Source organism: Gossypium raimondii, chromosome 2, assembly GCF_025698545.1.
Source record: "Gossypium raimondii isolate GPD5lz chromosome 2, ASM2569854v1, whole genome shotgun sequence".
Classification (NCBI taxonomy): Eukaryota; Viridiplantae; Streptophyta; class Magnoliopsida; order Malvales; family Malvaceae; genus Gossypium; species Gossypium raimondii.
This window is the reverse complement of record NC_068566.1, coordinates 25,049,050-25,121,138: the sequence shown is the minus strand read 5'-3', so window position 1 is coordinate 25,121,138 and position 72,089 is coordinate 25,049,050. Positions and strand designations below refer to the sequence as shown.

Here is a 72,089-nt window from a genome sequence, read left to right as displayed (position 1 = left end):
TTCTGCAACAAAAAGATAATCTGATTATTTTTTGATAACCTCTCCCACATTATCTCCTAAAATCACTCCCTATTAACCCACTAAAACACAACTATTCAGAATTTTCTCCCAACACAACTCTTAGCCGAAATTGGAGCAAAAACATTGTCTCCAAGCCATCACAGAGAATTGAACACAGGACCTCCTTCAGACCAACACTCCACTCATCCACCAGACAAGCAGGCCCGTTTTGTTAACTATTTGCCAACTTTTACTTAAAAGCCTACTAACCAAAGATAGGGTAAAAATACCAAAATTTGCCCAAGTCCTGGCTTGAACTTGGGACCTCTCACACACCCAGAACACTAAACCACTAAACCAAATACACAGTTGTGTCACACGTTTGCAAGAACAAAAATAAAAATTCTAGGGCGTTACAAGATATCTACATCAAAATTAAGCTCGAAAAAGAAATAATGAGGTGAGCTCGTAAATCAATTGGGGGTGAGTAGGGAACAATGTCTTGTGCTTAACCGTTCCTAGTGCTTAAACTCATTTTGAGTGCCTATTGTTTCAATTTCAAACCGTCCTAAGCCTCAGAACACTACAAGCCTAGAAGACCATTAGGACCCAAATAAGTCACCAACACAATAATTCATAAATAGCTTGCATTTTTTTGAACGAATATGACCAATTCTTTTTAAATATCTATGAGTGATCCGCATAATTTATTTTGATGGATAACACTTGTACATATGTTCATTTATATTACCTCTACACCTATTGACATTTTAACTTTGTTAACTAACTATGTTTGCATTAGGAACAAACAAGTTAGCTAGATATCACTCTTAAGTTGCATGTGAGGTAGTTCTCGTACGAGATCGATGTCTTACCGCTATGTGACTTAATTGCTTGATTTAGTCCAAAAGTCAATTTTTTCTTTTGCATGTTTAGTATGTTTGCTTGAGGGAAAGTAAATATTTCAGTGTGGGTGAGTTTGATCTATCGTAATTTGATATGGAAAATTAGGCTTTCCCAGTATACTTAAGGAGCTTATTCTCAAGCAAAGTAGTGTCTTTTTCGTAGTTTTTTATGATTTTTAGATTTTAAGTTAATAAGTGTAAATGCCTTACTTTTACTCATTTTGAGACCCAAATTGGCCAATAGTGTCATTAGGGGCCCTAATTTATGGTTAAGTGATGTAAAGACGTGTTGGAGGCTAAAAACGAGTGAGAATGGCACCAAAGGAGAGGGTATTGCAATATCTGAACCTTGGAATCGTGATACCTCTAATAGACTCGAGATTAGAGACCAGCCTTCAGTTGTATCGCCATATCCACCCTCCAAGAAGACCTTCGAGTTTGAAACTATCTGAGGTATCACGTTACCAATATCATAAGGGGACAAAAAGGGTAGTCTTTTTCCACCCGAAGCACCAATCATTGAAAGCCCATTCAAGGGTATTTTGGGCACACAAATTGGGTTAGAAGAGCCACTATATCAACCAAAATTTGGATGAGAGAGAGAAGATGCCACACTACCTTAGTTTAGGCTTAGTTTTCCTTAGGTTTTCTCCTAACTTTTTTTCGTCTTTTTTCTAGGTTTTCTTATTTTCATTTCCTTAGCTGTAGATTATACATTTCCCAGCAACTTTTTTTCTTGTTTTAGTGGTTCTTAGTGTTACTTAAGTTAGTTATAATTGTAGCTTAGATTTATTTGCACATTTAGTCCATGTACCTTAGTTGTAAGATATTTTCAAATTTAGTTTAATCTATTTCAGTTTCTTTTACTTTGCATTTTTTAAATTTTGTTCCTTTTATGTTTATTCCTTTAGATTTTCTCGTATAAAAATCTCAACTTTTAAGTTTTTCTCAAGCTTTTCTTTAATAGCTTCTTTTCTTTTCATTTTCATGGTTGTTAGTTTTATTTCCAGCATGTGTAGCTAAACCTTTAGGCAAGTGAGATCGAGAGGAGATCTTATTGGACACCAATTTATTAGTCCTAGGTTAACCGATAAGATCAAGAGATAATCTGGATTAATTTGTCTAAATTGGTAAAATGGAAATTGGGAGGTCAAATGGAGCAATTTTGGGAGTTTAAGTTATTTGGATCCCTAATTCATGGATTAGTGACTGACCGCGTTCGCATGTGCGCATAAAACAAACGATTTTTATAAAAAAAATTTAAAGTGTGGTTTTACTGCAAGCATACAGGTCAATTATAACATTTTTCGTGTTACAATGGAACACCAGAGTATTCCAAGGACCGAACCCAAAGGAGATGGCGACTAAGTGATAGATAGCGTACACTATAGAGTCTAAGCGGCTACTGATATGATTTTATAGTATGGCAAATCATAATAAGAAAATTTTGCAAGAAAAATAAATGTTAATCTAGAGACTAAATTGCAAAGAGTACAAAACTAAGAAATAAACCAATAAATGACTAACGATGATTGGTTTATTTCGATATGGTTTGTTAGTCCTCGAATGAAGTACTTAAATCGCTTAAATTACTAAGTGACTTCATTTTATCTTTCGATCTCAAATTTATTGAATTAGACAAATTAATCTTATTTATCTCTTGATCTCACCGGTTAATCTGTGGCTAATGAATGGATGCGTAATAAGATTACCTCTCAGTCTCAGTTGCCTAGATATTCCCTTAGGGGCATCACTTCTGAAGTTTTTAAGTCTATTCAATTTAGTCCTTTGCCTAAAAATTAGCTTACCCACATCTCCATTAACCAACCCCCTTTTTAGGTTTAGCTACTCATGCCTTAAATAAAAAGAATGAACATAAAAATGAAAAGCAAAGAAGCCATTGAAGTAAAGCTTAAGAAAAATATAAAAGTTTACATTTTAATGCAAGAAAACTTAAAAAAACATGAAACTAAAGGCATTAAACAAGAAAATCTAAAGCAATAAACATACAAGGAACAAACTCCAGCTTATTTAAAGGAAAAGAAATTGAAATACATTAAACTAAAGCTAGAAATGTCTTACAACCAGGTTATAGGGACTAGAATTGTAAATAAACCTAAGCTATAGTGATAACTAACTTAACTAACACTAAGAACATAAAGAACAAAAAGTAAATGCAGAGAAATAAACTTTAAAGCTAAGAAGAAGAAAAACAAATGAAACCCCTAGAAAAGTTGTAGAAAAACTAAGAGAAAACTAAGGCTAAAACTAAACTAATCTGTGTGTGTCTCCTCCTCAGCCAAAATTTATTGTTTTAGTTTAATGCTGATGGTATTTTGTTGCCAAAATTGCCCCTACACAGACCATGGATGATTTGTGGATCAGGTGAACAAATACTACCCTTTTGGGCCAATGTTGTCCCCCACACGATGTCGATGTCATCATATACAAAAGAGGATATCACAACACCTCAGGCAATTTCTAGCCTTAGGGTCTTCTTTGAAGGGTGGATATCGCGATACACAAAGTGGATATTGAGATACCACTGAAATGTGGTCTCCAATCTTCCATATTGTTGGAGGTATCGTGATTCCAAAGCATGGATATCGAGATACCCTTTCCTTTGGTGTCATTTTTGCTTGTTTTCAACCTCCAACACATCCCTACACCACTCAATTACACTGTAGGCCTCTAATGGCACCATTGGTCAAATTGAGTCACAAAATTAGTAAAATTGATACATTTACTCTATTAACTTAAAATTTAAAAATTACGAAAATATAAGAAAAAAAGGTTACTTTGCTTGAGAATAAGCTCCTTAAATATACCAGGAAAGCCTAATTTTCCATATCAAATTATGGCAAATCAAACTCCCCCACACCTAACTCTTTGCTTGTCCTCGAGCAAACACACCAAACATGCAAAAGAAAAGATGTCTCTTGGACTAAGCCAAGCAATTAAATCATATAACGATAAAACATCAAACTCTTACGAGAACTACCTCACATGCAACTTAAGAGTGGTATCTAGTTAACGTGATTATTCCTAATGCAAACATAATTAGTTCACTAAGTTAAAATGTCAATAAATGTAGAGGCAATGGAAATGAACATATTTACAGGTATTATTCATCAAAATAAATTATGCAGACCGCTCATAGATGTTTAAGAAGAATTGGTCATGTTCATTTAAACAAATGCAAGTTATTCATAAATTATTGGGTTGGTGACTTATTCAGGTCTCAAAGGTTTTCTAGGCTTGTAAAGTTCTGAAGCTTAGGACAGTTTGGGATTCAAACAATATATACTTCAAACAGGTTTAAGCACTAGAAATGGTTAAGCACATGACATTGTTCTCTACTCGTCCCCAATTTCTTTACAAGCTCACCTCCTTATTTCCCCTTCTCTCGCCTGCCTTATTTCTCCAAGATGTTCAAAGGTATTACGCGATATTAGCACCTACAAAATTTGTAAATGTGAATCGAAAGATTTTCATTTTTTAGCTTAATTTTTATCTAGCTCTCTTTTTCTTTATTTTTCACTCTTTTGTTCACTTTTTTGTTTTTTTAAAACGTACTAATTCATGTAATCCCTTGATTTTCTTTTTTCACACACAAATCCACCATAATGTTTCTATCTAGCCCCCAATGTCTATGGCCCTACATCTATTACATAGTGCATTTAAAGAACGGGATAGAGAAGGATTAAGTACTAGAATCGTTTAGGCTTTACAAGAAAAGGGTACTCGAGGCTCAAAGATATAGGAACTAAGGGTATATAGCAATATGTAAGGTTTTAGCTCTAGGCTATTTCAAACAATGCCTAAGGTCTTTCCCGAATCAATCACCTAGCACCCATTCTCTCAAGTGTACATCTACTTAAATGGTCAATTAACAATTCAAATTATTTGTCTACAAGGATTTGTATACTTTATTCAACCTATTGTAAACTTTATACATTTTTATTTAAGTTATTGCCTCTAATCTATTTTACACATTAACTAATTGAACTAATTAGCTTACAATTAAGAATAAGAAATTATCTAATGTCATTCAAAATTTTTAAGTTTGGCAATCCTATGTACTTATTTAATATGTAAAACTAGCAACTTATTCCCTAATTATAGTCCAAGCACCATGCAATTACACAAAATAGAAACTAAAAATATTTTTGGAGTTTTTAAAAAAATTGAAAAAAAATAGAAAACTTAAAAATAAACACACAAAATTGTTGGGACCACCAATACGCCCCATAGCACAGCAAAAAAATTATTTTGGCGATCCACAGCCAATGATCCTTGTACGAGGAACGAATCAGGTTGAAATAGGGTTGAAAATATACCTTCTTTACTGAAAACGTTGAAAGGATGCTGCTAATTGTATGTCGACTCCAAGCCATAATGAAAACGTCCCGGCCTCTACATAGTCCACCCTATAAAAAATAAACAGTGACTTTCTCTTGAACTTTTCAGAGAGAATTAAAAATGGCTGCTAAACCTTTTAAATTATTAAATTGGTAACATTAACACACTAAAAGTGTAACAGCCCGTTTTTTTGTTGTGTCGAAAATAGTGGTTTCAGGGCCACCAAATCCGACGAGTAACTAAATATTATATTTAATATTTATGGGTTTATTGTGACTTTGAAAAGGGTTTTTCTAAAAGGATTTTTGTTTTATAAGCGATTTATTAAGTTCAAGTGGTAAAACCCTGAAGTCAAGTGGTTTTAGAAAATGAGGTATCGAGACTTCGTTTCTATAAACCAGGCTATAAATATTATTATAAATATTTATGGAGTTTCATTAAGGTGGTACTAGGGTTTCATTGAAAATTTTTAACGTTTCAATAGTTAATTAAGCGAAAAGGACTAAATTGTAAAAGTTGAAAAAGTCAATCGCTATTAGTTTAAAGGTGTTAATTGATTAAAGAATTATAATTGGATGACCTTATTGAGTAATTTATCCATCCTAAAGATAATGGGACGGTTGGATGCTTAAATTTCTTTTTATTATAATGTTTTATATGTTATTATTATATGATAAAGATAAAATAATGAATAAAAAAAAGTTAATAAAATTAAAACATAAGTCATCATCTTCTTAAAACATAAGTCATCATCTTCTTTAACACTGAATGGCCATGGAAAGAAATAAATGGATAAGCTTCAAGCTTCGGCCTAGATTTGGACGATGCATATCAAGATTGGGTGGAAAATTAAGGAAAATGAAAAATTTCCAAAATGCCCCTAAACTTTGGTATTTCTACAATTTAGCCAGGTAAGTTCGCATGAACTGTATTCTGTATATTTTTTATTAAATTGAATGTTCATATGTGATTATATTGTGATTAAATAAATATATATATTAGTATGCAATTTACTGTGCTATGAAACGACGTAAATCAAATGACGTACGAAGATTACCGAGCCCCGTTTGAACCTTAGGAATTCATAGGATACAAATGACATGTCATTAGGGTTTACATGATTCGGGTGCTGGTCCTAAATGTCCTACCGATGGCTAAGGTCCAGCATGTGTTGCGGATACTCCACAGCTCGTGTGAGCAGCATTTTGTAACTATGTTCTGACCCACAACTCGTGTGAGCAAGCCCAATTTCATAGCTCGTGAGAGCATACCAATTTACAGCTCATGTGAGCATACCGATTCACAGCTCGTGTGAGCATACATGTACATGATTTGATGGATTACAGTTATATGAGTTAGCACACTATGTGTGAGTTATCCCGGGTATTCAACAGTATTCTAAATGGTACAACGGGAAATATTCTTATACGAAATGGTAAGAGTTCAATACGGACTATTACAGGGACACAAATGAATTACATGGCATATGGAAAATTGAATTGGATAATACATGTATATGAAAATCAATCAATTGTTGTGCTCATCCATGATTATTGGTTTATATATGTATTTACATGGTTAACATGTGTTGTTGTTTAACGCTTAGGCATGTGCCAAGCTATTGTTTGAATGGTATTATGTTTACTTATAAGTTGCATTGAAATGGTAAGTGCTCAAATGGAAATATACTTGTGTTCATGAAAGAGTGGTAAGGTTTAAATCATGTAATTTCTTGTGAAATGGTTTATCATGTGACTAATTCCAAAATGAGCTATGTTTTAATGCACTAGCTTGTGGCTATGATTGAATGATATGCTTATGTCCTGTGTTTTATGCATATAAAATGGGTGTGGAAAGGTAATGAAATAGTAAGTTCATACCTAAAGTGCAGAATGATAAAAAGGGGATGATGAATTAATTGATGTTGTTATTTGAGCTAATGAGAGTAAATGCAATAGAAAGTAATGAAATGCAAATGAAAATAAGAAAATTTGAAAGGGTTTAAAGTTATTTAAAATCCTACTATGCTAGGAATGATATGTATAAATGATGCTATGGATTTATTCACTTTGTGAGTTGTTGAATATGGCTTTATCAGTCTTGTAGTATCGATATAGGATTATTCTCGATATGCATAAATTTCATATTTGAAATGGATTGATATGACTAAAGTTTGTACGAGCTTACTAAGCATTAATTGCTTACGTAGTTATTTTTCCTTACTTTTTAGATTATCGAAAGCTCGATCGGGTTGGAAGCTATTCAGAGATCGATCACACTATCCATCGGCTCTATCGGTACTTTCGAATGTTTTGATTTTGGTTATAATGGCATGTATAGGCATTTTCAGCTAATGTTTGGCCTATGTGTTTTGGTTGTTGAAATAGCAACATGGTTTGGCTTGTGTTATGGTATCTTGGTTGTGATTATAGTATTTTGAATGTTGACAAAGGTTTGGTTTCTGGCATGTATATAAATGGCCTTAAATTGGTTGATATCATAGCTTATTATGATAAAAATGTTTAAGTTAGAATGATTGATTAAGTATTCATATTATAAATGTCTTGTGGTTGGTATGAATGTGGTAAGTTGTTACATTTGCTATAAATGAAATCTGTGATCTTTGGTGCAAATTGTTGAATTGTATATTTGGCATGTTTCTTTAGGTAAAGTGAACGGTTTGTTGTTTATGCAAGCTTAATCAAAGGTTAGTTGAACATTTTGGCTAATTTGAATATGTAATGGTACATGTTTAGATGATGAGTTTAAGGTGCCATTGGGCATATTGGTTGTATGTTGTTATACCTTACTTGAATGGTTTGATTATGCATGGTTTTGGTGCATTTTTTAAGGCTTGTAATTTTTGCAAAAGTGATAGTAGGTACATGCTAGGTTGGGTGAGAAAAATGGCTTGAAAATGGTCTATTTTTCATCCACACAGGAAGAGACACGAGCGTGAGTCTCAGCCGTGTGTGACACACAGCCAGGCGACACGGTCGTGTGTCCCCTGTAGCTTTCAAAGGGTTGCAAGTCAGGCTGTTACACGGCCTAGCACACGACCTAGCAAACGGGCATGTGAGGCCATTTCGAGGGGTATACAGCCTAGCACACGAGCGTTTTGTTTTGGTCGTGTGACCTAAGTCAGTGAGTTACACGAGCTCGGACACGGCCCTGTGTCCCTACTTCAAATGTCCACACGGCCTAAGACACGAGTGTGTCTCTCGACCGTGTGAGTCACACGGTCTGGCTACACGGTCGTGTGACCCCTGCAATTTGTAAATTTTCATCTTTTTCTGAAAAATGCTATATTTTTTCAATTTAGTCTCGACTTGTTTCTAATGTGTTTTAGGGCCTTGAGGACTCGTATAAGGGACAATACATATGTTATTGATTGGTTTTGCTATGATAGATGATATGAATTAAATGTTTTAAAATTTTTGATAGTTTTGAAACGTAAACTCCGGCAATACTCTTTAACCTTATCCCGACAACAAATATGGGTTAGGAGTGTTACAAAAGGATTATCATCATTTTATCATCTTTGATATCACATATTAAAAAGAAAAACCAGATTATTCCTTATTAATAGAGAAGACAAATGGAAAGTTAGAAAAATTAATTATATTCATTCCAAAAGGATATAGGATTATTCCTTATTAATAGATAAGGTAAATGGAAAGTTAGAAAAGGAATTATATTCTTTCCAAAATAATATTAATTTTCATGTCTTTTATATTTTGACCGAAATTAATTAATATAATTTTTAGGGTTTAGGGTTTAGGGTTTTAATTAATATAATTTTTATATTAATAAATTTGGTAAAATATATACAATAAATATTTTGTATGAATCAAATTCATATATTAATTATATCTATATTCTCTATTTGTGTACAACAAGTTTGTACATATAATGTGTTTAATGTTTAACCATCAAATTAAATTAATTCACATATAATGTGTTTAATTTTTAACTATCAAATTAATGTAATTCAATAATTAATTTAATTCATGTGACACCTAATTACAATATCAAATGTATTTGGATTTCGTTCATTTCAACTATAGGGTGCGACCTTGTAGGCTCTTGTAACGTTGGTAGCAATACTAGAACATTTCTAATATTACAAGCAATGAGTGGCATCTAGCAATGCATCATTGCCACCCATGTTAGAAGAAGTCGTGATTTGACATAACCTTTGTGTGATAATTTTTCATGTATTATATCCTTTTATCCTTAATATCTAGATTGGACACCAGTCATAAAATAGTCACACTTGTATAGTCCAATCCCATATTTCTTGATTTTCTGAGCAGACTACAATAAACAAATAAGTGTGATATCTCCCATCAACTTATTCGAGCATTATCATGCATTTCTAGTCTCACTCCATCAAGAGGCCAAAGATATTGCTCTCATTATGTAGGAGGGATAAATCTTATCTTGATCAACCATACCTAATCGGCTATTAATGTGATAGCAATAATGTGCAAGTGTACACTGTTGATGCAAGTATAGTAGACAAATGTGATTCTGTCGGATATTGATCCCACAGGGATGGTAGTCTTTTGTCTATTAATGTCGGTGCAACAACTAGATGGAAACGAGATAAATTGTGAGAATAGTTGTCGATGCAATAACTTGAATAAAATAAAATAAAATATGATAATGATAAATTGGGATCCCCAACATGAATCTTCAGTGGAATACTAAGTGTTCATAAGGTACAAAAAGATAGGTGATTATCGAAGCAATAAAGTTCAATGTATAACTTACCCAGCGTCACTCCTCTATTTAATCCGGGACTTAAAAATGCATACTAACCTCACCTTTCGATGATGGCAATATGGCACTATTAAGAACAAGTGGACTAAATTTCTCTAATCCTCACTCAACTTCCAATGTAATGCTTGTTGGCTCAAATTGTCACTGCACTTTTTAGTGTCAGTGACTGCAATAACACTTTCGTGTTAAAAAATATTCAAACCCCAAGATTAAACAATAAAATCAAGATTGAATAAGATAACATTTAATCAAGACTTCATGTGTACTTTCATACAAACAAAAAACAGAGAATAACCACTAACATTCAAAAAGAAATAAGAAAGAATCGAATGGAGAATACTATTCGTAGACAACTCTACTTAAGTTTTTACTTATCCTCAAGTAAGGGGAAAACCTATGTTCTTTATAGTGCTATCACACCCCCAAACTTGAGTTTTTACTTATCCTCAAGTAAAACAGAAACTAGCAAGACTACAAAAATTTTACTAAGGCAAATGAGCATTTTAGCAATTTGAACCCTCTAAATTCCAAATGGATAAATCACATTCAGATGAAAGAATATTGCATCGACAAATTTATAAGCATGAATGAATAAGGGTGTAACTTCATCAATGCTAGCATCATCTTCAAACCCTAAGTTCTATCTACCAGTACAGCATTTATTATACAATACTAAGTATTTATATATAAGCAGCTGTAAAACGCAGATTTATTCAAGATTTAAGGAATGATAGTTGTCATTCATTACTAATGCAACCTACTCCATTCATCAAAGAACTGAATCTACAACCTTCTGTCAAATTTATCCAACTCATTTATTGATAAATTACATGATTCAAGAATTAAGCAATGAATGTAACAAAAATTTTCTAACAATTTTCATTAACTATAATTAAACCTTGCATGCTTCGTTTTTGAAAAAAAATTTGAAATGTGGGTGCATTTCTATGCCCCATGTGCATTCCCCAAAACTTAAAGTTTGTGTTGTCCCTAATGCACAAATATGAAAATGTAATGACAATAAAAAAATGCAATGACAATGTATACTTATCAAAATAAAACTTACAGCTACATGCAATGCATGAATACTACAACTAAAGCTTAAAATAAACTAACTTAGTTATCCGCAGCTGTCAATGTGGTTGCATGATGTTTCTTTCTCCTCTTTTTTGTCTCCTTCTTTCATTTTTTATCCTTGGAGTGCTTCCTTTTCTTTTCTTTGGGCTTTGCACGGTCTTTGAATTGGTCCTTATTTCTCGGCTCTACCTCAGCATCACCGGCTACTTCCTGTGCAGGAGAGGCCACCTGGAGTGGTCCAGTGTAGACCACTATTGCCAATGAATTGAATTGCTCCTCACTGGTTACCTCAACAACTTTCACCGGTCTCGCTCCAACTTGCTCCAAATTATCAACATTTGCACCCACAATCTCGGGTGTAGGGAAAATATTCAAATTATAATCTTCTTATTCTCTTTCTTTCTCATTTTTGGCAACTTCTTCCTCTTCAGCAACAACTTCCTCTTTTGCAGCAGTAACTTCTTTCTCAACAATAGTATCCTCTTTATTAGCAAAAATATCATCATCGAACAAGCTATCAATCTTTCGCAAGCATTCTTCAATGTCCCTGGATTTCTTTTTTTCTCATTATCAAAGACCTGCACAATGAGTAGGGATGCCACTGATCTGTCTTGGTCTTCTAAGTCATCATCTGAGGAAGAGAGGTCATAATTTCGAATGATTGGTGGAAACACTGGGAATACCGGTAGTGAAGATGGACTTAGTTGGCCTAATGTGGCTCCAATAGAACTATTCCAGGCTCTGGTATAAAAATAAAACAAATTCTGAGATTTCTTCATATCTTCTATTGTAGCGACAAGCCTAATCTGCCTGTAGTTGATGGAATTTACCATTTTTTCGACATCCTTTAGTTTGCGCCATAATGATGTCTTTGCATTTAGGTTTGTTCTTTTGTTTTCAACTTTGCTTTGCCCTTTCTTGTCTTCTTGGTTTTTTCCTCCTTCAGTATCGATGTGTCCTTGCCATGAGTCATTATTTCTATGGAGGCTTCATTGATTGGGCCCTTATTTTCCAAGACATCCTCACCAGCAAGAGGCACGATTCCTCTTTGTTGGCACAATAACATCACCAGTGATGGGAAAACCAAGATCCCAGTCTACCTTGCGGCGCAGTTAGCTATTTCTTGGTGAAGTATTGCGCCTACATCAATTTTTCTGCCATTGACGATAAAATGTATCAAACACATTCTGTTGAGGGTGACTATGGTGCTGTACGTGGAGGGCTTTAGTCTGCAGTTGACAAAATGAAACCAAATTTTCCCTTGCATTGTCAAGAAGCGGCGTAGCATAGTATAATTTTTTATGGGAACTCGTCCACACTACTCCCTCGACACACAAGTCTTTCACCAACAGGTCTCATTTTTCATCAGTGATGTCCTCGATGAACTCTAACTTTTCGTCGACATCGACCTTGGTGTTGTATAGCTCGTTGATTTTTTCAGCTTCCCATGTTATTAAACCTTCTCAAATGAAAATGAACTCTAACTCTTTATCATAGAGATTAGCATAAAAATTACGTACCAGTGAAGGAGAGTAGCTTCCAGGATGGGTGCAAAAAGTTTCCCACTTTAACTTCGAGATGGTCTTCTAGACTTGTTTACCCAAGTCTTGTTGTGGCAAAAGGGAAATACCCTATTCGGGATGGAAGTTTCACTTCAACATTTTGTCGTGAAATCATTTCATTGTCGCTTTATTCAAAAAGATTACTATCTCTTTTGTCTGCATTGGCCTTGGGGATTCTGATTCACGGACTGTGGTAGTAGAGGACACATGTTCTTCAACAGATTTGGTGGCTTTCTTGACCAAGCCTCTTGTTTTGGCCATCTTGTGTTTAGGGAGAACGGTTTAAAGTTAAAAAGATATGATCTTGAGAAGAGAAAAGAAATAAAAAATGGTTGCTTGAATGTGTTACAGTCGGTACCGTGGGAGAGGATTTATAGTGAGTGAAGAAGGAAGATGGAGAGGCATGTTGCTTTATGGAGAGATATAAGGCTGGTGGGGATAGTTGTGTCCAATATAAATTGTGCCCGCTCAGAAGGATCAAACAGCTGAGTGATTTTGATCCAACGGTGGAATATGAATTTCCCTGAATTCTGATGAGATATAAATGGTAGTACAGACTTATGGAATACGCCGACAGCAAAAATTTAATGCGTCGACAAAGGTACCTAATTTATTCTGCAAAAAGGAAGGAAAACAAATGTTAATAAAACATAAATAAAATAAACTAAAATCACAGAGTACTAATTTAAAAAGTAAAGTTTTCTACCAATTTAATGATCTCTGCCTATTTTTTATCATTGTTGCCAAAATAGGGTTTCAGCCTCTGTCCATTTACTTTGAACTGGTGTCCATCACGTAAATCTCAAATTATGCTTGCACCATGCGAAAATACGTCGACGACTTCAAAAGGTCTAGACCAACATGAACGCAATTTACGTGGGTACAATTTTAGTCGAGAATTGAATAATAACACACGTTGACCCGCAATAAATTGTCCCTATAAAATAATCTTGTCATGCCATCATTTGGTCTTTTCCTTGTAAATTGTAATATTTTCATAAGCATTTCTCATAATCTCCTCTAGTTTAGTGATATCCAACAGTCTTTTCTTTCCAGTTGCTTCATAGTCCATATTCACTTGTTTAATTGCCCACGTTGCTTTGTGTTCAAATTCAACTGGCAAGTGACATGCTTTCCCAAAAACCAATTGATATGGCGGCATCCCTAATGGAGTTTTGTATGTTGTCCACAATGCCCATAAAGTGACATCCAATCGGAAAGACCAATCTTTCCTCGAAGGGTTTACAACCTTATCAAGAATGTTCTTAATTTTTCAATTGGTTCTATGATTAACTCCATATCTCTTTAGTGCGGTCGCCACTTGGTTGTAATGAAAGTGTGTACCCTGATCACTAATCAATGCCTTTGGTGTGCAAAAGCGGGTGAGTGTATGCTTGTGAAAAAATTTTAGCACTGCCTTTGCATCATCCTTTGGGACTGCAACAGCTTTAACCCACTTCGAGACATAGTCAACAGCAACTAAAATATAAAGATTTCTAGATGAACTCAGAAACGGTCCCATGAAATCCATGTACCAAACATCGAATAATTAAACCTCTATAATTGGCTGCTACAACATTTTATTTCATCGAGATATAAAATCGATGCGCTAACACTTATCGCATTGATTCCCAAAATTGTGGGCGTCTTTGAATAATGTCAGCAAGTAGAATCTTGATTGGAGAACTTTAGCCGCAGTTCTCATACCACTGAAATGACCTCCATAAGGAGCATCATGACAATGCTACAGGATTGAAAGCATCTCCTCTTCTGCAACACAATGTCAAATGATGTTGTCATTGCATACCTTGAATAAATATGGCTCGTTCCAATGATACTTTACTACGTCACGAAGAAATCTTTCTTTTTTATGGCCTGTGACATCCAATGGGAGTTTTCCACACACTAGATAATTAACAAAATCTGTATACCAAGGAGTTGCATCTACAGCAAATAATTTCTCATCTGGGAATGTGTCGACAATCTGAAGTATGTTTCTATCTTCGCTACCAACTTCTAATCGAGACAGATGGTCTGCAACTTGATTTTCTGAACCCTTACCATCTTTTATCTCGATGTCAAATTCTTGCAACAATAATATCCAGTGTATCTATCTTGGTTTGGCATCCTTTTTTGCAAAGAGATATCTCAACGTCGAATGATTAGTGAATATAGTAACCTTTGCACCGACAAGATAGGAACGAAACTTGTTGAAAGCAATGACTACAGCCAGCAATTCTTTCCCTATGGTGGTATAAATAAGTTGAGCTTCTAAAAGAGTTTTGCCTTTCTCTGTTGTCATTGCATAACTTGTCGACAAGATGGCATGAAATATTTTTCCCTTTCTTTGTCCTAAAACCACACCTACAGCAAAGTCGCTTGCATTCCCACATGACTTCAAAAGGTTGAGACCAATCTAGTGCAACAACAATGGGTGCATTCACTAGCTTCTTTTTTAACTGAATAAAGGCACCCAGACATCCATCGTCAAAGAAGAATTTTCGATTCTGTTCCAACAATGAGCATAAGGGCTTTGCAATTTTCAAAAAATCTCTAATAAACCTTCTGTAAAACCCCACATGTCCAAAAAAACTACGAATACCTATCATGTTTGTTGGTGGAGGTAATTTCTCAATGATTTCCACCTTAGCTTTGTCTACTTGAATGCCTTGACTAAAGATGCAATGTCCTAACACAATACCTTCAGTTGCCATGAAATGACATTTTTCCCAATTTAGGACAAGATATGTGTCCTCACATCACTTCAGTACTTTATCCAATTTGTCAGTGCAATGATCAAAATCATTCCCATAGACTGAGAAATCATCCATAAAAACCACTAAAGATTCGATCATATCTGATAATATTGCCATCATGCACCTTTGAAATGTGGCTGGTACGTTGCAAAGACTGAAAGGCTTACGACGAAAAGTGAAAGTACCAAATGGGCAAGTGAAGGTTGTTTTCTCTTAATCCTCCTGTGCAATGGCAATTTGATTGTACACAGAATAGCCATCTAAAAATAAATAATAGGCCTTTCCAGCAACCCGATCCAGCATTTGGTCAATGAAAGGAAGCGAGAAATTATCCTTTTCTGTGACCGCATTCAATTTACGATAACCCATACAAACTCATCATCCCGTGGGAATATGTGTAGGAATTAATCCGTCCTTATCATTTCGAACCACAATGATGCCACTCTTTTTAGGTACATATTGCACTGGACTTACTCAATTGCTATAAGAAATCGGGTAAATAATTTCAACATCAAGCTATTTTATGATTTCCTTCTTAACAACATCCTTCATCTTTTTATTTAATCTTCTTTGATGTTCAATCAATTGCTTGCCTTCATCTTCCAACTTGATCTTGCGCATACAAAAAGAAAGACTAATACCTTGAATATCAGCAATACTCCAAGCAATAGCTTGTTTGTGTTGCTTGAGAATATGGACCAATTTCTCTTCTTGAGTTACATCTAGTGTTGCAGAGACAATAACTGGGATAGTATTGTGGCCACCTAGAAAGACATATTAAGATGAAGAGGTAGTGGCTTCAATTCCAAAGTAGTTTGAAAATTGGGGTTGTTCTGTTGGCTAGGTCTAAGGATTCAATCTGCCATCCATGCTTGAGTTCAAGATTATTAGCCTCAACCATGCTGTCACAATCGTCTAAGGATTCGGCATCAAATGTCACTACAAACTCTTTAGAAAGTACTATGCTTTGGTCATTAAATTATTCCTTAGTTAGATCATCTAGCACATCTACAATATGGCATTCTTCTTTTTCCTTGCATTGAATAGATTCAAAAACACTGAATGTGACTTACTCATCATTAAGTCGCATGGTTAGTTCACCTTTATAAACATCAATAAGAGTTCAGCCAATGGCTAAAAACGGTCGTCCCAAGATAATGGGAACCTTCTTGTCTAACTCGCAGTCAAGTATGATAAAATCAGCCGAAAAAACAAATTTATCCACACGAACTAAGACATTTTTTATTTGCCCTTTAGGTTGAGCCAATGATCGATCGGCTAGTTGTAATGTCACTGTAGTAGATTTCATGTAACTAATTCCCAACTTTCTGAAAGCAGATAGTGGCATTAGGTTAATGCTAGTTCCCAAGTTACATAAAGCCTTACCCAAATAATGATTGTCAATTTAATAGGGGATAATAAAGCTCTCAGGATCTTTAAATTTAGGGGGCAACTTGTTCATCAAAACAACACTACAGCCTTCTATGAGTATAATAGTTTCAATATCAGTAAGCTTATTCTTCTTAGACAACAGGTCTTTCATAAATTTCCAATAAATCGAAATTTGTAACAGAGCATCCACTAAAGGAATGTTGATCTGCAGTTGCTTCAGTGTGTCAAAGAAATGCTGATACTGTTGGTCATGCTCATTCTTCCTAAATCTTTGTGGGAAGGGTAAAGGTAGAGATATATCTTGTAACACCCAAAACCCAGTCTACACGTTATGACCGAATCTGGCAATGTCACATTGTAACACCCCTTACCCGTATTCGACGCCGGAATAGGGTACGAGGCATTACTAGAAGACATACATTTGCATACATATTAAATTGAGTTACAAAATTTCATCCGAATTAAAAATTTTAAATTATTAACGTCCTTTTATAATTCTTTACAACATATCCTCGAAATATTATATTCATAACAAATAGGGCCTACGAGACCCGATATTTACTCATGTAATTCAAAGCTTCATTTCCATTTCATTCAATTCACAATTTCTCATGTTCACAATTCAAATCAATTTCTCAATCCAATATATATATTACAATAATCTAAGAATATAATTCCAGTTACACGAACTTACCAGGCTAAATTGTAGAAATACCAAAATTCAGGGACATTTTGAAAATTTTCTATTTTCCTCGAATTTCCACCCAATCTTGATATAAATTAATACTTCATTCAATTTATTAATTTAAATAATAAAACAATTAATTTCATGCAATTTGGTCACTTTTTGAAATTTTACCAATTTACCCTTAAAATATTACTTTTATTCAATTTAGTCCTTGAACCAAAAACATGCAAATTGGTCATTTTAATGAGAACTCATGCTAGTTGAATAATCATTTATTTTCCTCCTCCTCCTCTCCATTCCACATCCTTAATATATAATATGCTTATATGTAACATTATCTATAATTCCACCATTTATTTTTATATTAATTCAAAGCTGTCAACTTGAGTCATAGTCACTAAATTATTTATATCTTGAGCTACGGAATTCCAAATTAAGATCCGCTAAATTCCTATGAAACTAGACTCACATATATTCTTATCATAATATTTTCATGATTTTTCGTTTAGCCAATAAGTACAATTTATTCTTTAAATTTCCCCTATTTCACTGTTTGACAGTTTCGACCTCTTTTCACTAAAAATTAATTATCTCTTTGTACAGAATTTGGATGATGTTTCCGTTTGTTTCTATTGAAAATGTATTCATTAAGGTTTTAAATATATAAATTTAATCCTATAATTATTTTTCTTCAATTTTTTATGATTTTCCAAAGTGAGAATAGGGGAACCCAAATTCATTCTGACCTTGTCTCACAAAATTTATTAAATCTCATGATTTACAATGCCATTACTTCCACTGTTTCTTCTATGAGAAACTAGACTTAATAAGATTTAATTCCATAATTTTTTTCATCCTCTAATTATATTTCTACACTTTATGGTGATTTTTCAAAATTAACCTACTGCTGCTGTCCAAAACTGTTTTAGTGCAAGATGTTGATTACTAAGTTTATAACTCCCTAATTCCCTTTCTCTATAATATTTCCCATCATTTTCACTTATTTCCTTTCACTAATATATCAAGACCTTGAGAATTTATTTAATAAAACTCTACTATAACATCATTTCCATGCTTTTTCAACAATAACAAACTTAAAAATATATTGAAATCTTGATGTTCTTACCTTGTGCTATTGATTTCAATCTTTAACTTGATTTTCTCTTTCCTCCTGTTTCTATTTCTTGAATCTAACTTGACATTCTAGCTCCCCATTGTCTCCTTATTATTTTTCTCTCTTGGAAGCTATGAAAATTCTTTTGATTTCTAGGTGAAAATAGTGAATTTTTGGTGAAAGGACCAAATTGTAAAGAAAGCAAAACTTTCTTTCTTCTCTTCTCTTCTAACGTTGGTTGCATGGAAAGATAATGATTTTTTAATCATATTTCCTCCCTTTTATATTAATAATTTAATAATAAAATAATACTAAAAATCTTAATAATATTAATTAAATAACATTTATCTAATTAATTAATTAAAAATATCACAAACATCATCATTACCTTCTAGAATTCTCTCTCTCTCTCTATTTGACCATTTTTCCCTTTATAATCTTTTAAAATTCCATCCTTGAGTCATCACTTAATTTGGTAAAATTACAATTTAATCCCTCAAAATTCTTCACCTTTTTTAATTTAGTCCTAATTCATCCTTTTTCCTTAGTTTCTAGATTATTCCACCCTTAAAATATGTACACTATTGGTCCTTCAACTTTTTCGTATTTACACTTTAACCCCTCAAATTTTGAGTATTTACTCTTAGGCAACAAAACTTTTCTCACTTTTGCAATTTAATCATTTCTTGAATTAATATGTCATAATATACTTCCCAATGTTGACATAACTTAATATTACCCTTTTTATCACTTTATTTCCTTATTTTACTTTATCAAGGATATTATCTTACTTTCTTACTGTAGTAATTTTCGGGGTATTACATATTTGCTTGCCCCGACATCTTTGATTGTGGCGACAGTTTCAAAGGTCAGACATTAGGCATATAAGTTACAATTTGTGCAACTTCTTTGTCTGATGCATCGACAAACTCTTCAGATTCAACCTTCTCACCAGTGATCACTCCATCTGTATCTTGAGGTGCTACAGTAGAGTCTAGAAAAGGTTAGCCAGTTTGTTTACCACTCCTAACAGTGATAGCCTTACAATGTTCTTTCCCCTTCGAACTAGGATTTTTTGTGTCACTAGGTAATGAGCCTGGTGATCGAGTATTCTAATTTGAAGCAAGTTGTCCTAATTGGGCCTCCAATGCTCGAATGGAAGATGAATTCCCTTGTACGATAACTTTCGTGCGAGTAATATGCTCTCGCATTAACTCCTCAAGAGTTTCTAATGGGTCAGAAGTAGAAGCTTGTGCGTACGGTTGTTGTCGATATCCTTGAACATGCTAATTTGGTATTGAAGAGTGCTGTTGCTGCATCGGATTTTGGTGTGGATGTGACTGGCCTTGTTATGGATGTATTTGAGTGTGCTTATTATAGTTTTGCTATTATTGATTGTAATTCCCTTGCTTGGGATTATAATTGCCCTGAGTAAATGTTTTTCCATATCTGAATGTCGCAACATTTTGTCCAACATTTTGAGTACCCCAAAACTATTGGTTGCGTGCACAGTTGTTGTAAGAGTTACCATAAGAATTGTTGCGGATGTTACTAATATAATAGGCATTCTCTGTATGTTGTGGACAATCTTCATAGCTATGGTTGTCACTACAAATCTCACAACAAAAATTAGGAACATCAACTTGCTGAGCGACATGTATAGGTGCAACGCCACTAGTCCCTTGCATATTTTTAATCATGTTTGTGAGAGAAGAAACTTGAGCACTTAGTGTGGTTATTCAATCCAATTCAATAACTCCTGGAGTAGTTTTTTTTTTGCTTGTGCAGCTCTAGAGATAGCAAATCAATAATCATTCTGAGCAATTCTCTCAAGAATTCTCACAGCATCATTAGAAGTACAATCTAGCAAAGGTCCATTGGCTGATGCGTTGACAAGATTCCTTGTATGTGAATTCAGCCCATTATAAAAAATCTCAATTTGTGTTTTTGGTTTAATGTCGTGCATAGGACAACATCGAAGTAAAGATTTATAACGTTCCCATGTGGTGTGAAGATTTCCATCATCCAACTGATGATAAGCAGTAATATCATTTCGAAGATGAGTATTCATTGTCAACGAGTTAAATCGCAAAACAAACTGTGTTGCTAGTGCATCCCAAGATGAAATTGATCCAGCAGGCAGTCTTAAAAACCAAGTACAGGCTCTTCCTTGTAGGGAATAAGGAAATAATTGCATCTTCAAGGCATCATCAAGAATGCCTTGTTGACTAAAGGAAGCACAGATCAATAAAACAGATTTAAGATGTTCTCTCGCATCTTCATATGGCAATCTAGCATATTATCCATTAGAATTCAGCATTTGAAACATTACTGTCTTGAGTTCAAAATTCCCAGCTTGGAGTTTTGGCCTAGCAACTCCTGGTTGTAAATCATCCAAGACAGGTACTACAAAATCTCGTATAGTCCTATTTTGTATGCGAGCATCTTGTGGCAACAATGGGTTATTAACATTTTGTTGTTGCATCGGGGGTATGGCTGCATTGTTCCCTGGTAAAGCCATATTTCTTTGTTCTCGAAGTCTACTTCGAACAGTCGTTTCAATTTCTGGATCAAAATCGACAAGAAAATCCAAATTTCTTCGAGCCATAAAACACCTAAAATGAAGTTAAAGAAATAGCAACAAAGAATAAAAAACATTTAGTGAATACTAAATATTATATAAGGAAAATAAAGTGTAAAAACACAAAAACAAAAATAAACATCAAACAAACGCCATCCCCGACAACGGCGCCAAAAACTTGATCGTCTGTTAACGTTATAGCAATTTTGTGCAAACGTACACTGTCGATGCAAGTATACTAGACAGATGTGAGTCTGTCGGATATCAATCCCACAGGGATGGTAGTCTTTTGTCTATCAATGTCGGTGCAACAACTAGATGGAAATGAGATAAATTGTGAGAATAGTTGTCGATGCAATAACTTGAAAACAATAAAATAATATATGATAATGATAATCTGGGATCCCCAAAATGAATCTTCAGCAGAATACTAAGTTCTCACAAGGTATAAAAAGATAGGTGATTCACGAAGCAATAAAGTTCAATGTATATCTTACCCAGCGTCACTCCTCTATTTAATCCGAGACTTAAACATGCATACTAACCTCACCTTTTGATGATGGCAATATGGCACTATTAAGAACAAGTGGACTAAATTCCTCTAATCCTCACTCAACTTCCGTTGTAATGCTTGTTGGCTCAAACTGTCACTTCACTTTCTAGTGCCAGTGTCTGTAATAACACTTTTGTGTTAAAAAAAAATTCAAACCCCAAGATTAAACAATAAAAGCAAGATTGAATAAGATAACATTTAATCAAGAATTCATGTGTACTTCCATACAAACAGAAAATGGAGAATAATCACCAGCAATCAAAAAGAAATAAGAAAGAATCGAGTGGAAGATACTATTCCTAGACAACTAGACTGAATCTCTCTATTCCCTATTGTCTCATACTTAGGTCTTCTTGTCAGAAGCTAGTCTGTATCTGGTTTTCACATTGGCTCACCCGTGAGAGGCTTAAGCTGCCATGGCTGCAAGCTTCAAGGTAGGATGATGAAGATGATGATCTGCAAAAAAGAGTTAGATTTTCTTCTCACATCCACCTTTTATGTCCTTCTCCAACAGTACAGGTGTCCTTTCCTCAAAATTATTCTATCCTTGTACGTACAAGTTGGTTATACCAGACTGGACAGCTCACGTAATTTTAGTTCTTATCCGGATAGCTGTCAAGGGCGGCGACAATTCTGGACGCAATCTGGAATTCACTCATGCAGCGACATTCAAAAGATAGAAAAATTAATGATAAAATAGGCTAGGATTCATTGAGTTATAAAATGCAATTTACTAAACTGAAAATGCTAAAATGTATGCTAAGGATAACTAAATGGGAACAATTTAACCAATAAGTAAGGGGAAAACCTATGTTCTTTCTAATGCAATTAATATCTCACTTATGGATTATGGTATATCCAACATCAGTCTTTATAGTACAATCTGTTACAATAGACATTTTGACTGTATCAAAATATACGACTCACGATGTTAGGAAAATGATGATCTCAAGTCTGATGATCATATACGTAGTTATTACTATGAGTAATATTGTGACTATTACGTAATAATTCAAGAAACATGCTCATAGCGGGTCAGTCCAATATGTTATTCTTTAACACATACTCATGTATTGATTTTGACATCCTATGTCAATAACAATTCTTTGTCATCAATCAACTACACATTAGTCTCAATGCATTATTGTTGTCCAAGCCCACAGACTAAGGACCTTTTTAAGAATAATCATATTTTCTTAAGACTTTATTGCAATTCAGTTTATTTATATACACAGAAAAAACTAAAATAATAATGGTAATGCCTTATATTAATAAACAAGGTAAAACAAGTATGTAATTACAATCATCTCATGATTTGTCTTTAGGCATACAATAACAAAAATAACGTAAAAGAAAGAAAAATAAAACTATGTGCACCCCCCACACTTAGACTACACATTGTCCCTAATGTGTCCCAAAAAATATAGGAGGTTACCAGACTTCCCTAAAATGGAGCATCAAACAAGCTCGGGGGTCCACCTCCTCATTGAAGCTCACAAAGTTGTGTAGTCTTTCAAGGTAATTCATTGCACATAAAACAAACACACAAACAAAAACAAAAACAACCGAACACAATATGAAAGATAAAAATAGCAAGAACAAATCAAAAAGTAATTTATAGTTTACATGTAGCATAAAAAATAAAAAAATAAAATGAATTGTGAAAGCATGTAACTAATCTGAATCCAAAATAGACTCCTCTATCAATGGTTGTTTTCCTTTATTCTTCAACGTTGCATGCCTAAAGACTCGTTTTGACCACTGTATTGAGTCTTTTAATATTACCCCTCCTTTGGAAGGTCGCACAAGTGCAAACATAATCTCCATCTCGTCTTTATCTAAGGTAGAATCAGTCTTTTTCATTTGTTCGTTTGCATCATTCTCTTTACTCATTTGGTACTCCTTCCCACACCTTTCTTGAACATTATAAGGTTGTGGTTTCTCTAGCCAGACCGGGCCATCTAACCCATAATTACCCACGTAGCATTCAACATATGGTTTCATCGCCTCTATCATCTTGGAATCATACTTTCTCCATTCTATTAGCTCATCCACTTTTTTAAGAATTGTTGTAACATTTCCTCTATATTTGATTCTTTAACGATGAATGCGACGACTTTTCCTTTTTTCTACACTTCCAGGTTCTCTCATTATTCAACTCTCACTAAAGTTCTTGTATTTTCTCATACAAAGGGTCGCCTCTCAGACTTTTAGTTGCGCAATTGACTTCTTCGTTTGGCGCCATTAGAACTCCAATAAGTCCACATAAATCAGTGATTAGATGCAAGAAGAATATACCAATTTCATTTTGTACCACGCAACAAATTATGCATCTATAAATCCACATCCCCACACAGACGCATTTTTCTTGTAGAATAGCATTTAACAAAATGGTGCAAAAAGGATTGACAATTTTAGATTTGAGAGAAGGAAAAATTCTTGTGCGAATGAATTTCATCCAAAGTTTAGTTAAGTGAGTCAATGAGGTAATATCAAACGGGAGTGGGAGAGTCATATCTCCATCCCGTGTCTATTCACCTTTTTCCTTCTGTTACATAAAGCATGATACTATCCAAGTAAACATTATGAAAAATTCCTACATCAATCAGTTCAATATCATCATTCTCATAATGCGGAACATTATAAAATTTCGAAATTATGGAAGGTTAAATTCCTACCATACAACCCCTTATAATAACTGTGCATGGCCTAGAAAACTTCAAATTGGCATAGAATTCTAGCTTTACGGAAGAGTCTACAAACCCTTGTGGCTAGAACTCACGCCATCTACGTGATTGTACAAGCCCCCAAAACTCCTCTTTGAAATAGTCCCTAGAGTCGAATCCACATTCCTAAATGAATGGTTTTCCATGAAGCTCTCAAAACAACTCATTTGCTTCTAGGGATACAAATTTGCAATTATTTTGTTCCATGGACACCGTCGACATAACGTGAGAACCCATTTAGCTTAGGTTTCTAGAAGCCATTGTGCAAAAAGACAAGAACAAATACAAAAAATACCAAAAATGAAATAAAAGTTCCATGCTCTACATAATATTTAGGAAGCTTGACGATGGGTTATGCAGTGATGTTTGACACCGTTGTGTTGGTCCAATAAAGACTAGCCCCTGCAAAAAAAAGTAAAGAAAGGCAAAACAAACAAAAAAATGAATAGCAAGTAAAGTGAGAAGTCGTGAAGAATTGAAGAGAAATTGAGAGAAATAAGAATGGAGGGAAGTGTTTTGGGGTTTAAAAATATGAAAATTGAAATATTTAAGGGAAAATAAGGATTTTGAGTGTTTAGAGGCTTAAAAAGCATCCAAAACATGCTGATCGTGATACCCTAAATGGGCATCGCCTGACTCGACATGGGTATCATAGTACCCAATAATGGATATCACGATACCCCCTATTTTGAACCCCCACATCTTTCGCATATGCTTGAGGTATCGCGATACCACTGTTTTTAGCCAAACAATTTTAAAATCAAAGCTGTTCAAGAAATCACGAATCCCCTTCTATATATCACGATTTCATTGAACAAGACCCTAAAAAAACTTACAAAATCATCAAATTTTCTCTTAATCAACACAATTATATCCTATTAATTCTAATAACTAAATAAGGCTAAATTCAAACCCTATTCTAACTACAAAAAATTAATGGAGTTGACACCCCCTCGTGTAAAATGAGGTACATCAATCCAAAAATGTTCAAATTTATATACAATCAAAACTTATTAAAGTGCATTTATTGAGTGTAGAATAAAGTGTAGGGATAAAAACAAGTTACTGCTACTTGAATCCACAGAAGCTTAGACCTCTCCGAGGAGATCACACACTCCCTCGAGTTCTTCTCCCTCATTCAACTTATGATTGACACTTGTAGAATTACTGACGTCAAACTTTCAATGTTGCACATCCTTGAAGGTGTCCAAGGTTTACCCGAAGTATAACTTCACTCACTGCCTATTTACTAAGAATTTCTTACCTTCATCAGTCTCAAGTTCCACAGCTCCATTGGTCAACACACGAGTGATAATGTATGGGTCGGTCAATAGTGGCCTTAGTTTCCCCGAAAATAACTTCAAACTGGAATTGAACAGAAGAACCTACTGACTCGGCATAATTTTTTTCCTTTTTATCATGACATCACAATGAAGTTTGTTTTTTTCCTTGTACAGCTTGGAGGTTTTATAAGAAAAGAATCAAAACTCTTCAAGTTCATGCAATTGGAACAGACGCACTTTCTTCAAAAAGTTCATGTCCAAGTTTAGCTCTTTAATTGCCCAACATGCTCTCTTCTCCAACTTAATAGGTAAGTGGCAGTGTTTCCCATGGACTAACTTATAAGGTGACTTCCGTAAAAAGCTTTCGATTTGCCCATAAGGCATCATCTAAATGTAGGGACCAATCCTTGCAGTTAGGTTTCACCGTCTTTTCTAATATCAACTTGATTTCTGAATTTGACACTTCAGGTTAACCACTAGACTAAGGATGATAAGCAATAACAATTTGATGTTTCACATTGTAATTAGAGAGTTCATTTTCCAATTGTTTATTGCATAAATGTGTCCCTTTATCACTGATTAAAGCTCTAGGTGTCCTAAATCTTAAAAAGACATTCTTACGGAGAAACTTCACTACTACCTTAGTATCATGGGAAGACAAAGCTACTGCTTGAACCCATTTGGAAACATAATCCACTACTAATAGAATGTATTGATTTCTAAAAGGGTTAGGAAAGGGCCTCATGAAATCAATTCCCCATGCATCGAAGATTTCCACTTTAAGAATTCATTTTTGAGGTATCTTACCTCACTTGAAAAGTTTCCCAGTTCTTTGGCATCGATCGCATATCTTAACAAATTCGTATGTATCACGAATCATCATCGACTAGAAGGAACCAGATTGTAAGATTTCTTGCGCAATCTTTTTTCCACAAAAATGTCCCCCACATGGGGAAGTGTGACATCCCATGATAATATTCTCCATCTCTTCTTTGGAAATGCATCTTCGGATGAGTTGTTCCGTGCATTACCAAAATGCATAAGGTTCCTCCCAAATATAATCTCAAGCTTCATAAGTAGTTTTCCTCTTTTGTTGACAAGATGCTTTGGTCAGGAAGACTCCTCGCACAAAATAATTGACAATGTCAGCGTACCGTAGTGCTGATAGTATTTTTTCTTCAAAAAACAACAACCAACAAGATACAACTGCTCATCAATAAATGTGTCATCTATAGTTGTATCCTCCTTGTAATCACCATCATGTTCCAAACAGGACAAATGATCAGGCACTTGGTTCTCAATCCCTTTCTTTTCCAGTATCCACAAATCAAACTCCTAAAGTAATAACACCCATCTCATCAATCTACCTTTGGTCTCCTTTTTCTTCATAACATGCTTTAAGCTAAGTGATCTGTGTATACATAAACTCGATTAGCCATTAAATGTGGGCAAAATTTCTCACATGCAAATACTACATCTAACATTTCTTTTTCGGTGGTTGTGTAATTGCATTCAGTTGGGTTCAAGGTCTTGCTAAAATAACGAATATCATGCAAAACCTTGTTTTTATTTTGACCCAAAATGGCTCTAATGGCAAAGTTGTTAGCATCATACATGATAACAAATGGTTCATTCTAATGAGGGCTGCAAATAATAGGAGGGATCACTAATTTTTCCTTCAACGTCTTAAAAGCAAGAATACACTCTTCGTCAAAAATAAAAGGGACATCTTTCTATGAGAGACAGCTTAATGATTTAGAGATGTGTGAGAAATCCTTGATGAAGTGTCGATAATACCCAGCATGCCCCAAAAAATTATAAATTCCATGCAAAAAAGACGAGAGGTGGAAGTTTTTCAATAACTTCAATTTTCACACGGTTAACTTCTAATCCTTTATTGGAAATCCTTTCTTAGAAATGAATTTTTTTCCAATTCAAAACTAAGTTCGTCTCTTCACATATAAAATACTACTATGCTAGGAATGTTAAATATATGTGGTGTGGATGGACACACTCATTTGTGAGTTGATGATTATGGTTTGATAAATCTTATGGTATTGGTATACGTTTATATTTACCTTATAAAGTTCATTATTGAAATGGAATGTTGTGTATAAAGTTTATACGAGCTTACTAATCATTCATTGCTTACATAGTTGTCTTTCCCTTATTTTACAGATTATCAGAAGCTCGATCGGTTTGGAAGCTCGTCGAAGATCTATCACACTATCCAGAGATTATATCGATAGTTTTAACGTTTTGGCTAAGGTTATAATGGCATGTATAGGTGGACTTGTGTTTGAATGTTGGTTGATAGTTTGGCTTGTATATGATATTATGGTTGATGTACTTATGGTACTTTTGATGCCTTGATAGTAGGTGTCAATATGGCTAAGTTTTGATGTATGATTTAATTGGCCAATTTGGTATGTGTTGGTAAGATTATTATGTAGCCAAGTTGAGTTATGCTTTGAGGTAGATATGAGTTATTTGTAATGGTATAAATGTGGTCAAATATGGTAAGTTTGGTATGGAAATAGGTTAGGTGTGAATGGTTAAATATGCACATGTTTAAATGGGTTGGATGAATTATGATCGAGGTGCCTTTTGGCATATTAGTGGTACGGACATTTGGTATAGATATTTGTTCATTTTATGCACGTTTTGGTATGTTTTGATGCATTGTTCAAGCGTGCGAATGGCTTGTAGGTACATGTTTGAAGTGGGTGAAGGAAATGACTTGATTTTGGCCAATTTCTTGTCCACTCGGCCTAAGACACGGGCGTGTGTCTCAGCCGTGTGCGACACACGGCCATGTGACACGGCCGTGTGTCCCCTATAGGTTTTAAAGGTTTCTTTTCGAAATTTACACGGCCTAGCACACGACCTTGCACATAAGCATGTGAGGCTATTTCGAAGGTTACAGGGCCTGGCACACGTGCGTATGGCTTGGCCGTGTGACCCAAGTCAGAGAGTTACAAGAGCACAAACACGGGCTAGGACACAGTCATGTGTCTCTATTTTGATTGTTACATGGCCTAAGACACGGGCGTGTATCTCAACCGTGTGAGTCACACGGCTATTTGATCCCTGCAATGTGAATTTTTATAACTTTTTCCTTAAGTTTCCATATGTTTCGAATTTAGTCCCGAATCGATTTTAAAGTGTTTTTAAGGCCTCGATGGCTCGAATAAGGACGATATGCATGTGTTTAAATGATTATTCTATGATTTATGAAATGTTTGGAAATGAATGATTTAAGTTACGTTTTTATGGGAATGCTCCGTAACCCTATTCTGGCGATGGATACCGGTTAGAGGTATTACATATTATCTGAAAATTTTATGAAAACTAAAGGAGTGAGCTAATAAGATCAATGTGAGTTTTATATCAAGCTAGATATCCAATATCACATTAAACATTTCAATAATATTTCCATACACATAATAATCAAAATTGGGGACTTTTATGCACATGATTATGTCAATGCAAATTTTCATAAGACAATTATGCATATTTTTTTCAAAACATTCTACCCATCACCGCTACACAACAAAAGGAGTTTGTAACACCCCAAACCCGGTCTAAACATTATGACAGAATCTGGCGATGTCACATTGAAACACCCCTTTCCCGTATTCGACGCCGGAATAGGGTACAAGGCATTATTAGAAGACATAAATTTGCATACGTATTAAACCGAGTTACAAAATTTCATCCAAATTAAAACTTTTAAATTATTAACGTGCTTTTATAATTCTTTACAACATATCCTCGAAATATTATATTCATAACAAATAGGGCCTACGAGACCCGATATTTACTCATGTAATTCAAAGCTTCATTTCCATTTCATTCAATTCACAATTTCTCATGTTCACAATTCAAATCAATTTCTCAATCCAATATATATATTTCAATAATCTAATAATATAATTCAAGTTACACGAACTTACCAGGCTAAACTGCAGAAATACCAAAATTCAAGGACATTTTGGTAATTTTCTATTTTCCTCGAATTTTCACCCAATCTTGATATAAATTAATATTTCATTCAATTTATTAATTTAAATAATAAAACAATTCATTTCATGCAATTTAGTCACTTTTTGACATCTTTACCAATTTACCCTTAAAATATTACTTTTATTCAATTTAGTCCTTGAACCTAAAACATGCAAATTGGCCATTTTAATGAGAACTCATGCTAGTTGAAATCATTTATTTTCCTCATCCTCCTCTCCATTCCACATCCTTAATGTATAATATGCTTATATGTAACATTATCTATAATTCCACCATTTATTTATATATTAATTCAAAGTTGTCCACTTGAGTCATAGTCACTAAATTATTTATATCTTGAGCTACGGAACTCCAAATTAAGATCCGTTAAATTCCTATGAATCTAGAATCACATATTTTCTCACCATAATATTTTCAGAATTTTTGTTTAGCCAATAAGTACAGTTTATTCTTTAAATATTCCCTTATTTCACTATTTGACAGTTTCGACCCCTCTTCACTAAAAATTAATTATCTCCTTGTAAAAATTTGGATGATGTTTGTGTTTGTTTATATTGAAAATAGACTCATTCATGATTTTAAAAATATAAATTTAAGCCTCTAATTATTTTTATTCATTTTTTTATGATTTTCCAAAGTCAGAATAGGGGAACCCGAATTCATTCTGACCTTGTCTCACAAAATTTATTATGTCTCATGATTTACAATTCCATTACTTACACGTTTCTTCTATGAGAAACTAGATTTAATAAGATTTAATTTCATATTTTATTCATACTCTAATTTTATTTCCACAATTTATGGTAATTTTTCAAAGTTAACCTACTGCTGCTGTCCAAAACTATTTTAGTGCAAAATGTTGATTACTAGGTGTATAACTCCTTGTTCCCTTTTTCTATAATATTTCCCATCACTTTCACTTATTTCTCTTCACTAATATATCAAGAACTTAAGACCTTATATAAGAAAACTCTACTATAACATTATTTCCATGCTTTTTCAATAATATCAAACTTAAAAATATATTGAAATCTTGATGTTCTTAGCTTGTGCTATTGATTTCAATCTTTAACTTGATTTTCTCTCTCCTCCAGCTTCTATTTATTGAATCTAACTTGATATTCTAGCTCCCGATTGGCTCCTTATCAATTTTCTCTCTTGGTGGCTATGGAAATTTCTTTGATTTCTAAGTGAAAATGGTGAATTTTTGGTGGGAGTGTCAAATTGTAAAGAAAGGAAAACTTCTTTCTTTTCCTCTCTTCTCACGTTGGTTGCATGGAAAGATGATAATTTTTTCATCATCTTTCCTCCCTTTTATATTAATCATTTAATAATAAAATAATACTAAAATCTTAATAAAATATTAATTAAATAACATTTATCTATTTAATTAATTAAAATATCACAAACATCATCATTACCTTCTAGAATTCTCTCTCTCTCTATTTGACCATTTTGCCCTTTATAATCTTTTGAAATTCCATCCTTGAGTCATCACTTAATTTGGTAAAATTGCAATTTAGTCCCTCAAAATTCTTTACCTTTTCAATTTGGTCCTAATTCATCCATTTCCCTTAGTTTCTAGATTATTCCACCCTTAAAATATTTACACTATTGGTCCTTTAACTTTTTCGTATTTACACTTTAACCCTTCAAATTTTGAGTATTTACTCTTGGGCAACAAAACTTTTCTCACATTTGCAATTTAATCCTTTCTTAAATTAATATGTCATAATATACTTCCCAATGTTGACATAACTCAATATTAACCTTTTTATCACTTTATTTCCTTATTTTATTATATTAAGGATATTATCTTACTTTCTTACTGTAGTAATTTTCAGGGTATTACAATTTTCCCCAGAACTCATCCATCCAAAACACACCTGCACATATGTGGACAAAGCCACCAAATTTGTAGACTAGCTGCCAGTACACATAATTGTGGTAAAGCCACCAAAATCGCAGACAAGCTACTAAAACACATATGTGGATAAACCACCAAAAAATGTAGATTAAACTGTCACATCTTTCTCCTTACACATTGTCCTAACCCCATGTAATGCGTCATGGCATGCAATCTCATTATGAAAACACTAGGCATGTTAAAACATGCATTCATGTACAAATCAATATAAAAAATGTTTAACGTGACAACAATTATCACATATTAAATTTGAATAAAACACGCATCTTAATCTTGTCCATAATGTGAATCCTAATCCAAACTCGAATAATTCAATTCCAAATGAGTCAAGACTAAATTAATACCTAACAAATCATATTAAAAAATTAGAATCACTTATGCCCGCTTAAAAAATATTGACCACCAACCAATAATATCCAACTTACTCTTCAAATCTCTTCCACCAAAACTCAAACTTGGATTCACAAAAAGATTATGACTTTTAAATTAAACATTCAATCCAAAATAATCACTTGATTAAAGAATATTCAACTTTACTCCAAAAGAACACTTACACCCTTATTCAAAAGATCAAAAAGAGCTACGATTGTTGATGATCTATTTGATTTTGAAGATTGACGGTGTCAAAATGATGAACGATGGTGAACACTCTAAAATGAGGAGAAGAAACAATAATATAGAGATTGGAAAAGTAAGAAAAAGACTTGGATTATGAATAACAAGAATATTGTTTTTTGGAAAAATAAGAAAAGAGAAAAAGACTGGATAAGTTTTGAAATGAAGAAAAAAAGAAGAAGAAATGCTAAGGAAGAAAATGGTGTTTCAGTGGTGGTGCAAGGTGGTGATATGGTAGTGCTAAGGTGGTCGTATGGTGGTTCGATAATGTTGATTTATTGAAATGGTGGTGGTTGATAGGTGGTGATTCAATTTGTTATAGTAAAATAGAGTAAAGAAAAGAGAAATTCAAGGAGGAGCAACCAATTATGGGCAGCTCAAGGTGGTGAAAAGGGAGGTGCAATGAGAGAAAAGTTGAAACAAAATTCAAAACAAAAGACAAGTGATGGGAAAGTAGGTGGGACGGCACATAGTCCACATTCATCCAATCAATGCATTCAAGAGGGGACAAAGGTGTTAGAGAGAATTAACAACAATTAACTTTGGAAGTTACTCTTTGGAATTTTGAAAATAAGGAGTTACTAAACACTTTAAATGGGACTTACATGCACATATATGGACGGTTTTGCATGGGAAGAATGGCCAACTTTGTTCAAAAAATTAATAAAAGATGATAAGCATGGAAATTGAACTTGATTGAATTAGGAGTTACTTAAGGTGCTTAACCACTAGACCACTTGAAATTCTTGTTAATGAAATAACAACAACTAGAATTTTAATATGTGACAAGACTACTTCCAACACTCCTCGCCTTAACCCATGCTCTTATTTCAAACAACAGTTCACTGATATTATCTTGAGCGGATACATATATATGGTGGATACTTATGTAGAGGTTCATACCATTGATTCACACTAATACATACCTTGATCCAGTTCTGTACACATATCCATATTGATAATGCACAACATATAACATCCAGATGAACTTTGTATCCTACTATAACATAATCTCATAATTCAAATAACAATACTTAGATTCAAAATGACTTAGAACTAGATGCAATACCCCTTACTTTTCATATTTACAGATCATCATAACAAATACCCTTCTTGACATACAGATACACATCTCTTTTTCATGGAAAACCCTTAATACTTTATTTAACTTTTATTCTAGAGCACATCAATACCTTATCTTGGTTAATATCATTACAGAACTATTAGAACTTACTCATTTCTTACCATAGAGACAAATATTCAGATTCACAGCTTACCAAATATTCCTATTAGTTCACGCCATTAAGGTGATCCATTCAGAATTTTCCACAAAGGCATCCGTTTTCAAAGTTTGCCACAAAGGCTATTTTTTTAAGAGTTCACCATACAAGTTATTCTTTTTAGAGTTCACCACAAAGGCTATTCTTTTCATAGTTCGCCACAAAGGCTATTTTTTAATGTCGTGTTTATGATATGGATTTGCCTAAACTCACATTACGTGAGGTTTACCCATCATCGTCGTGGGACACGCAGAGAACCCTATTGGGTAATCACCATTCCTTAGTTCATTTCAGTGAATGTCATGGCCTAGGAATTTTGCTTCATATTTCATATCAGAGTTTGTGTTTTTAGTCCTAACAAACTCCATTAGACACCACCATGATGAATAAACATTGACTTTTCATGCATTGACACAATCTAAATTCAACCTTTTACTTCACTAACATACACCTAAACAGAACACACATCTCATAACCTTTATTTTAGACATACACATAATCAACCATACTTCAATGTTTCAATACCCATACACCAATCATCACATTTTATACTCTTCATGACTTCAAATCCATAGTTCAATACATTTTCTATAGTGACTCACAATATGAACAGTATACATGCAGGAGCCAGTGTAGAACTCACCTGAATCTCACCTACTGCTGTTCAAAGCTCCAGATCCAGATATCCATCACGAACCAGCAACAACCACTGCTTATAAACATAATTTAACCATTAATATTCTTATACATACATATTACTTATCATTTCAATCGTTGACATTCCCATGCAGAAACCTTATACTTGCAGTCTCGTTGTTCAATTACCATGTGTAGGTTTTCTCATTTAGTGCTTAACATGAAGAGCTGCAATACTTACCCTAATGCGAAGTAACTACTAATCATAAAATAACCTTAGCCTCTAGATCATCAAGGTAGGATACATTCAGATTTAAGGAACGTTTCAGTAGGTACCACTTAGGGAAAAGAAAAAATAACCCCTTTAAGAATAAATTCTCTCATATAAATATGACTCACCTTGCTTAATGGAATTTAATAAGTGTCATGCGTATCAGAACTTGCCTTCTTATTGTCCTACAATTTTTGAGAAAAATATAAATAAGTTCCCTTCATCAAACTTATTAGGCTAAACTATACAGTTGGTTTCTAACCAGATTACTTAAAATCTAACAAGCACAGTATTCCATATAATCCAAGCGTACTATACTTTTGGCAAATATTCATCCTATATTCCTCTTTTATCCCTTAACACAAACGTCTCCTTAAGACATGGTAAAACATTGGAAAAATCAAATTTGTACTTACTCTTGTGGTGGATACTATACGCCCACATTTGTGCGCCAAAATGGTCATTTGAGCGGATAACACTATGCCAGATAGTCTATTTACTTCTATACACTCAAAACTTTAGATCCGTCAGAATTGGGGTGTTACACTTACAACCAAGGTATAGGGACTAAAAGTGTAATAAAACTAAGCTACAATGATAACTAACTTGACTAATACTAAGAGCATCAAGAACAAGAAGTAAATGTAGAAAAATAAAGTCTAAAACTAAGAAGGAAGAAGAAAAAAATGAAAATTCTAAAAAAGTTGTAGAAAAACTAAGAGAAAACAAATGCTAAAACTAAACTAATGTGTGTGTGTCTCCTCCTCAGCCAAAATTGGCTATTTTAGGTTGAATGCTGATGGATTACCCCTACATGGGCCTTGGGTGATTGGTGGATCGGATGGACAAAGACTACCATTTTTGTTCGTTTTTGTCCCCATTATGATGTCGGTGTCGTGATACCCAAAAGAGGATATCACAACACCTCAGACAATTTTTAGTCTTGAAGTTTTCTTTGAAGGGTGGATATCGTGATATCGCGATACCACTAAAGAGTGGTCTCTGATCTTCCATATTGTTGGAGGGATCACAATTCTGAGGTATGAATATCGCGACACCCTTTCCTTTGGTGTTGTTTTCACTCGTTTTCAACCTCTAACATGTCCCTACACCACTCAATCACACGTTAGGCCCCCCCAATGGCACCATTGACCAAATTGGGTCACAAAATGAGTAAAAACAATACATTTACACTTATTAACTTAAAATCTAAAAATTATTAAAAACTATGAAAAAAATGCTACTTTGCTTGAGAATAAGTTACTTAAGTATATCAGGAAAGCCTAATTTTTCATATCAAATTATGGCAATTCAGTGACCCACATCAATGTTAACCAACCACCATTTGTTATTTAATTGTTAATTTTGTAACTTCGCATGTTTTACAATTTAGTCTTTACTAGTTAGATAGTAAGTTAGATTAATTTATCTTGACTTCATGATTTGTTGTAATATAGCTTTTTGCGATTAGTTGGTTAGAGTCTTTATTTTACACGTACGCTATTTAGAAATTGTTCAATCCACAATTCTCTTGGGTTTGATCCTTGGAATACTCTAGTGTTCCATTGTAACGCTACAAATATTACAGCTGACCTATCACACTTGTAGTAAAGCTGTGATTTTTATATTGTATTTTAATTCCCGAGTGTTGATTTGTATCTCTCTCTCCCATCAATTGAGGGAGAGGCGATCATTAAGATCTCACTAAGTTCTTCTAAACTTATAAAATTTACTTACTATATGCAGGGTAAATGAAGACTCGAGGATTGAGTGGAAGGACCAAGCCAGACACTGCCAAATTCGAGTGATTGGTACAGTAGTTGTTTCATTTATATAAAAACGGCACCCATAGAGGCCACGCCCCGAGGCTTTATTGAGTCACCATTTAATTTGGTAAGATTGTGATTTAGTCCCTTATATTTCCCCACTTATTTAATTTTAGTCCATGCTTACTAATTTATTTTACATTGTGGTCCTTTCCACCTTTAGAAATTTGCATTTTTGGTCCTCTAACTTTTCTAAATTTACACTTTAACCCCTCGACTTTTGCTTAATTCCACTTTGGCTTCATCACTTTTCACTTCTTTACAATATAATCAATACCTTTGATTTACTTCTCTCAATTTATGAGTCTTTTCAATTTCTTCCGGTATCCAATTACCTTCTCTACTAACATTAATAGTTCCTATTTTATTTTCTTTGAAAAATCTAACACTTATCATCTTGTATTAGCACTATTCTTGACTTAGGGGTGTAAGGATGTTATAGTCGGAAGAATTTATTTTACCTATTTAATACAGCTTGCAGCAATATGTCCCGAGACAAGAAGAACAAATATGATTGTTGGAGCCTGAGGTCTCGAGAAACAGTAGGCATGTCTCGAGACAATAGACTATATGTCTCGAGATAATTACTCGATTGTCTCAAGGCAAGGCTCCCTTGAAGCATACATTACTTCGATGTTTGTTGGTCTTGAGACAAAATTCATTTTGTCTCAAGACAAGGTTCCCTTGAAGCAAATTTAGCTATGGTGTTGGTTTAGCTTAAGACATACATGCTTGTGTCCTGAGACAAGGCTAGGAACCTTAAAAAATGTGGCTTAGAAACATTTTAAAGGACTTGAGGGTTCTAAAAATATTTGTAGAAAGTTTAAGTCATTTAGAACTTTGTTTTTGAGTTTGTAACACTTGAAATTATATTTGAATAAGATTGAAATAATTTATGCAAATTTGATTAAGGAATTTATCATTAAGTTTGTTATATAAAAAAAATTGAAAATCAAAGCTAACAAATTAATTTCTCAAAGTAATTAACATTTAAACATAATAAATCCCTTATATTCCAATATTGAAACAAAATTAAAAATTATATTGTCTTAAGACATCTCGAGACTCCCAGTTGAACTATGTTACTTTGATTTTGGATTCAAATTCAAATTCGTGGTTGACCTCATTTCTATTTAATCCTTAAACGCATTAAATGATATCATTTGACATTTGTTAAACATGTTTATGTGTATAATTGGATTTGTAAGGAATTTATTTTGTTTGAATGTCAAGTTACTTAATAATGGAAGTCGCGTTAATTGGAGTTACTCCAAGAACATAATGTGATGAGGTCAAGCATTTAGATCTAACAATCAGGTCAGGTGTGATTTGCCACAAGTTTACCAAATTTTAAAATATTATTATTTGATGTAATAATAAATGTGCTTTTTTCCTTCACAAGTGAAATACATATTACTACATGTAATAATTATTTTTTGATTTTTAAATACAACTTAAAATACATTAAAAACTTATATCAAATAATTATGGGTCAATGAGTAAATTTACCACTATACTTTAGATTAAATTTGAAATTTGTCACTATAATTTATGTGGAACGATATTTGCCGTTATATTTTTGCACTAAAGGCAAATTTACGACTACACTTTGACTCTATTGATTTTGCATATTTACTTTATTTGCTTGGATTTTGGTATTAAAATTTTAATTTAAAATAATTTGAACACAAAAATTAAATTAAATATTTTTAAATATTTTATTTAATATTTAAAAATAAATTAAGTGATATAATTATTTATAAAAATAGGCTTATATTTATTTTCAAGTATTTACAAAAATTCAAAGTGTTTCATCCACCAAATAATATATATTATAGTAATATGAAGTTATAAAAAGAGAGGAAATAATGCCTAAGTGGCATAGATATGCTTCCATTTGACACACTATTATGATGACAACCGTAATTAATAGGTTTTATTAAAAATATTTTATAGATTAGCATAAACACAAATTTCTATATTAAAATAGAAAGATTGAACCAAATTTGGTTAAATATTACCATATTTAATAAAATAAAGGTAAAAAAATTAAGCCCAAAGTAGTCAAAGATTATATTGCGTTAAATTAAGCTTTATTTGATAAAAGATTTTAATATAATAAATTAAAAGTGTTTTTGAATATAAGTTGAATTTGACAAAAATTTTAAATTTGAATTCTAAGAAATAAAATTGTCAATAGTTATAATAAAATCTTAGAAAATTTTGAAACAATTTTAAAATCAAGTGAAATTATTTTTAACTAAGTCAAAATGATCCCAATTAAGTTAAAATCATTTTAACACATCAAAATGATTTTCTAACAAGTGAGAATTGCTCCAGGCAAAATGGTATCGACACCATTTGGCCCGGTATCGATAATTTTTTAAAATAATCGATACCCTTAGTAAAATCGAGACCAAAAAGACATTCTGTCAAAAACCTAAAAATTATCGATACCATGATTCTGGTATCGATATTTTTCAAAAATAATCGATACCTTATTTAAAAATACCAAACTTGTATTATGTTTCTCAAAAATCCTACAAGATATCAATCCGGTATTGATACCTTCTGAAGGAAGTATTGGTTTTTTTTCATTCCAACGGTCACTGAATCAGCATTTATGACAAAAATTATCGATACCCTTTTTAAAGGTATCGATACTCGAAGTTACAGGTGAAATAAATGCTTTGGTTTTATATCCCCAATGGTCGTATTTACTTCCCCAACATCCTCAACGGCTAGAAGTCTATTATGGGGTATAAATACCATCTTTTAAAGTCCTACTACATCTAAGAAAAAGTACTTCAAGCAAAAATCATCACTCAAACAATATTAGAGCTTAAATTTTTATATTCTTCTTGCATACACTTGTGAGCTTTATCTTTTTCATTTTGCTCAACTATATTTCATTGTAATTGTGCCTCAATTTGCAAACAAATTTATCTTGTAAGGATTGTTTCTTTGTTTGCTCATTTGTATCTCTTTGAGAGGTTTTTAAACTTAAGATTTGGGATAGAAATCTTAAGGAGTTGTAAGGTTAAACTTTATCCTTAAAGGTTGAACAAATTAGTGAATTTGGAAAAAATCCTTAGTGGTGGAAAGCTAGGGTACTGAAGTAGGCAATTGGGGCCGAACCATTCTAAATTATTTGTGTTCTTTATTTCTTTTTTGCCTTTGCTTTCACCAAATTTTTTTTAAAGGCCAACCCTTGTTGGCATTTTTTATTTGCTTCATCGAGCTTTCATATTGATTTCTAGATAAGCTACGATTTTATTTGCAATGTTTATTTAACTTTTATCCATTGTTTAAAGTAGAGTAAAAATAACTATAATATTATAAAAAATCGAATACTAACAATTTTATCATTAAGATAAATTAATTTAACAATTATATAAAATAATTAAGCTATAAAATTATTAATAATATTATTTAAGTTATAATAATTTAATATTAATATTGAAACCATGATGATTTTTGTATTTTTTAATATTAAATAATTTTAAGATTAAAAATATTAATATAATCGATTCTAAATTCACCATATTCATTTTTAGGAAATTCATTACTAATGTTAAATAAAAACTAATGTTATAATGTAAATTTTATAAAGTTAATTATACACAATTGATCCTACGAGTTATAAATTAATTTATTAATATTTTATAAATTAATTTATTATTAACTATTAAAACAAATATTTAAAACAATAGTTTTCTTGAAAATTTTGTTTTAAATAATCAAAATCAATATTAATGATAAAATGTAATTAAACAAATTAAATTTAGTGGCAAAATTCAATCTTTAAATAATAAATTTATTTATATTCTCAAAGTAGAATAACATTGGAGAAATTTCAACACTCATGGTAAATTTATATTTCAATCCAAAATTACTTTACTTACTGATCGGAATAAAAAACAGCTAAACAAAAATTCAACGTTAAGCAGCGAGGCCGTGGATTAAAAATTGATACCTTGATTTCAAATAAGGCCTGTTCGACCCACCGGCGCCAACTCCTAAAATTTTGAGGCGCCAATTTTCGTTTTAGGAGCACTCTTGGCGGGAAAAAAAATCTTTTTGAGTTGTCATCACCGCTGATTCCAGAATAACTAAAAATAAAATAAAATAAAAGGACTATCGTTTCTTCTCCGCTTCCTTGTGTTCTCTCTGTATCTGCAAATATCAGTTTTCATTTTCTTTTCTAGGATTAGACTTGGATCCTTCTCCTTCTAGGTTTAAATGGCGGATTCAGTACCTGTGATAGGCGTGGATGATGGTCCAAAATCCCCCAAAATGGTTGGCAACGATCAACCCAAGGAGACCCAGAAGCGAAAGAGAGCATCCTGGGTTTGGGAAGCCTTGAGCGATGAACAGAGAGAGGCACAGATCAAGCGATTGAAGCAAGAAATGGATGGACTTTTTGGGTATTATAAAGAAGTGGTGGAGCAGAAGTCGGGTTTGGGAATGGAGTTACTCGAGTCGGGTTGTTCATTGAATTCATTGGTTGCAGTTCTGATGGAGGAGAGCGACTTGCCCCTGTTGAGATTGATAGAGACAATTCATGAAAAGGTCAAGGACAGAATGGAAAATGTGAGTATGGCCGCGGTGAAAAGCGCGGTGCTGTTTGTTGGGCAGAGAGTGAAATATGGATTGGGTAACGAAGATGCTGATGTTTTGGAGGATGATTCTCAATCTTCTCTCTGGTGTTGGGAGGTGATTCATTTTCTTTCGTTTTGGCTTTTTTATTATTATTTGTTTTATGCGCTTCCATTCTCTTGTTCAGTTACAAACTTGTTTACATTCTCATGTGATAGACCAGAGATTTAAAGTTGATGCCCAAATCTGCGCGTGCCGCATTAAGAACTCGTCGTACTTGTAGGAATAAGATTAGTGAGAGGATTACTGCTGTTTCTGGTATGGAGAATTTTTGCTTATCGCTTTTCTGATGCACTCAATATGCTATTAAATTCCCTGGATTCTCTTCATTCCTGATTGATTAATGATTAGTTTATGCTTCAAGTAGGTTACTTATTATATTTATGGCTCATTTCAGCAATGATAACCCTGTTAGAAAAGTGGGAGGATAATCAAAAGTACAATCATGGTTTAGTGAAAGCATCAGAAAAGCTTTTCAAAGTATTAAATGAGGCAGACATTCGCTTCTTAATGCGTAACATGTCACAGCAGAGTGGTGCCGAGATGTATGTATCAATGACAGTTCAACAAGTTTTGTTCTTTAAATATCTTTCTTTGCAGTAATAGTTTTATCTGTTGCTGCAGGGATGCGAAAGAAGCAAAGCAAGAAGAAAAATTGTTAATAAAGCAATTGGAGAGAAACAAAAGAGAAATGGAACAGGAGAAAAAGAAACTGGACCGTGAGCTCCAGAAGGAAAAGCTGCAAAATGTTTGTCCAAATTTCCCAAGTTTTTCATGAATTAGCAATGTCTATGTAACTACGCTGTTGACAGTGGATGGTCGTATTTCAGGAAAAGGAGAGAAAGCGATTGCTGGAGGAGGCGGAAAAATCTCATAGGCGTCGTGAACGAGAAGAGGCTGAGATGAGGAAGCAGCTCCGGAAACAGCAAGAGGAGGCTGAGAGAGATCATTTGCGGCGAGAGAAAGAAGAGGCAGAATTGAAGAAGAAACTTTCGATTCAAAAGCAAGCTTCAGTAATGGAGCGCTTCCTCAAAAAATGTAAAACATCACCAACCCAGATGGAGGAATTAACTAAGCGATTCACATTTTGTGCATCCACCCAAAAGATTGAAAAACTGCCCGAACCAATTACTCTCTCCATGGACAATGCTCTTTCATCCAATGAAGAAATCAATGCTGATTATCTCCGCAAGTGGGTTTCTCTGTTTTCTTTTTATGTTCTATAATTTTATTGGATCAGGATGTATGAGTATGACTATGTATCCTATATTTTATTATGTTCATTTTTTATAAGTTCTTTTATGTATTTTTTAATATCAATATATGTCAGATACACATGCCTATTGGTACGGATCTTAGAGATGAATATAGCTTTTAAGTCCTGGTTTTATTTTTTTTCTAAGTTAAATGCTGGAATTGCTCTTTTCAGGTTACACTTATCTTCTTGGCGTAACTTAGGTCATTCTCTCCGTTCAAATCAAAAACAGTGTTGGGGCATGCGGAAGAAACCTAAGACTGATTTGTTTAAGGAGCTTAAGTTAACTGCTAATAAAAGGTTATCCCAAGATGAACTGAGTGTTGAAAGGCTAGTGGATGTATGGGGAGAACAGAATTCTGATTTTAACAAGTCTTGTGTAAGGAAGCAGTTGTTGCAGTTTGATGCGAGCTACAGACCTGCATTTTATGGTATTTGGCCTAAGAAAAGGTAGGCTCCTTTTTCTTGCATTTGAACCTTTTTTCTTTAAGTTAAGCTGAACTCAAGTCTAAAAGTTCAGTTTATAGTTGAAAGGTGCATTGTTAAATAGATGGAAATGAATTAGCAAATGTGTTGATATTGAATTCCACTTCCTGAACTATATTCTTTAGTTATCCTTGAAATTACTAAATAGCTTCCCTTAACTGATAAATGTATTGGTTAATTGATTTATCGCCATTTAATTTCTGCACTTTGTGTTAGAATTTTTTATCTGTGTGAACCTACATGTAGGGGTCTAGTAACTAGCGTCTTAATTCAATGCTCTTAAATAAGCTGAGCTAGAACTTGTTTATGTTCATTTCTGAAGCTTCATGAACCAAGTATGAATACTATTTGAGGCTTGATCTAAAAGATCCAAGGCATTTGTGAGATTAGTGTTCATTAACAAATTCAATAAACAATCGGTCAAAGTACTTCTTTTATCCCTGCCAATTTGATTACTTGAAGCTTTCATATCTATTACAAAAACTCAAATAAGGATTTGGCGCCGATTTCATTGAAAAGAAGACATAGATAATTAACCAAGATCTATTATTTGTTACAAAAGGTTTTGCATGATTCTGTCTGCTTAGAAAGGGAGAAATCAAATGGTTAGGAACAGGCTAAATGTTGAAAAATCTTCTCTTACTTTTTGCCAGTTGACCCTACATCGGCTGTAGAAAGGTGGTGACATTAATATCATGTATTGCCAACCAAAACTGCAAGGGTTCTTGCACATATAGTGGCCCATTGAAACTTTCAAGGAAATCAGATTTATATCATCATAAAGCCATTTGTAACTGCTAACACAAAGATGATACTACTAAATGATAGGATTGAATAATGTTGTAGGAAAAGGTTTGTATATTACTTTTAAATACTAAATAAAATCCCTTAAAATATATAATATATGCATTCATGTTATCTATTTATAATTGTGTCTATTTGTTTTTTGTCATTATGTTCGATCAAATTGCAACTGAAGTTTTTTATATAACAAAATGTCTTCAGTAAAACTTATTCTGGTGCCTTGCCTTATGGTTTAAGCCTTTAACTTGGTCATCATTGGCTTAGAGCCTCAATTATCTAAGATGAGCTAAGTTTGTAGAGACTTTCTTTACATTATCTTGAACTCAATAATTATTCAAGCTGATATAAAATTAGCTAACCCAAGTGTGGATAAAGAGAAATTCTTGCATGATTTCTCCAGAGTAACTTCTTTTTTTGTCTATGGTCTTTAATGTCATTTTAGTTGTGTAGCTAGTTGAATAAACTTTAGACTAGAGCAATTGGTGCTTTATTTACCTCTTTCATCTTTTCAAAATCCCTTGTGAAAGGTAATCAACAAGTTGGATCACCCAAAATTGGCTTGTGTTTTTGTTCAATTAGGTCCAAACAGATTATGTTTCACTTAAAAACGAATGGAAAGTGAACTGGAAATTTGTTTGAATAATTTTCAATCTTTTTATCGACCTTGTATTCCATTTCCAGTGAGTTGCATTTGTAACTTTCTTGTGTGTTGCGTATTCCCTGTCCTGTTCGAAAATTCATTTGACAAGTGTTCAAGTTTTAGGAGTAAAAAAATATGATGTTTGTTTCATGGATCTCATTGTTTTTAAAGGCTATGATTTGTCTGGCAAAATAGGATAATGAGTTTACAATCTATTTACATTTTTAAGGCAACATCTTGAATGGAATAATATTGGAAGGCAATATCGATAATTTAAGTGGGACAAAAGGGTATTTGAATGTCATTTAGTTTGTTTTCTTTTTTGTGAAGGGGTTCATTTGATGCTTGCCTTGCTTTCAATTTCATCAATAAATTGATAATTTGTGGTTTTGTTGTATCTTCAGCAATGTTGTTGGACCTCGCTGCCCATGGAGGAAGGACCCAGATTTAGACTATGATGTTGATAGTGATGAAGAATGGGAGGAGGTACTGTAAGCTTGTTATTCAGACTGAAATTTAGATGTAAACCTGGAAATAACACTCATTTCACAGGAGGAGCCTGGGGAAAGCCTCTCAGATCACGATAAAGATGAAGACGAGGAAAGTTGTGATGGATGCACTAAAGCTGATGAAGATGAAACTGAAGATGGATTTTTTGTTCCAGATGGATATCTGTCAGAAAATGAGGTAAACAAAACTAACTGGGAAATTATTCAAAGTTGTAAGTTGTAACTAGCTTCTGAAACTGAAAAACACTGTCCAGTCAGCATGCTCAAAAACCAGAGACTCATTTGAGGCTTGCATGCAGGGGGTACAAGTTGACAGGATGGAAATTGATGTTCATGTTGAGGAGACTCAAAGTTCCCATATTAATGAGCAAGTCACTCAAAACGAGGAGTTTGGTGCATTGCTTCGGCAGCAGAATTACCTCAACAATTTAACTGAGCATGCACTTCGAAAAAATCAGCCATTGATCATTTTAAATTTATTGCATGAAAAAGCCTCGTTGCTAATGGCTGAAGACCTTAATGGTAATCCTAAATTGGAACAGGCTTGCTTGCAAGCTCTAAGTCTGTTGGCATGTCCTGGTGCCCCATCTGTAGAGATATCACTTGATAGCATGGTATATGACAATCAAGAAGTTTGTTTGTCGGGTGGGAAGGCTGTTGCAACACCAGTATCATCTGTGGAGTCAATTCCAGATTCAGATTTGCCTCTAATAGTAAGTAGCAACTCAAGCAAAGTTTACTGTAAAATATTAATATTTTCCCTGCTGTTCTTGTCATGATAGTAGTAGTACATGCAGAGCTTGAAATTTCCAACTTTTGTCAAACATAGTTCTAGTAGACTGAAATGTATTGCTGCTAATGATGATGTTGGTTTTAGGTATCTACAATTCAGTCATGCTCCCATGGTATCAATAGGTTGGTAGAGTCTTTACAACTAAAGTTCCCTTCAATTCCAAAGACTCAGTTAAGAAACAAAGTGCGCGAGATATCAGACTTCTTTGATAATCGTTGGCAGGTTAGTGACTTATTTCCTGATTTTTGGTCTGGATTATCGCCGCAGGTGGCATCACTTTGTTTTCCTTCTATTTGTTTCTTTATTATTCTTTTCTTTTTGGGTGCTGGCATGGATGGTATAATTAATTAACGGGATAAATAGATAAAAGTAAATTATGGTCATCGCTTTTTTTTTTTTTGCGACATTTATAATTTTTTAATCATTTTTAGTACTTTTTATGCTTTTTTATAATTTTAAATAATTATTTAGAATTATTTGTAACTTTAGTAATTTTTATAATTTGTCTATATTTCTATAATTTTATAATTTACTATAAGTTTTATTTTTTAAAACTTGTAACTTTTTAAAAAAATTGTCATCAGGTCATCACTTGCTAAAGGCGTAGAAAAAAATTATTTGGTCTTGAATCCAAGTTCAGGACTAAAAATTTAAGGATCAAGTTACTAAAATTGTAAAGTCTAGGGACTAAATGTTGTTTTACTACTTAATTAATCCACACCTTCCTTTGAACAGTATGTGCTACACTTCGTTTAAGTGGTTGAATTAACCCTAATACCAAGTTAGAAATGATGCGATTGTTAGCACAATGACTTTATTTTCATGTGTATGCTATTCCTTCTCTTGCCTTCTCATAGTATAGATTTGGATATTTACGGATATTTTTTTACGGATTAAGATAATATTCCATTTGGACGATTATTATTTGCAATGGATTTGAGTAGAATAGATTAAATTCTCAAATATTCATTATTTGAATATGCTTTACTTTGATTGGATAATATATTTAAATTTGAATATTATTATTCATCTTTACTTGTCAAACTGTTTGTAAATCTTATTATTTTGATTCTTCTAGTCATTGACAAGGGGGGCTTAAAATTGTGTTAACAATTTAAAATTTGAACTTAATTTTCCAAGCAGAGTTTATATGTTTGATCTTTGCCTTCAACAGCTGCGTCCATGATTCATTTTGAAGGCTTCTTCTGATGTAACAGTCGTGATTGTCAACTGTGCTTTAAATGTCACAAACAATATGTTCTGATATGGGGTTATTACTTTTTGTTCAGGTCAAGAAAGAAATCTTAGTGAAGCTTGGCATGTCGAGTTCACCAGGTATATATGCATCTATCTGGCTTGCCTCAACCTCAACTATTAATTTCCGTTGACTGAATGAAAAATTGTTTATTAATTTTCAAAATTTTTAAACTCAACTGACAGGGAAGAGTGGTGGACGAACCAAAACAATTGCTGCATTTTTCACGAAAAGGTGCTTGCCTCCTAATAAAGGTATCGGCGACAGAAGCAACCCCATTGAAACTTCTCCCCAGCAATTAATGAAACCAGGTTGTGATGGGCAGGGCCAGGAGCAGACGAGTTGTACATACAACCACCATACATCCTAACTTTCGCATACTTGAGAATTTTTGCAGACTACTTATGAATAGCAAGCAGTTGTCTTTATGGAGTCTCAATACAGTATGATTACTGCTTGACATAGGTTTTGGACGGTAAAAAATGCTATGTTCTGAACATGGTCGGTGATTATAAATTTAACTTGAAAATTGGAACACTGTTATCTTAGTTCTTTTGCTTCTTGTAGGATTATAGTTTTAATTTGAAATTTTAAACCAATACAACTGACATAATTGTTCTTGTTGACGGCGCTCAGTGGTCAATCTATTGTTGCTTTGGAATGTATGTCATTTTCTTTCCTCTCACGTAATTCAATTTTAAATGAACCGGAGCGTGAACTGAAGATAGCCCACAAATCAGAAACTGCATTTTGCAATCACTTAGCATTTTCCTTGGTCAAATTTTATTTCGAAGTCTAAATATAAAACTTGTCCCTTAAACGATACATTTTTTCAAGTAGGTATTTAAAATTTGTTTTTATCAATTTGGAGGGTGAAATTCTTAAAAATGCTGATTTTTATAAAATTTTATTGGATTAGGCCAGTTTTTTGAAAATTTATGGGATTAGGTCGAAAAAACGAAAATGCGTTTTCAGCAAATTGACAGGAAAATCCTTCTAACTAGAAGTGTTTTTAGCGGATTGGCAATAAAATGCTTCTAACTAGACGCGTTTTCTTGCCACGCATTGAAAACGCTTTTGGTTGGAAGCGTTTTCTTTTTACTAGGGTTATTTTATTTTAGGGTTAGGGTTTAGATTTTTGTTAAAGTAGGGTTATGGTTAGGTTTGCTTTTGGTTGGAAGCGTTTTCTTTTTACTAGGGTTATTTTATTTTAGGGTTAGGGTTTAGATTTTTGTTAAAGTAGGGTTATGGTTAGGTTTTGTATGTTTTTGTATTTTAGGGTTTAGGATTTTGGATTTTTATACTTTTTAAATTAACCGTATTTACACCAATTGTATATTTGAGTTATTTAAATTATAAAATTTAATTCGATTCAAATTCGAAACTTGAACTACTCAATTCAATTAACTTTTAGTTTGTATTTTTTTTCATTCTTTTGATCAGAATTTTTCAAAATTTTTCGAACCAATTGTTGAGGTCGATCAGAATTTTCGTTAGAAAATATTATTCAAAGAATCTCAGTATATTTGATGGGTGAGTGCAAAATTTGTAGGAGTTGAAATTGTTAAAGGGAAAATGCTCCATGCTGAACACATTTTCAGTGTAACGTCAGAAAAATGCACTGAAAGCATGTCCAGTTGGAAGCGTTTTCATGCCATGTTAGTTGAAAATATGTCCAGTTGGACGCGCTTTCAGTGCATTTTTCTAACATTGCATTGAAAACGTGTCCAACGTAAAGTGTTTTTTGTGAATATTTCTGACATGTCATTTAAAACACGCCCTATGTGGTGCGTTTTCCCTTTGACAAATTAAACGCGTGCAAACTTCCCACTCATCGGGGAAAATTTTCTGAATTAATTGCCATTCACCCCGACTCTGCAAAAGGATGGCTTTCAACATTGAGTGGCATAAGGCAATTTTGAGCAAACAAAATTGCAAGAAGAGGAAGTTTGCAAGGCGTTTCATGAGGCATAATTTGGAGCAACTGACCATCTATAAACCTGTTATCGTTTATAATATAAATATCACACCAAAAATATATTAAATTAAATCGGCGGTGTCCGCAAGCGTACTGATACGAACTCGTCTCGTGATGTTTTGAGTCGTATGTGTTGCCCAATCGTGAATTGAGTAAGGATGGATTCGTTTCGGTTTTAAAATGAAACAAAATAGAGATAATGGCTTCAAACAAAGGTAATAAACAAAATAAAGAGGAAACAATAACAAATTAATTGGCAAGACCGAAAATGAACCAACAATAACGAATTGTTGTCCCGAATCTCAAAATGGTCTTTAGGTGTTTTTCGGTTAAAGGAAACAGGAAAGGAACCTTGACCCACTATCAACTATGATAGGAACCAAAGGTATATTGAACGCCACACCAAAGGTGATAAGTTCAGCAACAAAGAAAAGATGGACGCCACAAACTATGCTTGATAAGTCAAATCAATTCCGAAAGAAAAAAGAGAATTGGATAGCTCACAATTCAAATATTTCATCTATATTTAGCAAAAAGTTCTTCCCTCTATGGCTGATTACATCTATTTATAATGCTAGAACAAGGTAACCGAATGGTCAAAAACATCCACTTAATGTGCCATAAAAAACTGATGTCTTTTCTTATTCTTTGAACAAAATAACTCCTTCCATAAAATCACTTTAATTCAGCTTATTTGAATGTCTTTAATGGCTTAGAAAATGACTCTTGAGTTGTCCTTGGCTAGTTGAATAGACACCATCTCTTAACCAGCTCCTTAATGACATTCAAAGGCTTGATTAATTTCTCTTGAAAGCTCCAAAAACGGCTGGAAGTGGAAGAGTTGCTGCTGAATTTTAAAGGGCATAAAATGCTCTTTAAGAACTCCTTTAATGATTTTTTAAGCTCCCTTTATAACAGCCCCTTTAATTGTAAATCAAAAGAACTTGAACAGCCACTTAATTAAATGTGTAACAGCCTTGAATTGTAACCACTATAAGCTAAAAAGTCACCTTCAATAAACACATTAAAATGAGTTTATTAAACAAATGAAAACACTTATTAATCATAACAAACATTAAACTTACTTAAATAAATGAACTAAAACATATATGCAATAATTATTCCAGCAACTAGTTTAATTAAAGAAGCATACTTTAAAAACTTAATTTATGCATCAATAAATAATCCTAGGAACTAGATCAATTAAGAACAACACTTATTAAATAAAGTTCAACAAAAAACTTATTAATTAAAACTAAGATGAGTTGAATAAATGTCCAAGAACTCATTTATTAAACTAAGATGCTTAAATGCATGGTTTTGAAATGCAAATTTAACTAACATGAAAGTTACATAATTAAACTAACTTGACTTAATTTAATGATGCAAACTTAACTAACATGAAAGTTACATAATGCATGACCGTATTAAATGCAAAACACATATTAATGATGTGCAAACTATGACATAATTAAAAACACAAACTAAAATAACTAAAAATTAATGAATCAAAGTCCTTATTTTCCAATGACCAAATTGACAAACTAAAATTAAAAACTTCATTTTGCACTTGGGCCCCTCGAGTTTGGACCAATCTCGGTAGCATCGAGTTGTGTCGTAACATGATGCGACCGGGATCGCATCATACCCTCCCTCTTGAAAACGATTTGTCCTCAAATCGGGCCACTTGCTCGAGAAAAAGTTTTCAAGATCATGACCCCCTTTGTTCATGATCCGGACAGAATTATTTTCAAAATTCTGAGAACCACAAATGGCTCGGCAAGAAAGAAGGTAATTTGCATGCCATCCCTCTTTAGGAGGGTACCACCTAACATCGTCACCTACAGAACAATAAAACAAATTAGTGACACAAGGAAGGCTAAACACAAAAGAACTTTCCAGGATTTTAGTCACAACTTGAACAAATAAACTCAAAAGAACAACACATGAATCAATACCGGATCAAAAAGCAAATTAGTTTTACCTTTTTCTTCGATGGAAACAAACACGATTCACAAGGTATTTGAAGATTATAGTTTTGAAAATTAGAATTCCATGGTCCAAATCCTTGAACAATGATATGGAACAAGATTCACGGGATCAAAGACAAAGTTTTTGTTCACCATTTCAATTTGACCGAAAAATTTGTGGCTAGTAACTTATGAAGAACTTGAAGCACATTAAAGTTAAAATCATGCAACACATGTTCGAATCCATTAAGCAACAATATACAACAACCTCCGAATAAAAATTTGATTTTGACTTGGCAAGCCAACGAAATTCACATGTTTGGTTTTCGAACTAAATAAAGATAAAACTTGAAGCAAATAGAAGGGTCAACACATTGATTCAAAATACAATTTTGGTACTCACCTTAAGCAGCGTCAACTTAGGAATACAGCTCGGGTTTAAAAACATGGTTTTGATCGGTCGTTCGTAACGTAACAAAAACTTCACTTTCAAAGAAGACATCACACATGCCAAATAAAGAAGATGTAGGCAAAAATAAATTCAAACAATCAAATCTCTCAAATCTCATGCAAATATACGAAGATCTCACACTAAGAGTTAAAAAATTTTCATTACCATCACGATCAAACAGATTGAGCGTTTCACATGAAAGCTCTTTATCAAACATGATCAGATTTTGTATTTGTGGATTTAATCGAACAACATCAAAAGATTTTTCAACACAAAACTTATTGAGTGAACAACTCTTCATGCCTCCATTTAAAACGAATTTATCAATCTCAAATAGCGAGTAACAATTAACCAAATCAAAATAAGGAGATCTTTTAAAAACTAAGTTATCGGAAATTTTATCAACAACTTTCAAACCTGATTGCCATGATTCATTGACTAAAAACTCCTTACCTTGCTTACCTTTAAGCGCTTGAACCTTACCTTTTTCGATCAAATGGAATCGTCTCTCATCAGGAAGGTAATGAAGTTGAAACTTGTCATTTGAATCTCTAGAAACCTGGAAAGAAGAAACAATACGAGGACAACTCGCAGATTGGTTAGTAAAAACATTCCTTGCTTTTTCTTGTTGAGTTTCATCTTTTCCACTCGTTTCTTTTTCAACTTCTCTTTCTTTTTCCACAATCTCTTTGTTTGTTGAAAACTCACTTTCACTCCTCAATTCTCTTTCATTTTCAACAACATTTGTTTCTCGCACTCCTTTTTTTCTTTCTCCAATCTTTTTCTCTTTTTCAATTTTTGTTTCTTTTTCAGTTTCTTTTTCTCTCGTCACTCTTTTTCTTCTCTCAACTTTATTACAAAATGGAGATAATACAAAAGAATCAGAACAATAGACTTTTCGTTGGAAAGAAGTGGAAGAATCTTCATAAGAGTCACGATCAACTCTTCGTGAATAAACCTCCATGGATGAGTTCTTATACGAAACACATTCACTTCTTCGTAAGGATTTTTTCATAGATGAATACTTTGATGCATACGAAGAATGACTTGTGCTTTCTCGTTCATTACCTTGATAGGCTTCAAACTCGTAGCTGGATTTATTTCGGCCTAAATTCCTTGAAGAATAGGAATCTGGATAAAGGTCTCTTTTCACATATTCGTCGAATGTTCGTCTCCTTGATGATCTCATTTCCATCCTTTCATTTGGATAAATTTGCTCCCGTTGGGTTCTTGCTCGATGACTCTGCTCTTCGACACGATCCAATTGTTTCTTGATGGGTTTGAGTTTTCGATCAAATAGATGCTCCATTTCATGCGTAAAGGCTTGGAGTGTAACATCTGGCACACTTCCTCCAACAATTCTTACAAGACGGAATCCAACTCCCTTGTCTGAATTTTTTTCCAGACTTCGTGACATTTTTTTTAAGAACTCACAACAAAGAATCTCACTATCCACTCACAAAAAAATCTCACACACTTGGCTTTTTTTTCTCTCGAATAAACTCACTACTCTCTTGCCTCTTTCCACTCACTCCTCCTCTCTAAGTTCTTAGGAATTATTTAAACTTAAAAAGCAATTGTTGTGGGTCGAAACACAAACTTGATGTTTGGGCTTGGTAAGATTATTGTAGGACAAAGGAAGGTAGGCTTGAAACAAAGAAATGAAAAGGTTGGGTGTGGCAAAATAGTAGAAGGTAATAATGACTAAAATTTGGGCGAAAACAAAACTAAATTTCAAAACTAGCTCTCTTTTTTTCACAATTTTTTTCAATTTTTTTGTTAAATTTTTTTCACAACTTGATATCCAACCTTTTAAGTTTGAATGGAAACTAGTTTTTTTTTTCGATTTTTTTGAATTTTTTTCGAGTTTTTTAGAAAACTACTATACCGTAATCTTGACAACGTCGATTCTTACTCCAAATTCGCTAGCTCTGATACCAATTTGATACGAACTCATCTCGTGATGTTTTGAGTCGTATGTGTTGCCCAATCGTGAATTGAGTAAGGATGGATTCGTTTCGGTTTTAAAATGAAACAAAATAGAGATAATGGCTTCAAACAAAGGTAATAAACAAAATAAAGAGGAAACAATAACAAATTAATTGGCAAGACCGAAAATGAACCAACAATAACGAATTGTTGACCCGAATCTCAAAATGGTCTTTAGGTGTTTTTCGGTTAAAGGAAACAGGAAAGGAACCTTGACCCACTATCAACTATGATAGGAACCAAAGGTATATTGAACGACACACCAAAGGTGATAAGTTCAGCAACAAAGAAAAGATGGATGCCACAAGCTATGCTTGATAAGTCAAATCAATTCCGAAAGAACAAAGAGAATTGGATAGCTCACAATTCAAATATTTCATCTATATTCAGCAAAAGTTCTTCCTCTATGGTGATTACATCTATTTATAATGCTAGAACAAGGTAACCGAATGGTCAAAATATCCACTTAATGTGCCATAAAACGATGTCTTTTCTTATTCTTTGAACAAAATAACTCCTTCCATAAAATCACTTTAATTCAGCTTATTTGAATGTCTTTAATGGCTTAGACAATGACTCTTGAGTTGTCCTTGGCTAGTTGAATAGACACCATCTCTTAACCAGCTCCTTAATGACATTCAAAGGCTTGATTAATTTCTCTTGAAAGCTCCAAAACTTTGGAAGTGGAAGAGTTGTCGCTGAATTTTAAAGGGCATAAAATGCTCTTTAAGAACTCCTTTAATGATTTTTAAGCTCCCTTTATAACAGCCCTTTAATTGTAAATCAAAAGAACTTGAACGACCACTTAATTAAATGTGTAACATGACCTTGAATTGTAACCACTATAAGCTAAAAGTCACCTTCAATAAACACATTAAAATGAGTTTATTAAACAAATGAAAACACTTATTAATCATAACAAACATTAAACTTACTTAAATAAATGAACTAAAACATATATGCAATAATTATTCCAAGAACTAGTTTAATTAAAGAAGCATACTTTAAAAACTTAATTTATGCATCAATAAATAATCCTAGGAACTAGATCAATTAAGAACAACACTTATTAAATAAAGTTCAACAAAAAACTTATTAATTAAAACTAAGATGAGTTGAATAAATGTCCAAAGAACTCATTTATTAAACTAAGATGCTTAAATGCATGGTTTTGAAATGCAAATTTAACTAACATGAAAGTTACATAATTAAACTAACTTGACTTAATTTAATGATGCAAACTTAACTAACATGAAAGTTACATAATGCATGACTTTATTAAATGCAAAACACATATTAATGATGTGCAAACTATGACATAATTAAAACACAAACTAAAATAACTAAAATTAATGAATCAAAGTCCTTATTTTCCAGTACCAAATTGACAAACTAAAATTAAAAACTTCATTTTGCACTTGGGCCCCTCGAGTTTGGACCAATCTCGGTAGCATCGAGTTGTGTCGTAACATGATGCGACCGGGATCGCATCACGTACGAGTTAAGTAATATAGTTTAGTACAACGAAATACTTAGAATGTCACATTCTGATTAGGCGAGCCCGATCGGGTTGAGAGATTATGCTAGCGAAGGCTGCCTAAGTTGCGAAACTTAGAATGGTAAAGGTGATAACTACGTGGTGAAGAGTTACGAAGAACTTCACCAACTATGCGGAGTACCAGTCCTAATGTTAGGAAGGTTATAGTAGGGCAAGGACCTTATTGGGTGGACTTTTCCCGCTAATAAGATCATCACCTGTGTTTTATATCGTTACTTAAGTAAGTATGATAGCTTGTAGGATACATTTATGTCACTTGACATTTATGTGGAGTAACGTGTCTGTAATAAGGACACTTGTAAAGCCTTGTAGGATGTGATTAATTAGTAGAAGCGTGTGAGAACCAGTAATGATTAGAGATAAATCTGATTGGGATTCAGACTTGGGTTAGCTATAAATAAGATAGCATGGTAGAGGAGAGAAGATTTTTGAGTCATCTTCTCGATTAGATTTTGTTATCATCGAATAAATTAGGAGAGTTCTTCATTGCTAGTAAAGGGTAGTAACTGTAAAAGTTAAGAGAACTTCAGTGCTAATTGTCTACTGGTAAATTCTTAAAACTTTCATTTAAGTTTTACCAAATAGATAAATATTAACTTAAGAAAGGTTGATAGGATTTCCTTAACTACTGGGTAGGAAGGAAACTCCTAACCAAAAACCGTTTGCATGTTTATAGATTCTTGTTGTATCTTAAGTATTTGGTTATTTTTTATGATTAAAAGAATTCTTTTACTATTTAGCTACTAAACGGGAGAGAGTCCCAGTGCTAAAGGAAAAGATCCGGTAGTAAAGTAGACGAGCTCTAAGTAAAGTATTCTAGTGAGTTCCTCTGTACCTTGTGTTTAGTATATGTGTTAGTTCGTTTATTTCTAAATACTGTATAGCCAGGTAAGTACATTGGTCCTTCGGGTCGAAATTGGAGATATTATGTACGACCTACCAATGGAGTACCTACTTGGGATTTTTGTCAGAAAGATTCCTCTAATTGATCCAACTATTGTTGGTTTCACTTTAATTTAACTAGGAATTCTTGCTCATAGCTTTCTTGTTCAAACGTATAGTCATGCAAATCACGAGTTTAGGCTAGATACTCGAATGTCCTTAGTTGTCATTTATCTATCTCTTCTAATGAAATCATTGTTTCGTTTCTTCACTGGTAAAGCTCAAACATTAGCGATATTTGGTTCTACATAATCTCCTATTGTTCATATACTCCCTCATTGTATACTTCGTCTTCATTCCATAAGTTCATGAATCTCCATCCCTCTTGTACGTGTACTTGCTCGGCTTTGGTGGAAGTTCGTTTGAACACTCAAACTGCTTATCTTTGTTATCTGGACTCCATTGGTTTATCAAATCTCTATACAATCAACTCGATTTGTATAGCTTATACACCAACCTATAAAAATCAATATTCATAATTAAATATGATAATCAACAAGGTAAATAAAAAATATTAAAATAAAAATATTTACTCAACTACAAAAAATTCAAAATAATAAGTTTTTTATGAGAATAAAATAAAATAAATAAAAGTTAGAACATTATCTAGCTTGTTCATCTTTCAGTTAATATTATCTTATAGTAATCAATCTAATAACAATTTCATAGACGCCAACAATTTGACCGCCTGTAAACATATTATCGTTTATAGTATAAATATCATACCAAAAATATATTAAATTAAATCGACGGTGTTAGCAAGAGTACGAGTCAAATTGTACTATAGTTTAGCACAACGAAATACCTGGACGTATTTCAAGAATCGTACCCAAGGGATTGCAGGTTGGAGAAATTAAAATTAAATTAATTACAAAAAAATAATTACTAATATAATCGAGTCACGAATTAGTAGTGCGAATCCAAATTAATATTTTAATTAAACTAATATCAGGGTGCCGGCAGAATCGTTTGCCTAAACCTGAATTGCTGCACAACTTTATCTGATTCGTGCATCTCCACCGTAGCATACACTACCGATGACACCTTCACGTGTTAGATGTTGGGATTCACCAAGAATTTGGATAAGATAGATGCTTGAATTCTAAGATTGGAGTATGACGTCCTTTCAAACTATATTAATAAAAATTTTAATTATATATGTACTATTAATTTTTGAATCAACTACGTTAATATTATATAATTGAAATTTAAAAAATACATACATTTTCTTTCGATCGTTGATCTAACAGAAGTTGTATATCTTGAAGCTCCTCTAGTAGTCCCACATAACTCAACTCATGGTTCCACCTATTGAAATAATATGTTAACACAATATTTTAAAATTTAAATAATTTTATTATAGTAAATATATTATCTAATGAATTTTACTTTGTTACGAGTGGAAATATATATGGGTAGTTCACTCGAGGACATAAAAATGGAAGTTGATACCACACCCATGATTGTAGCAGTAGCATGCAACCATCGATTTTAATTTTCTGTGGTTGTGTTGCCTGAGATGTCCCCTGGTACAACATCACCAACACGGTTGACCCCTAACTGAGTTATTCGCTTCTCTAAAGTCCATGAGTTTTAGCAGTCACCTTACATAGACAAGATTTCGTGATCTATCAGGCATTAGGAGATCATCAATGATCATAAGGATGTACACATGAGCGTGTTATTCTCTTTCAACTTCACTCGATTCCGCATTGAGCTCACCAAAATTTCTTTTCAACCAATTCATATCTATCCGGGCTCCATAAATTGTGTCCAAAACCATCCTTAAAAGTTGCTTGCATACATCTCTCCAATCAACTGTGACAACTAACCTAGTCACTACCGACCCATCCACCGGTAACCTAAGTTGTAATTGCACGTCCTCAAGTGTGATAGTACACTCATCGCATGGAAGATGGAATGTGTACGTATCGGGTCTCCACCTTTCCACCAATGCACTTATAAGTGTGGGGTCCAATTTACACCCCTTACCCATGTAGGCCACATGCAAAAATCCTGTATCTCTCATGTATAGTTTGATTAAAGACAATGGAGGAGTGGGTAGATTACGAATATACGTCTCGAAAATTTGATCTTTCGACTATATATAAAAAAACATATAAAACATTAAATTTTAGTATAACAACAAAATATTTAAATTGAATTAGATTAAATATAATAAAAAATTTCTTACCATTTGCAATTGATCGACCAAATTGTGCTTGTCATCCAAACGAATTAGAGATTTTTCATTACTTATAAATATGAAATAAATTGTAATACAAAAATTAATTTTAAAAAACCTCAATACAATTTTAATAAAAAAGGAGAGTTGAGAGAGGAATAAAAATTGAGTGAGAAATTAAGAGGAAATGAAAGAAATTTAAGAGAGATTTGATAGCAGGGGCGAAGCTAGAAAATTTTGTTAAGGGGATCAAAATAAAATTGCATATTTTGATGATAGTAAAAATGTAATTTCACCATTTTAATATCTATATTTTTATAATTGTTAAAGAATTAAATCAAATTTTTATCATTTTTAGGGAGGGGCAAAATGAAATTTTACCTTTCTAATTTAAATTTTTAAAAATTTTAAAGGGGCCTAAATGGAAAATTTTCCTTTTTAGAGGGGGTTAGGGCCCCTGCCAGTCCTTTGGCTACACCCCTATTTGAGAGAGATGAGTTGAGATTGAATTGAAAATGAATGAAATTAGGGGTTTAAATAGGAAAAAAGAGGCCGTTGGGGTGGGGGCCATTGGAAATTAACTGTTGGGACGGGGTAGCCGTTATGGAAAACGCTTCCAGTTAGAAGTGTTTTCCTGTTAATCCACTGAAAATGTGTCTAGCTGGACACGTTTTCGTTTTTCTGCCTAATCTTATAATTCTTGAAAAAATCGATCTAATTCGATAATTTTTCCTAAAAAATGATATTTTTGGATATTTTACCCCAATTTGGATGCTTAAAGTATTTCTTTTCCCTACATTAGTAGCCATTAATCAACTTGATAAATAAAGATGTGGGTTAATTATGGATCAACATGTAGTAAAAAAAAAGGTTACAGAAGCTATGGTAACTCATTATTTGTATAAAATAATTCTCAAAAATAAAAAAATAAAAAAATTAAAATTAAAATTAGAAATATAAAATTAAAAAAAATTAAATTTATCAAAATATTTATTTATTTTATTAATTAATTATTTTTTCTTTCCTTTCTTACTTTTTCCATCTCTTTCTTCTTTTTTCCAATTTCCCTTTCCTTCTCTCTTCCTAGGCCTAATAGAAAACCACCATTAAAGCATTCAAAGCTCCCACCTTTACACAATGAAACAAAAGGGAAGAAACCAAGAAAGGTGTTTCAAAAGAGGAGTTGTTCCATTAATGTTAGTGAGTCCAACAAAAGAAAGCAATGAAGAAATGAAAAGATAAAGGGTTGAAGAAGAAGAAAACAATGGTGGTGTTGTAGCTTTGGTTGAAGAAGAAAGTTTCAAGCTGAAATGAATGTAATTATTAAGGATTGAAATACATTGTTGTTAATAAAATGGAGAGAAAAAGGGTCCAAATGGAGAAAACCCTGAAATCTGTTGTTTCTACTTTGGTTTCTGTTAATTCCCTTATTATTATTATTATTATTATTATTATTATTATTATTATTCATTTGGTTCACGAGAAAATAGTAATTATTTTCTTTTTGGTTGTTGGATTTTTCATAAATTAAAGCCTAAAAGAAGTGAAACTAGAAAAAAGAGAAAGAAAGAAAAATAATTAATTAATAAATAAAATAAATAAAGATTTTATAATTGTTTTTGGATTTTATATATTTTTGAATTTTAATTTCAATTTTCTAACTTTTATTTTTGAAAGGTAAGATACATAAATGAATCAAATGTCAAAATTGGAGTATATGCATAATAGAAACAATTAATAAATCATCAAACTATAAGTTGAGGCTTAACATGCAAATTCACAGGAAATGGTTAAATTGCTAGAAATATGGTTTAAGTTAACATAAAATGATGATTCATTTAAAGGGCTCAAGGTTTTTAAAGGCTTAGGATAAATTTTGATTATCTTTGTTATTTGTCCTTTATAGCTCACGCGTTAGTTGTTTAAAACGCATATGTAATAGCTCGATTTTGGGTCTAGTCAGAATAGTGATTTTGGAACCATAAATCTGAGATCAGAAAATTATTTTAATATTATTTTTGGTATTTACAGCATGTGATTATATATGTGTGAAAGTTACGTAAAGAAATTTTACTGTTTGAATGCTTAATTCGATAAAAAGGACTAAATCGTGTAAAGCGTAAAAGTTGTTTTCTATAAGCTAAAAGTGTCTAATAGCTATACAACATTAAAGTTTAAGTCCTTATATGGTAATTAGACCATAAATGGTGATAGTGGAATGTGTTGGCTTGACATTTTTGAAATTAGTAATATTTTTTAAGGTTATAAAGGTAAAATAATTAATAATGATAAAATAACATAAGAATTATATGTCTATCTTCTTCACAAAAACACTTCAACCGATTCTAACATGGAGAAACCGTAGCTAGGGTTCGACCATGCTTATTTTGCTTGATTGGTAAGATATTTTATCTCGTTTTTAATTATTTCTATGTTTTTGAGATCGTTACTTCGTGTTCTAGCTAGCCCATGCCCTAAATTTTGAATTGCTTGATGAATTTGTGAGTTTCCATTGATGATAGCTTGATGTTTTTGAATGTTGATGATGGAAAATGAATAATTATTGATAGATTAATATGTTTTGTAAAGTGATTTTTGACAAAAATGTCAAATAGGGATTAAATTGTGAAATATGCAAATTAAGTGGTTGAAATGTGAAATAATGAAAGTTTTGGGCTGCTAGGGTCATTATAGTAATTTTTCTAAGCTTGGGTTATATTGAATTGTGTGAATTTTGTGTATTTGTGAAATAGGGACTAAATTGAATAAATGTGAAACTTTAGGGGCTAAAGTGCAAAAATGTCCAAATAGATATTTTTGGATGAAATTGAATGAATAGGTGATTAAATGAGTTAAATTTGAATTCATATAGATCAAGAAAGAAAGAAATCGGATTTAGATCGGGGGAAATCGAAAGTTGACGAGTAGTTGATTTGTCTGTTCGTTTCCGTACGAGGTAAGTTCGTGTGTAAATAATGCAACATCACACTATTATGTATTTAATGTTTTCATATAGCATGAATTGTATAATTTCTTTGTGAATTTGGTTGATGATGTTCCAATATTGATTTGAGATTTCGTGTAAGACCATAGCTGAGCTATTAGCACCGATTTGAGATTTCGTGTAAGATCATAGCTGGGCTATTGACATCGATTTGAGGTTTCGTGTAAGACCATAGTTGGGCTATTGGCATCGATACGAGATTTCCATGTAAGACCATGTCTGGGACATGACATTGGTACGATACATTATGTATGAGTTTTCCCAAGTATCCTTAGTGTTCCTAGTGGTTCAACGGGTAATCCAAAGATTATGTCAAAGAAAAGACAAGGTATGATCATGTTGAAAGGATACATGTATGTACGAAAAATTCATGAGTAATGAACTCGATGTATATTGGACATTTTGGCAAGAATGTAAATGAGTAAGTCATACTTATGAGAATAATCTTGTGATGACCTTGTGATTATAGGTTTATACTTATGAGGTATAAATATGTGGTAAATTTGATTGATGATTGTGTGAGGCTTTTAGGCCAAATTAAACTGAGACATGATATGTTTAAGTCTTTGTTGTTGATGTATAGGTGAAATTGGCCAATGAATGGCATGTGAATATATATGTTAATGATTAGCTATTGGAATGGCTAGTTATGGATATGCTTTGGTGTTATGTGTGTCGAAATAAGTGTTAATACAAAGAAAGCATGAAAGAGTAAAATTTGCAATAAAACAGTTTTGGACAGCAACAGTTGTATAACTTTGAAATTCACCAAAAATTATGGGAATCACATTAGAGGTTTAATAAGACATGAAATTAAATCTTATTGAGTCTAGTTTCACATAGAAGAAACAGTGTAAGCAAAAGAATCTCATATTATGAGATATTTGAATTTTTGTGAGATAAGGTCAGAATGATTTTGGAATCCCCTATTCTGATTTTGGAAAATCATTAAAATTATATAAAAATAATTATGGGTTATAATTTATATGATTAAAATTATTAATGAGTCTATTTTCAAGAGAAACAAATGAGAACATCATCTGAATCCTGTACTAAGAGATAATTAATTTTTAGAGAAGAAAGGTCGGAACTGTCAGATAGAAAAATAGGGACGACTTTGAAGAATTAACTATAGTTATTGGATAAACCAAAAATTATAAAAATTTTATGGTAAGAAGATATGTGAGTCTAACCAAAAATTATAAAAATTTTATGGTAAGAAGATATGTGAGTCTAGTTTTTTAAAAATCAAGCAGATCTTAATTTGGAGTTCCGTAGCGCAAGATATAAATAATTTAGTGACTATGACTCGAGTAGACAGCTTGATGTGAACATGAGTAAATAGTGAAACTATGTGCAAGTATGATTGTATTATCTTGAGATCATATTGTGAGGATTGGTAAAAGCATGTTAAAAGATTGCTTATTATTTACATACCAACTTACTAAGCTATATAGCTTACCCCCTTTCTTTCTTTTTCCTATAGTGTCATAGATACTAGCTCAGGTTGGAGATCATCGGAAATTCTATCACACTATCAAGCTATTAATCGGTATCAATGTATTCAAGCATTTTAAGTTTATGGCATGTATAGGGACTCAGTCATTTTTTGTATGAGTTATTATGTTTTGGCCAAATGTTTTGGCCAAATGTTTTGGCTTGTAATGGTTAAATGTTTGATTTATGTGTAGCCGCGTAACTTGGCTTATATTGGCTAATTGGTTGTAAGCCTATGTATATATATTAATTATATGTCAAAGTCTTGTGATGTGAGTTGTGTTTGCATGATACATGATGAGTTGTGAGACCCTCATTTGTTGATGATGTCATAAGCAGAGAGTTACACGGGTGTGTCCCGAGCCACATGGGCGTGTGACCTTCCAAAACATAAAAATTTTCTTAGTGTTCCAAAGTTTCCGGTTTAGTTCTGAACCACTTCCAACGTATGTTTACGGCCTCGTAGGCCCTTATAAGGGATGGTATGCATGTGTATAAATAGTTTTAAATTGAATGAAATTTTATGGCCCAATTTTGTATGGTTGCTTGTGTTTAAGACCGGTAATGCCTCGTATCCTTTCCAGCGTCGGACACGGGTAAGGGGTGTTACAGCATAGGTGTAGACTTGCCGAGAAATTGGTATGACAGGTAGGGAGAGTCGCATTACCGATGATCCTATAAGGTTGTTTTTCAAATGTTAAATTTTGAATTGTATTATATTAGTGGCAGTATACTAAGTCTTGTGATGAATATAAAGATTGTAAAGTGAATGGCATGTATTTAGGGCATCAACGTGTATAAATATGCTTATTTCATATGTTAAATAGTGATTGAAGGCTTAAGAAATTATTTAAAGTTCAAGAATGTGCAAAGTTTTATATAGTTTCAATATTGCCTGAGCAGTGGCTTAAGCCACCTGAGCGGCTCCTTAGCAAAAACAAAAAAAAAAACTCCAAGACCACTTAGGCAGGAGCTTTGGCCGCCTGGGCAACAACTTAACGTACTGTTAATCTTTTCAATTTTACTTAATTTCTTATAAATTCCTTAAGGATTTGAGTATCCTTTAACAAATTAAGTAGCATTCCTATATTTTACAAATTATCTAATTTTTTGTTTTGATTGTTATTATATGATTTTTGAACTTTGAGTTGAAAGCATAAAACTCATTTTGAATAATTTTCCATAATTTTATAAAAAAATTTATCCTTTATTTTTTAAAATAATTATTTGTTTTACTTTGAAAATGTCCCATGAGCCTCTCATGTTCTTACCGACCAATGGGACGGGCGAGGGGCATTATAAAAATGGTATTTTAAAATTTCAAAAACAACTTATCTAAAACAAAGAGTTAAGGAACAAAATCTTGGTTAATCGATTTATAGTGGTTCGACCTCAATTACCTACCTCTACTACCTTGGTATACTGATCTGTCATAATTTATTATGGCAAATTAAGCTCTTTTCGCTACTTAAGGAACTTGTATTCAAGAATTATGTCTTTTATAATTTTAAGTTTAGATTGAATAATTTGAGTTTCTATGTTGTTTTATGACCTTTTAGACCGATTCGGATCTAAGGAAGAACTAAAGAGTTGATGGAGTGTGCAGGATAACAACCTAAGCCAAATAGTTAGTGGACTGCCATGGATGTCGCAACATTCAAGGAGGAAGTCGCGACATTGAAGCAAGCCTCAACAGTTAGCCAATTTTCCAACTCAAATCCAAAAGGCAAGCTACTGGAGGCAAAGTCACGACATTAAAAAGGCAAAGTCACGACATTCATCCTGAGTCCCAAGGGCCAAGCATTTTCCAACAAAGGCGCGACACCGACTATAGGGTGTTGTGACACTGGTTTGACTGACCCAATAATTTTGCAAGGGTATTATTGTCCACCCAACCTCTTTTAACTTGTTAAGCAGCTTGTAATTGACCTAATTAGGTCATAATACATTAAAACTACAAATATTAGCTCTAGAGAACTGTCACACCCGGTTTCCTTTAAACCCGAAAATTAGGAACATTTAAGGGTTAAAATGAAAGAGACCGTAAGCTAACGGTCTTAACTTAAAAATAAGGAAAAGATAGTAACTGAAATTGGACAGGGTTGATAACCAAGTTTGGTTCGATTGGATTAGAACCAACTGATCCCTTAGTGGGGGACAAAATAATTGTCAACGAATTGTCTCTAAATGGTTGAAGGTCGTGTGGGAGGGGCTATAAAAGGCTGAGAAGTGAATCATTAGGGGGATTCATTTCAATTTTGTTTCAGTCTCTCCTCTCATTCGTTTTCATTAGTTGCTCTAAGGAGGAAATGGTCATTGAAAGGTCTACATGGGGCGATGGTTGTGAGGAATTGGTTAGAGAAGTAGAAAATCTGAAGACCTGCTGCTAGCAGAATAGAAACTCTGGTGTTTGGAAAGGCTAAGCTGATAAGGCGAAGCAGCACCAAGTGAGTTCTACACCACATATCTGGGTTATTGTTGAACAACATGAATTTGGGTTGAACGGTTGTGATAATATGTGCATAAGTTGGCGTGTTCTATGTTACCTTTCTTACATGATCATATGCATGCATTTGGGTGTTATAAAATGTAAAAAAGGGGAACTATCAAGGGGTTAGACGAAGTTAGAAATGGGATAAAGGGGTGATTTTGTAGATATATCCATACATTTTTGCTATATGCAAACCGTGATGTGCGAAGCTTTGGGCCTTATAGAGGGGATACTGCGGTGTTCAACCATCAATGCATAGGACGACTAATGGAGTAAAGGGAGGAGGAATAGGGAAAAAGAATATTGGAATTTCGTTATGATTAGCCATCCAGGATTGCTGGGAGCAAACTGTGATGTGCAAAGCTTTGGGCATTGCCGGGGGAAGGGGCACTTTGTTGTTTGAGGATCAAGGTAGAAATAAGAATATTGACGGTACTTAGGCTCTATAGAGTATCACTGCGATGGAGGTCAGTTGGCTTTAAGGGGTGACACCTCCAAGAGGTTTAAGGTGTAAGACCATAGTTGGGCTATGACATCTAATGTAGTCCGCTGAGAAAGTAAAGACGAGTATTGTGAAGTGTAATAACTCGACTATGGCAGCCAATGAAGTACGCCAAGACATTAAACATGGGGTATATTGTGTAAGACCATACCTCAACTATGACAACATAGAGAGAGTCCATTGGGACATTAAATACTGGGTAATCTGCTGGGACAGTAAACACAGGGTAGTTCGTTGGGACAATAAAAATGGGTTGTCAATTAGAACTGTAATCATGGGAAAATATGCAAAAAAGGAAAAAGGGTTTGAAGGAAAATGGAAGTATGGACACGCAATAGTTAGCCAACGGTTCGAAGTAATTCACCAATGAATGTGAAGCGTATTAGTAGGAAAAGACTGCTCGAATAGTAGTTGTAAAAGCCATTAGAGCATATGGATGGTAGCCTATTAAGAAATAGTCACAGGAGAAGACGCACCCGTAGAGCTTGGTGTACAAGTGGATGAGAGAAAGTTTAACCGAGAATCACAGATAAGGATTTGCCATAGGGTGTTTAGAGAAACCCTGTAAGCTAGAGATTGAACACAAATTACGCTGGTTAATCTATAACAAAAAGAGGAGTTAGTTGGAACCCATTGACTAAGAAAGGTATGCCAGATTATAGAAATTTTTATAAAAACAATTCTTCCTTAAAAGGAAACTATTGAGGATGTATTAGTCAAATGTTTAATTTCGAGGGGAAACAACGTGTAAGAGAAATCGTGAACTCAAAAGACAATTAGCTGCGTACAGTAAGCCAAAATGGTCACTGGCTGACGGGCGTGTTATGTATAAGAGTAAGGTGACGCTAGTAAGGCGGGTTACAAAGAGGTAATCCCATCACTAATTAACTCAAGTCGGACTCAGTCTGCTAGAATGACTAAAATGTCAGTAAGTTCTTTAGGACTATGAAAAGAAAAAGGAGTCCACCAAGAGCTATCTAGATGTGAAGTATTCTCCAAGGTGGACATAATCAGAAAGGCCTTTAGGAAGGTAGGTCAGAGGACCACTTTATAAGTAAATGGTGGGAACAAGAAATCCAGCTTGGAGTAGGGATGAAAGAAAGGATGTTAGTAAAGGAATGGTAGAGTTCGCAAGTATGAGGAGTTAAATTGAAAGAGACCATAAGCTAATGGTATCTACTAAAAAAATAAGGAAAAGATAGTAACTAAAATTGGATAGGGTGGAGAACCAAGTCTGGTTCGGTTGGATTAGAACCAATCGATCCCTTAGTAGGGGACAAAATAAGTTCTTCAGGACTATGAAAAGAAAAAGGAGTCCACCAAGAGCTATCTAGATGTGAAGTATTCTCCAAGGTGGACATAATCAGAAAGGCCCTTAGGAGGGTAGGTCAAAGGACCACTTTATAAGTAAATGGTGGGAACAAGAAATCCAGCTTGGAGTAGGGATGAAAGAAAGGATGTTAGTAAAGGAATGGTAGAGTTTGCAAGTATGAGGAGTTAAATTGAAAGAGACCATAAGCTAATGGTATCTACTAAAAAAATAAGGAAAAAATAGTAACTAAAATTGGATAGGGTGGAGAACCAAGTCTGGTTCGGTTGGATTAGAACCAATCGATCCCTTAGTAGGGAACTCAAACCAATAACCTCAACCGTCTGAGTCGTTTAAATCCAATCGCTATTTCCCTTGACAGAATCCAACCAACTACTTAATAGGACACACTAATGTGTTTTTCGGTCGACTAAATACAACAAATAATCGACTTGATACTTCCAACTATACACCTATCAACACCAAATCAACGAGCTCTTTTTAACTTGATCCCAATATAACTTTGTGAGATGACAAAGTCTATATCATAAACCGGAGAAGCAACAAATACCGAAACAAAGGTTTTGAAGTGCGGGTACGAATCTCACAACTCTACTGATTTGTTTATCGACCTAAAGCTAGATGAAAATTTAGTTACTCATGAAATTTGGCATAATTAATGGAGATTAATTAACAAAGTTCAATTAAAATAAAAAAAATATAATAAAAGAAAGGTCAGGTGAAGGTGAAATATTGTGCAAATGGAGCAATAAAGAAAATTGAAACAGAAAAAGTAATTCAAATTTAATTGAGTTCTAAAAATAAAAAAAGATAAAGGTGCCTGATGTGCGCATATGCTGCGCAATAAATAGAAAATAAAAGATATAAAATTTTAATTCTAATCCTACTTGAATTTTTTTAATTTAATATTAAAGAGTTATTCAAAAATACTAAAAGAGAAAACTAGTAAATTAAAATATTATCCTATTAAGAAATTTAAAAGTAATATTTTTATAAATAAATCTCCAAAATAAAGTTCTCAAAATTTTATTGTGGTCTTTCAACTAGTTCTTCGGCCCAAAACTTTTATGTTAGCCTGATTTTCTTTTTTTTCTTTTTACTTTCCGGCCTTACTTATGCATCTAATAAAAATTAAATAATAAACTCAAAATTAGTGATATCTTCATTAAGAATCAATCAAAATTAAGTATAATAAATTTGTAAATTGGACATATCATCACGTAACCAACTAAAATATAATAAAGTGTTGAAAATTTAAGGGCAGTTATTTTAGATGAACCAAAACACATTAAATTTTAAACTTTTATAGATATGTCTGAATCTTATATGAAATTTTAATATTACATAATTTACATTATATGAACTTTAATAAGTTCATGTTCTTTATGTTATTTTTCGTTTAATCTTGCGTGTTTGATCTCATGATTTCGTTATTTTTCTCATAGAACATTCATGTCATAATCGTATTATATCCAAAGTTACCACGTAGTCGCAACCTTTGGATTAATGCTGAAAACCAATATCCTACAAAATGGGGAAAGACTCTAGATTCTTTCAGTTACTTTTGTGTCTATTTCTTTCGATAAAACTTACGTCCATCATTGCAGTATCAAATTGTTTTTCCATAAACATGAATGGTTGACTATATATACACCTTAGGCATCACAAATGATAAAGAGTAATCAAATTCCATCGCCTAACTTTAGGGTGGTAAATTGTGCAAAAGTTGTTGAAAAAGTATTGAAATAACATGTCAATGGAAAATTATTTGAGAATGATGAGTTACTTTATCAACACAATACCTTTTCCACTACAGCATAAGACTACATCGGTGATGCAAAAAATGTGGAAGCATGTATAACTTCAACCTGCCGCTGCCGAAAATAATCTTTCATCTTTCATGACAAATGATTCAAGTTTCTGTAACCAATCCAAATATTGGCCTTGTTCTTTCTTATGTAAGGTGAGGAGGAGGAAGTTGGTCAGGTCTTCTCTAATCCCCCTGGCTACAAGATATTCCTTAAGTGCATCTTGTAATTGAGGTTCCAAAGAGCTGCACACAAAAGTTGTGAGTGAAACTAAGATGGATAATCATGTTTCTTAATGATCATAAATACCATAACGCGCCTGTAGAAATTTAAGGAATGCTAAGATTTTGTCCTCTATGGTTAATTTAACCAAATAATTCTATGAACTTAATCAGAACATTAATTCAGTTTAGATTGACTCCTTTTGAGTACTAAATAGTGGAATGAGCTAAACACCACATTCACTTATCCACTCTCATTTATAGCGATTAACTCATGAAATCATATGCATTGAAATTCAAACTAACATCCATGAAATGAAGGAATATAGCAAAACAATCATTATAGAACCCTAAGTAGAATTCTTTACTGCATATATTATTTGAAAAGTGGAAATCTCAGAGCAAAATTTCACCTGAATAAGGGACCTCTGTAAATGGAAGAACCAGGAACGGTTGTTGATTGAAGAAAATAAGCACTACGGATTTTGAAGTCAGACCTACGAACTCCTTTCTCAGATACTCCACAATCAAACTGCAATATAGAACTCAACCCAGGCCTTTTTACACAAACCTTCATTAAAAGTTTCCTAGGAAATATACCCTCAGTATCACATGTCTTCTGACTTAACAGAGCTGAAACAGCAACCTCTTCACCAGACTCACTTTTTCGCCGCAAAACAACATCCTGTGACCGTGATGAATTCCAGTCCAATACAAAATCTCCTAGAGAACCGATATTTTCATCCTGAAACAGTACAGAATATATAACCATTTCCCCCAAAATTAGTAATGTTACACAGCTGGACATAAGTTTCTAAGATGCTTAAACTTCAAAAAGAACTATACAAACTATCAACAATCACTTGTTCCCACCATAATGTGGAGAAATTTAACAATATAAGTGGATTTATTTTATTTTTTCACATCCAAACGTCTTGAACGAGTAGATTGTGGAAAATCCATTGGGGGTCCGTTCCATAAGTGGTATTAGACGTAAAATGGACATTGTTTCTCCAAGCATTATATAGCTGAAACTGAATGCCCCATAACATAAATAAGGCAGCATTTCAGTTTTACGGTTTAAAAATTGCTAAGGAAGCAAATGAATTGGAAGAAAGCAGATCAAAATAACAATTATTTCTACGTAAAAATAACATAAAATTCTGTGTTTCAAAATATTATTGTCATTCAATTCATCAAAAACACTAGCATCTGTTTCCTTTATAGAAACCCATTTCGATCATAAGTTCTATGATCTAAAACTCGATGAACAAAGAACCAGAGCTTTTCTTGAGTCTCTAGTAACTACCTCATAATAATCAAATTCTCAATGATTTCGTCAAACAAACAAGTCCCAAAATCGATTAATAGATGAGAAAAGAAAAACAAGAGCAAAATAACCATAAAAAATCAATGCACAAAACTTTTCTTCGATATCTAGTAAACACCTCAGAATAATGAAATTAATGATTAGGGATTGCATTCTCACTGTCAAACAAAAAAATCCCAAATCGAGAGGGAAAAGAAGGACAAAAGAACCTGAAAAGAGTTGGAAGAGAGCTCGTGGGATATTTCAGATTGCAAGACTTTAAGCAAGTTGAGATCCTCCACAACCTTTCGGCTTTTGCGTAAGATTTGAGTTGCCCTCGGCATTTCTCTAACTCTTTTTCTCGGGTCTTTTACTTTTCCATAGTCAATTTGTATTCGGCTGATGGCCGAAGATTATTGAACTCCAGTCCGAAAGTAGTGATCCACGGCTTTTGTACATAAACTGGTAGTGGTAGAGCTAGACCAGCTCATCGCCCGGGCACCGATCCGATCTGAATGTGTATCCGAAAATTAATAGAGTTTTGGTAAAAATATATACTCGAAAATAAATTTAGACAAAAAAATAAAACTTATTTTTAAAACAGGCTCGGGTAATATTTTTTCTTTGAGCCCAGTTCGGCCCTGCCTAAATTCACTAAATGATAAAAAAAATTTGCTTATTTTAATGATATTTTCTTATTTTTTTTCCTATTTTGCTATAATTTCATTTCATGCTACTATTTTATTGTTATTATTTGGATATTATATAAAACTTGATTTATTATTAATTTTGTTATTATTTTAGAGAAATTTTCTTGTTAAGTTGCATCTATTTTAGTATTATTTAAGTATACATATTTTTAAAATTTTATTTTTAATTTGTTCGAAATTTTATTTTAATATTTTTAGTATTTTTATGTATTATATATATTTAAAATTATGTAAAAAATAATATAATATAAAAAAATTTAATATGGGCGAGCCCAAGTTTTAGTATTTTTATTCAGGTCGGGCTTAGATAAATTTTTAGACCTATTTTTTAGGCTTGGTCGGGCCTGAACCTAGTAAACGGGCCTATATTTTTTATGGGCCGGGATCACCTCTAGGTAGAGCACATAAATTTGAAATTATATATATTTGAAAACTTTTTCAAAATAAAATAAGAAAAAATTTAATATGATAAATTTAAAACATTAATATACTCAAAATTATTATTTTAGAAAATTTTAAATTTTCTTTATATATTTTAGATTTTTAATTTTAAAATTTTTTTAAAGTATAAATTTAAGATTTTTATAAATATTTAAAATTTTAAAATTTTTTGTAATTTTTGAAAGAAAAATCAATTTGCTCATTTTCAAAATTGATAAGGATCAAAAGGGTATTTACGCTAATCATTATTCAAATTATTTGAATTATTTGAGTAATTCAAATTGTAAAATTCAACTTGACTCAAACTCGAAATTCCAATTACTTATTCGAGTTGACTAAAAAAATCAAATAATTCAATTCGATTAACTCGAGATTCGAAAATTTTTTAATATTTTCAAATCGAATTGAGTTTTGCTCACCCTATTATTAGTATTGTTATCCAACTATGACATTTTTAAAAATTATTTAATATATAAAATATTATTTACAAATATCAATAAATCATACTGGTTCGCGACGGAATGTGCAAGTGTACATAGTCGTTATCAAGTAATAAGTAAGCAAAAGAGTTATCGTCTCCACAGAGACTGTGTTTAAATCGATAATTGTAAAATTACTATTCACAAGTTGATAAAGAAACACAATAATTTAGAGTGATAAATGTTAAATTAAATTAATTAACTAAATGCAAATGAGATGAAAAATGCAATGAAAAAGTTTAGCAGCAATTTCTCAAGTTTAACAACAATAACATGAATAAGCTAAAATAATTACAACAATTGACTCAATTCACTCTTCATGTTTAATAATGTTCCGAAAAATATTGTAACTACTCGATTTTCAGTGATGACGGAATTGTGATTTCGAGACCACAAATTTCTGTCGTGTCGGCTTGTAATTATTATTTTTAGAATATTTATAAAATTATTAAAGTCGT

At 33.1% G+C, this 72,089-nt stretch overlaps 2 protein-coding genes across 2 annotated transcripts; one reads left to right on the top strand and one right to left on the bottom strand.

The window, feature by feature from the left end:
- The first annotated feature begins 40,471 nt into the window (after positions 1 to 40,471).
- On the top strand, positions 40,472 to 47,314 carry LOC105788305 (chromatin assembly factor 1 subunit FAS1). Its single transcript, XM_012615129.2, has 12 exons — positions 40,472 to 41,081; positions 41,183 to 41,282; positions 41,422 to 41,569; positions 41,649 to 41,772; positions 41,855 to 42,216; positions 42,454 to 42,729; positions 44,614 to 44,695; positions 44,762 to 44,896; positions 45,018 to 45,431; positions 45,596 to 45,733; positions 46,801 to 46,846; positions 46,952 to 47,314. The coding sequence occupies exons 1-12, from the start codon at positions 40,608 to 40,610 to the stop codon at positions 47,134 to 47,136; spliced, it is 2,484 nt and encodes an 827-aa protein (XP_012470583.1). The 5' UTR covers positions 40,472 to 40,607; the 3' UTR covers positions 47,137 to 47,314.
- A 21,018-nt stretch (positions 47,315 to 68,332) lies between these two features.
- LOC105788307 (uncharacterized) lies at positions 68,333 to 70,524 on the bottom strand. The gene is made up of 3 exons (XM_012615131.2): positions 70,232 to 70,524; positions 69,106 to 69,437; positions 68,333 to 68,716 (listed from the first exon to the last, which is right to left on the bottom strand). Exons 1-3 carry the CDS (start codon positions 70,343 to 70,345, stop codon positions 68,527 to 68,529), a joined length of 636 nt encoding a protein of 211 aa, XP_012470585.1. The 5' UTR covers positions 70,346 to 70,524; the 3' UTR covers positions 68,333 to 68,526.
- Between the last annotated feature and the right edge of the window lie 1,565 nt (positions 70,525 to 72,089).

Bases quoted from the DNA above. Each gene is read 5' to 3' on its own strand.
- LOC105788305 (XM_012615129.2), top strand. From the start codon at position 40,608: ATGGCGGATTCAGTACCTGTGATAGGCGTGGATGATGGTCCAAAATCC. The intron at 42,217-42,453 runs GTGGGTTTCTCT...TGCTCTTTTCAG, and splicing joins AATGCTGATTATCTCCGCAA to GTTACACTTATCTTCTTGGC. The intron at 44,897-45,017 runs GTAAACAAAACT...GCTTGCATGCAG, and splicing joins GATATCTGTCAGAAAATGAG to GGGGTACAAGTTGACAGGAT.
- LOC105788307 (XM_012615131.2), bottom strand. From the start codon at position 70,345: ATGCCGAGGGCAACTCAAATCTTACGCAAAAGCCGAAAGGTTGTGGAG. The intron at 69,438-70,231 runs GTTCTTTTGTCC...GTACTGTTTCAG, and splicing joins TCTCTTCCAACTCTTTTCAG to GATGAAAATATCGGTTCTCT. The intron at 68,717-69,105 runs GTGAAATTTTGC...TTTTGTGTGCAG, and splicing joins TACAGAGGTCCCTTATTCAG to CTCTTTGGAACCTCAATTAC.